This window comes from Ricinus communis, chromosome 8, assembly GCF_019578655.1.
Source record: "Ricinus communis isolate WT05 ecotype wild-type chromosome 8, ASM1957865v1, whole genome shotgun sequence".
In the NCBI taxonomy this organism is placed as follows: Eukaryota; Viridiplantae; Streptophyta; class Magnoliopsida; order Malpighiales; family Euphorbiaceae; genus Ricinus; species Ricinus communis.
The window spans coordinates 2,208,089-2,280,177 of NC_063263.1; the positions used below are offsets into that span (position 1 = coordinate 2,208,089).

Here is a 72,089-nt window from a genome sequence, read left to right on the forward strand (position 1 = left end):
AGAAAATTTAAAATCTCGCAAGAATTAATCAAAAGTTACTAGATACATGGCATATCTAAATAAAATAAAAGAATTATTCTAATTATCCTCCCCCACACTTATTTTTAATATTGCCCTCATTGTCATAGGCATATATGAACAATAAATAATAGAGAAAAAGATAGAATACTTCCTTGATAATTTGGAGTGCCACTTGTTTGCCATATTTAATCAAGTAATTATCATCCCAAATTCACTTTAAATAAACTTAAAAAACCATCATTGATAAGAACACATTAGTTAAAATAAAATAAAATTAAGACATAATCATAAAGTTATGATTACAAAAGCATAAAAGAAATTCTAAATGGCTAGAAAGTATAGAAATCCTAAGATAGCTAAAAGCAAAAATAAAAATCCTAAAGTAACTAGATATCTAAGTCCTAAAAATAGAAAAATAAAAGTCCTAATAAAAAAAAACTAAAATCAATGATAAGATGGGGATGATGGTGGTGATAGAGCATCAAAATCAACCGATTCGGAATAGCATTCTAGTTTGTATGCTTGTCGGTGTTGGCTACTCTCCACATTAGCCAAGCGAGAGTCAAATGTATCGAGTCTTTGGTTAAGGTTAGTGTTCATAGTGTGTAGTTGATTTAATATTTGGTGCCAACCTAACTTTCCATTCTTGCCATCTTCTTTCTTCATTATCTGATTCTTCCTCCCTCTCTTCTCTTGGTGGCTCTTCTCTAGCCACACTACTAATACCTCCACTTGATTCGTGCTTAAAAGTAATAGGACCACCACTAAAATTAACTAAATTAGCTCTACTCAAAGCATTAATATCCAAATTCTCTATGGAGGATAATTCTTCAAATGGAGAAGACTTCAGATGAAAACTACAAAAGATACATGACCAAACCCATAACAAGATGCCCTAATCCAATATAATTTTTATGTCTAACCGGTGTCTTTAATAAGCTTTGCATAATAAAGTATATCGAAGAGATAGATTTATGGATATCTAAACACCATAAAAATTAAGCTATTATTTAGTCACCTTATTTTCTCTTTCCTACCAAATATGCCTCTACATATAAACTTTAAAGTAAGTAAATAATAATGATCATTAAAGACATTATTTGACATGTTATTATCATGTTTGTCTTAACTTGTGAGGTTTTTTTCAAAACTTTTCAATATCAAACTTATGATGTACACAAATACCTCCCTTTTTCAACCCAAAAGCTTGCAGAATAGTATCACAAGTAATAGTATAATTATGCCCAAATAATCTAATTTTAATTTCCTTGTCATTGGAATGATTGTATTGTAGAATTGTGAAAAACTCTAGATCAATTTACTATATAAGGGTAATACTTTAAAAGCAAAATCCTTCCATCTTAACCTATCCAAGAGAGGCATCATTCTCTCAAAAATATCCAATTTAACTAGAGAAGTAGCATCCAAAAACTTACAATAGATTTGCTCTCTTGAGGCAAGACTAAGGAATCTATTACCCTCCTTATGGATATAGATGTCAAAAGGAGCTCCACAAGTTGCCATTAAACTTGGTTCTTCTTCATTAGAGCTTGAGACTACTTCCTTTTCCTTGTCTTTTCTTGTTCTTCTTTTTGGGGCCATTTTTGAGTTAGGAATAGATATAGTAGAGATTTTGAGTTAGAAACTCTTGAAAGTTGAGAGAAAAGTTGAGATTTTTTGTAGAGAAGAAATAAAAACAAGGTGAGAGAAAATTGAAGGTGATGTTAATGAATAAAAGTGATATGAGAGAGAAAAATATGTATTTATATTAGAGGATTTAGGGTTTGTTAGTAGTATGTTTAAATTGAAATAAATAACTTTTTTATTTATTTACGTAAGAATTAACAATATTTATCACTAATATATTTTATATTAATTTATCTTTTTATTTTTCCTAGAAAATAAAAAATAAATAAATATCAACTTTTCGGAAGTGGCAGCGCCTGTCGCTCCTCCGCAAGCTCGCAGCGTGTGTGATGGGGTAGCTGTTGTGCCCTATCCACGTCTCGCTGCTCCCTCTCCTGCATGTGGTCTACGACCTCGCGGCTAGCGTGGGTCGTCTTGTTGGTGCCTTGTGTCTGTTTTCCTCGCGGGAGTTACTGCGTCGAGCCATTCGGGCCTCGCGGTTGCTCGGCGACCTCGTGGAGGACACTAGCCTCCCTTGCTTGCTTTGTCTGCCATGCTCCTGGGGACTCCCACGGCTCGCGGATGCCGCTACTGTTGTTTGTTGTGACTTGGATGCTATGGGCTCATGACTCTCTTGTCGTGCCTTTGCTGCAGGACCGTGTGATTTCTCATTACTGCAATGTGGCTCGCTCCAAAAATTAATTTTTTAAAAGTAATTTTTAAACGATTTCTAATTAACTTATGTATATTCAAGGGGTCCTAAATTCATGATAATTATATAATTAAGTGTCATTAATTAAATTTTAAAAAATAAACTAATTAAATAATTGAAAATAAAGGAATTAGGCAAATTTAGCTAAACATTTAAACTTTATTAATAACTTAAAGAAAAATAAAATTTAACTAAAAATTAAAAATAAAATCTAAAGCCTAGCGAAGATGACTAACAAAATTAAAACTAATTCCTAATTAAACACAAGCAAACTAAGAAAAATCACTAAATTCTAAACTAGTTATATTTCCTTGGGCGTCCTATCCTTTTCTTTGTTGTTGGCAGCGTGTTATCCTTCCTTAAGGGTCCACCATTTTTTTTGGGCGTAATTGGCTCGGTGTGACATACTCATACATCTTTGGACGCCCACAACCCCTTTTTGGGTAGACAGTTATCTCATACTCACTTCCATACTCACTATTACTATTCTCTTCCGAATCTTCTCATTCTGAAGAGATTTCATCAATTAGATACCTCTCTTGACACTTTCTTTCAGAAGTTTCAATTTCCATAATTTTTCTTAAGAGTGAGTGGCCTCTCCATTGATAGGCATAAAAGGTAGTAATTTCTTCGGGTCTAAGGTTATACTCTGTCCTAAGTCTTCTCTTTAGGTGCCAACTTTTGGAAAATCTAAGTGGAGGAATTGGTGCGGGTGAGGTCCTTCTAGCTCTTTTCACATGCTTGAAGCTCTTCTTGAACTAGATGGAATTGATGGTGAAAGGAATGGTGTAGGTGCCCTCCTTCGTTTTTTTTTAAATTTTCTAGAGGCGGTTCTTGACTTCAGTGGCTTGGATTTTGGTGTAGAGTGATTTATTGGTGGTGGTGAAGGTGTTGGAGAACTTACCTCCTACTTGAAACTTTCTTGCCTAGAGTTCATGATGTTTAAAAGCTATGAAAAGAAAAGAAAATTTTTAAAGTAGCTCTTAATGAAGAGGGGAGGGTCTATATATAGAGTTTTTTTTAATCCTAATTGTTTAGGAATTGATTATTTCTAGTCTTTAGTAATTAAAATCCATATTTCCTTCTTAATTGCTTGTCTTAATCCTACGATGAAACATATATCCTAGTTCTAAATAAATCTATATGATTTTATGCCTATATAATTAATAATTATTAAGCATATAATAAAAATAAATAATAACCATGTAATACACAAAAAATTAATGAACATTTTAAGCACAATATGACTAGTAAATTTAGTGCTACCACATGAAGATCCCTTTGTGCACTTGATGATCCATTTAAGTGCTAGGATGCTTAAATCTCTTGTAAGTTCCTAAAAAATAAAAATAAAAATTATTTTTAATTAAAATTTAAAACATAAAATAATAAAAATACTAAAGATGTAATATACAAGTGCTAAATTAATTGTCTATAACTAGACATTGTCAAGTTGAGCTTAAGTTGGTAGTGCATCAATGCATCCCACTTTTTGTCCATAGGTCATTCCTTCGTAATATGACTTTAAACAGTGGCCATTCACTTTGAATTGTTCTTGCATAATTCCACTGCACTATGGGGGAATACCGTTATTACTTCGAAAGGGCGATTCCACATTGATCTAAGCTTTTCTGAAAAAAGTTTAAAGCGCGAGTTAAATAATAAATCTTTCATTCTAGGGACAAGAGACTTATAAAGCATATTCTTGTCATGTTGTCTTTTGGTCCTTTCTTTGTATAGTTTGGCATTTTTATATGCCTCGCTACGCATTTCTTCAAGCTCATTCAAGTGCAGTAGGCGCTCTTCACCTACCTTAATTAAGTCTATATTAAGCTCTTTAATAGCCTAATAAGCTTTATGTTCTAATTCGACCGGCAAATGGCAAGCTTTGCCATAAACTAGTCTATAAGGACTCATTCCAATTGGTTTCTTATAAGCCGTGCAATATGCCCAAAGGGTATTGTTTAAGTGTATAGCCTAATTTTTTTTAGATGGTGCGCTGATTTCTCAACTATTGACTTAATTTGCCTATTACTAATTTCAACCTGTCCTATGTATGTGGGTGATAGGGAGTTGCAACTCTATGAGTTACTTTATATTTCGTAAGTAAAACACCAAATGCCTTGTTACAAAAATGGGTTCCCCCATCATTAATGATTACCCTAGGCGTTCCAAACCTGCTAAAAATATTTTCCTTTACAAATTTGCATACAATATTAGCATCATTAGTTCGGGTAGCAATTGCTTCTACCAATTTAGACACATAATCAACAACAACAAATATATATTCATAGCCACAAATAGGTAGAAAATGTTTCATAAACTCAATGCCCCACACATTAAATAATTCAACCACAAGATTAAAATTTTGAGGCATTTTATTCCTTTTGCTAGTATTTCTACTTCTTTGGCATCTATCACATTTAGCACAAAATACATGAGCATCTTTAAATAACGTAGGCCAAAAGGAACCTGATTGAAGAACCTTGTAGGTTGTCTTCTTACCACCATAATGACCTCCACAATGCATCTCAAGGTAAAAGGTAAGAATATTTTGTAGCTTAGTCTCAAGAACACACCTTCTAATCATTTGATCAAAAAATGTTTAAACAAATAGGGTTCATCCTAATAATAATGCCTATAAATAGAATAAAAATCTTTTCTTTTCTTGTCATGTTAAACTTGGTTTCATGGTACCACAAGCCAAGTAATTTACAATATCAGTATACCAAGGTTCATAATTTACAACAAATAATTATTCATCAGAAAATGTATCATTAACTACTTTTTTAGAACCAAGATTATCAAAATTGAAAATTAACCTAGAAAGGTGGTCAACAACCATATTTTCACTATCCTTTTTATTTTTGTGTTCTATGTCAAATTCTTACCGTAAGAGTATCCACCTAATAAGCCGTGGTTTAACATTAGGCTTAGTTAAAAAATATTTCAAAACTGCATGATATGAATGTACAATGACTTTAGATCCCACCAAGTAAGATCTAAATTTGTTTAATGAAAACATAACAGTTAGAAATTCTTTTCAGTAATAAAATAGGTCATTTCAGCATCATTAAGAGTTTTGCTAGCATAATATATGACATGTAAAGTTCTATCAACTTTTTAGCCTAAAACTGCTTCTTTGACATAATTATATGCATTACACATTATTTTAAAGAGAAGAGACCAATCAGGTGCCATAATAATAAGTGCGCTGGTCAACTTTTCTTTCGAAGTATTGAAAGTAGAAAGACATGCATCATCAAAAATGAAGTTAACATCCTTAGCCAGCTCATTTTCACTTTTCCAAACCCAGAAAACAGACGGAATTCTAAGATTCTTCCTCCCTGGCTTTTTCTTCCTTCTCCCTTTGTTACTGACTTTGTTACAGATGTCGTACCTCTTCAATCTATTGCTCCTAGGCCTATGGGTTCTAGAGTAGAGAGAATTCCCAGTTAAAAGGCGAGCGATTTTAGAAAAGTCTTTAATAAACACCTATAAAATTATGCATGAACAAGAAAACTTCTAATACCCTTTATCGAAGGGGGAAATTTAGATATTAAATCAATCTTTGCCATGTCAACTTTGATACCTTTATTGAAAACTACATGCCCTAGCACAATACCATGTATAACCATAAAATGGCTCTTTTTCTAACTCAAAGTCAAATTATATTCAATACATCTTTCAAGCACACAAGTTAAATTACTAAGACATGTATCAAATGAGGAGCCAAAAATTGAAAAATCATCCATAAATACCTTGATGCAGTCTTCTAACATATCAAAGAAAATAGAAAGAATGCATCTCTGAAATGTTGCAAGTCCAAATGGCATTCTTCTAAACGCAAAAGTTCCAAAGAGACATGTAAATATTTTCCTTTCTTGATCTTCAAGTGCAATGGATACTTGATAATAACCTATCAAGAAAATAATAAAATTCATGTCTTGCTAAGCGCTCTAAAATTTGATCAATAGAAGGAAAAGAAAAATGATCATTCTCTGTTGCAGCATTTAGCTTTCTATAATCAATACACATTCTCGAATTTGTAGTCATTCTTATGGGAATTAACTCTTTCTTTTCATTCTTAATGACTGCAATACCTAACTTCTTAGGCACTACATGTACAGGGCTTACCCAATTACTATCAGCTATTGGATATATAATGCCCTTACCTAATAATTTTTTAACTTCCTTTTTCACTACCTCCTCCTTCATACTAGGATTAAGTCTTCTTTGGAAATTTCTAATAATCTTGGCATTATCCTCTAAAATAATCTTATGCATACACATAGTTGTACTACTACCCTTAATGTCAGAAGTTTCCTATCCAATGGCTTTCTTTAGTCTCCTTAACTCTTTAATAGTTGCCTCTTCTTCTAAAAGGGAAAGATCAAGTGCTACAATTATTGGGTATGTATCCCTCTCTCCTAAAAAAACATATTTAAGTATTTTAGGCAACTCTTTTAGCTCAATTTTAGGTAGTTCATTAATAATTTCTATTTCAATTTCAATGGAAGAATCTAAAGGTTTAATGGTGCTCTCAATAAGTGATATTTGAATAGCTTCATCTAATTTATCATGAGATTCTAAGAGTTTCTCATTTAGGTTCTCTTCTACTTTTTTCAATGTTAATGCAACCTCTAACTCATCATCCCTATCCTATAAGTATGTTTCATATACAAAATGATCTAAGCAATCAACATATGAACATTCATCAATTGAAGTGCTAGGAGATAGAGTTAGAGAATCAAGTACTTTAAATTATACAATCTCTCCCAAAACTGTCATAGTCAGGTTTCCATTGTGTACATCAATAACAGTTTTGGTAGTTGCCATGAAAGGTCTACCAAGAAGTATTATTTGCTTCTTATCCCTTGCTGGTATATTTTCCATGTTAAGAACCACAAAGTCAGCAAGGATTATCAGTTTACCTACCTAAATCAGCAAATCTTCTGCTATGTCTCTTGGATACTTAATTGATCTATTAGCTAGTTGTAGAGACATGGTAGTTGGTTTCAATTCTCCCAAGCCAAGTTGTGCATATATTGAATATATGGCATCAAGTTGATGCTTGCTTCCAAATCCAACATGGCTTTTGTAACTTTCTCATCCCCCATTGTAATATCAACAGTGAAGCTCCAACATCTTTCATCTTAGGGATAATTGTTGTTGAAGAACAACACTTGCTATTTCAGAGACCATAACTTTTTTACTATTCTCATATCTCCTTTTGTTGAAGTTAAGCTCCTTGAAAAACTTGGCATGAGCTGACATACTTCTAATAACATTCAACAAAGGCAAATTAATGTAAACTTTAGAAAGATATTAAAGAATTTCTTATCTTGTTTGCTTTCTTTTAATTTGTTAGGGAATAGAATAGGAGGCTTGTAAGGCTCAACTGTCTCATGGAATTCAGGTCTTGAAAATGCCTCCTTTTTCTTCTTTTGTCCAAGATTAGGCTCTACTCTTCCTTCTTTTTGTACACCTCCTTTAGTTATTTCCACGTCAACTAATCCATCTTCTTTTGATGTACTTGCATAAGAAGAATCTTTTTCAATTAGAATTTCAACATTATTTTCATATAACTCACTACCTTTTAAAATGGTGGTGATGGCTTTGGCTTACTCAGGTTGACTTGACAATTTTTCTTTCTTATTTTCTTGTACAGCTTCAGCAATTTGTCTAATTTGAGTTTCCAATCACTTCATTAAAGCTTTAATAGAATCAATTTTATTTTTATTCCTTTTTATCCTATCATTGGTAGCTGTCATAAAAGATTGGAGTGTTTCCTCCAAGCTTAATTTTTTTAAGAGCTTGTCCTTGATTTTGAAATGGAGAGTTTCGATTTCTTAGATATTGAGGCTTTTAGTTTTGATATTGGGGCTGATTTTGGCTCTTCAATAACTATGGTGGATTTTGGTCATTATTTCTCCATGAGAAATTTGAATGGTTTTTCCAACCTGGATTATAGGTGTTTGAATATGGATTATTTCTAGGTTGCCTAGGCTGATAAGATTCTATCAAGTTAACCTGTTCATAATTATTTCCTGCATAATTCTCATAAGATTAGCAAAGATTAGCACCGTGACCATAAACACCATATATACCACAAACCTTATTGCTTGGTACATTCTTAGTTGAAGCAAGTATTTTAACTTGTTTAGTTAATTCAGCTATTTGCATATCCATCTCATTATTAGGCACAACTTCATTCATTCCTACTCCTTTTGTTCTCACACTCTTAAGTTATGAATTGGCTCCTAACATCTCAAAGATATCATAAACCTCATTAGTAGTTTTTTCTAGCATAGCATCCCCAGCTGCATTATCAACCATGCATTGATACTATTGTGTTAAACCATTATAGAATGTTGGTTAGTTATAGGAATTAGGTATTTATGGTGTGGGTATTGCAATAAAAGTGACTTGAAGCAATCTCATACTTCATGAAAGAATTCAGTATCCTTTTGATAAAAGTTGAAAATTTCAATCTTTAACTCTTTGATCAAAAGATATGAGTAAAATTTACTCATAAATTTCTGATAAATTTCATCACAAGTTCTCAAAGAATTAGGAGGTAAGGTCATTAACTAAGCCTTTGCCTATTCCTTTAATGAGTAAGGAAAACATCTCATCCTTAATTAGTCCTCATTTAGCCCAGATAATGGAAATGTATGTACTATAACATAGAATTCCCTAATAAATATCAATGCATATTCACTAGGCATACTATAGAATGAATGAAGCATAATAAAATGAATGTTCTTAAGTTCATAATTCCTAGATGCATCACCTAGAACTATACATGAAGTAGTATTACCAATTATAGGCTGAGCATAATCCTTCATAGTCATTTGCCTTTCAACTGCTACTTGTCTTTGTTCATTAGCTGTTATTTCAACATCTTTTTCAAATCCTTCTTCAAGCTTCTCTACAAATTCTTCTTCTTCTTCTTTTTCTAGCTTTGGAGGTACAAACTCACTTCCAACTTCTTGGTCTTTTTCTGCCTTTTTAACAGGTGATCTCAAGTTGTAGGTATTTTGAGTTGATGAATCACTTGATCTTGTTTTTCCTGCTAGGCATACAACTTCAAAAGAAAAACTTTAGATCTAAAAATTTAAAAAATAAAAACACATAAACAAACAACACACAAAATACAAGAAATAAAACTTGACAATAAATCAATAGAATTCACACAGTTTCCTAGCAACAACGCCAAAAACTTAATGTCTCAAACTTAGTACTCGCAAGTGTACGAACCGAATTATAGTACGGGCAAGTTCACTACGAGGTCTATCTCACAAAAAACTATAAAGCATGTATTATAAAAATTAACTATCACACAAAGAATACTAAAAAATAAATCTAAAAACTATAAGCCAATTTTTAAGAAGAGTTTAATATTTATAAAAGAGAGTAAATAACCTATAAAGTAAATATATGCGAATAAAATGATTAACAAAAACTATATGACAAAACTAGTATTTAGCTTAGCTATTTACTAAGTAATTTCTTTATTTATTTTAAGCCCAAAATTAATGAATGAGATAATATGTGCCTTTTCCTTCAGCCACTCAGACTAATGATACAACTAAAGTCTCTTATACCTACATAAATTGAAGTAAAGATGGTGTCTCTGATACATTCAACCTAAAGATTTTCATAACAAATATTATTATTAAATTGATATGATGGTCAACCAACAATAATAAATGAAACTAATAAAAATATGAAGGTAAAGAAATCATTCATCAAATACATAAATATCAAGGTTCATATATAACAAAAAGACTAAACTAAATACTTATGAAACTAGCTTGACATATTTAATCCAATGATCATTGTAATTAATAGAAAAATATAAAATTAATATAAAAATTAAAAGCTCCCTTTAAGTCAAGAATTCTTTAAGTAGAAAAATGATTGATCATCACTCTTCACTTCTTGTAGAACTCCTTAAATCTTAAAAGATTAATGCAAGATCTAACTAAAGTATTTGTAGAAGATAAACTATATAAAATAGCAGAGAGATGAATAATGACATGTGTAGATTGAATTCTCTGTATCTCTTGTTTAACTAATATCCACTACTTGTAGAAATTCCTTTTGCAGAGTCTTTCTCTAAGCATATCACCTCTAATAGTTATCTTCTTAACTATTCTAAATAAAACAAATAACTGAAAAGTAGTTATCTATAATTACATAATAACTAATTAATTCCCCTTGTGGGCCTTATATTTTTTGGCTAGGCCTGACATTAAGCAGTCTACGTGTCTTTATTCTGAGTCTCAGCAACGAGTCAGATTTAAGCCTATTTATGAATATTTAACTCTTATTCTCCCTTTTTGGCTATTAACACCTAAAATTAGAGAATAAAGCTAAAGTCAGATAATAAACACATATTTCTACATATTATGTATATAAAACATTACCAATAAATCACTAAAATACCTTATATATATATATATATATATATATATATATGAACCTATTATTAACTTATCGGTTTTGAACTAAATTTTATAATCAATTATTTTGATTTTGTTTTTTGATTTCATGAATTCTACCCAATAAAATTTTATATATTTAATTTATTTAAGATTTTCTAGTTAAAGATCCGAAGTTCAAATTTTTGTACTGTTTCTACCTTATATCTATATGACCGCTACTTTGTTGAACTATCGTTTTTATTTACTTTGAATTTTTTTTAAAATCAAAGAAAAAAATAAAAAAATACAGGTTTTCTGAATTTTAAGAGTAATTAATTTAATTATTTAGTTTACTTACGATAGTGTTGTCAATTAAAAAAAAAAATTCAAAATGGTGTCACCATTGAAATTTTATTTAGTTAATATTTTCATTTTCAATTAAGTTTCTTGATTTTTATAAGAAAATTATTTATAATTATTAATTTAATTTGTTTTTTCAAAATATAACTTTATCTTAGTCTTAAATATTTTTTTCTCATAAATATAATATAAAATATTTTATTTTTTCTTTACCTTTAATTATTTTAATTGAGTACCTTTTAATATTATATTTTTTAATATTATATAATATAAATTCAAGCTAGTTATTTTTATTAAAAATCAATAATTTATAAAAGAAAATAACTTTAAGAGATTAAAAATTTAGAGTGATAATATAAAAATATTTCTTAAAATTTTAATTAAAAATAAAATATATTAAAGAAATTTGCTTAATTATCTAAAGATTTATATATTTCACCTTTTAACAAATTTAACTAATTTTTTTCAGTTTTTTTAATTAAACCTAAATTTCTATTTTAAAAAAATAGTTTTTGGCCCATAACATGTAAAAAAAAATACTAAAATCATGCTGACTCATAAGCTAAAACCAAAATGACGTGTAAAAAAACTAGAGTCATGCTGATTCATAAGCCAATATCAAAATGCGCCGTTTTATATAAAGAAAAAAAAATAACATGCCTTTATTTTTTGGCTTGTTTTTCTTATCATCCTCACCGGCGCTGACCATGTTATTACTGCTACCCACAATCACAATTTCACCAACATTATTGACGCATCCCACCGTAGTAATCTCACCATCAATATCGACTACAAAATCTTTCATGCCTTTCTAATCGATATCTTCTCTTTCTTCTAATCCTCTGCCGCCATTACTGCCACTACTTCTGCAATTTCACCACCAACATTACTACCTGTAATCCATTATAGCAATCTCACCATTAGCGCCATCATTATCCACGATAAATCTTCTATATCTTTCTAATCTGCATCTTCTAATCTTTCTTTTCATCCTCAACATTGACGCCATTACTGTTGTAACCCGCCACAGTTTCCTGATCTAACGTCATCTGCTGTTAGTTATTTGAAATCTTAATTTTGGCTTGCATAGTATAGACTTCAAATATTTAGTTACCGAGATCCGATTATGAGTTATTAAATTTAAATGGTAAAATAAATACAAATTCGCAATTTATTGGATCCCTTTGAATTCCATATTCGAAGTTGCGATCGGATCTATTCATTAAAAAGAATTAGCAGATTCATTTTCTGTGGTTTCCCTGATCAAACTAGAGGTTACCAAGGAACCATGCATAGCACTAGTTTTTGGACTTTTCATTACTTGGGTTTATAAATATGAAATCTAGGAAAATTGGTAGCCTTTTGCTGTGAATTAAAGATGTATGTCCACTTCTCATTCTTCTTGTTTCATCAAATCTCTCTTGAAAAAATTAAATTAAAAGAGTTGATAAGTAAGGGTTTTGCCATTTGAGGGCTTTTTTTATTGATTTTAGAATTCGTCAAGGATCCAGTTCAAATTTAAAATAGTGGTGGGGCGATTGTGATTGTGGAATAAAATTGGCGGTGGTGGTTGCTATGATAATAGCATTTTAAGGGAGGAATGACAGTGGTGGGTGTAGGGAGGAAGAACCAAAAGATTTGCTATTGAATGTTTTTTTCTTAATTTGTTGCAAGACGGTGAGTGCTAACTTTGGAATTTACCATTTTGGGCATATATGTGATGAATCAACATTATCTTTTGTTGACTCGTCATTTCTTTTCTTTTTTTAATATTCTGATGCCACATAATCAAAAGTCATCGGATACTTATTTAATTTTGCCACATTGCTGTATTTGAGATAAAAATAAAAGTTTAAATTTAACTAAAAGTAGACTTAAAAATTAGCTAAATTTGTTAAAGATAAAAAAGTTCAGAAATTTTAAATAATTAAGTCAAAAAAATTAATATCAAAATTAGTTATATATGATAATTAAATATCATCAAAATGTTATTTTATTTCGCTAAAATTATATTTAGGGTATTTTAGATTTTAAATCGAGTTGTGTTAATTATAAGATCATATATTATTAGGTCACAGATTGTGTTGGTCTCGGGTTCGGATCATTTTAGGTTTGGATTATTTTTAGTTTTTTTACTGTTTCGAGCTCGAGTTGTTTCAGTCTCAGGTCATTTAGATTTCGTATTACTTCGATCTCGAATTACTTCGGGTCTAAGTCATTTCAAGTTCGGAGAGTTTTCATTTTGGATCATTTTGAGTTTAAATTTTTAATTTCGTATTAAAATTCAGATTCGGATAAGTCAAGTTTTGAGCGAGTCGGATCGAGTTTCTGAATTCAAATACGATTCTGTCATCCTTAATTTTAATGTTATGAAATATATTAACTTACTGAAATAAAATTTATTTAGAAATTCTACCTACTTGTTATAATTTAGTTCAAACAATAATCAATTTTATATAAATTTAATTATATAAAAATATAAATTAATTTTTATTTTATTCGAAGCATATAAATTTTAAAATTACAAATAAATTTTCTAAATTGTATCCAAACACACACTAAATTATTGTTTTATATTTAAATATATTTTAGTCCATTTGTCAAAAGAATATAATTTAGTTTTCCTCATACTTTGAATAAGAGTCCTTCATTAACTTTTTAGTGATAAAAAAATTGTTATTTTGCAAACTTTAAGGATAAAACATGTTATACAATTGCGAGAAACTATTGGATTCGTTTTTCTTTGGGAGCAAAGCCTTCCCCTCCATCCAGTATTTTAAAAATCAGACCGGATAATGAACTAGTCAATGTATTTTCAATCGTTTAGATTGATTACACTGAGGATTAAATTGGTATAACAAAAACTAATTATATTTTATTTATTATATCTTAAAATAGTAATTATAATAAATTTTTAATTTTTAATAATATCTAATAAAGTTTAAAAACTGAAATTTACTTAATAAAATAACAAATTTAAATAGATATATATATCAATGTATTCTATAAAATTATATAAAATATATAAAATAAAAAATTTATATATATAAATTGTAAAAAAAATATTATAAACACAAAATCTGTAATGAATTATTGCTTCTCTTTTAAATATAACTTCTAATAATTTTAAACACAAGTTGATCGAATTTTTAGTGTTTCGGTGTTATATTTGTTCCTTTATTTTCGTATAAATTTTTTTTACAAGAAAATCGATTCAATTGGTTTTTTTTTTTTTCGGTTTAATCCGGTTCAATTCAATCCAATTTAGTTCAACCATAAATCTAGTCTTAACTGGACCGTTTCTGGTTGAACTAATCATCCAGTTCGATTTTTAAAGAACTGTCTCTAGTAAATTAGTTTTTCTTTGTAAGGTCATCTTCTATCTTAGGTTCATATGGTTTTGCTTCTCCAATTAAGGATCTACCGTCATGTGAGATTGTATTAACCTCTTTATTATGTTACACTAAATACTTTTGATTTAATAAGTATTTTAGTATCCATTTTTCGGATCTAGATATCAAAGGAAATATGAAAAATCCGATGATGAAAGTTACTACTTTTCTCAAATCTCGAGAAGTTGAGGACGGGTGAATCCCAATTAGGATTATAAGTAATTGAACCAAAATTATTTTTCTGAAATCAATTTCAATTGAATTGATAGAAAAATAAATTTGGGGGGTAAAATATAAAAAATTTTAGAACTTATTGGCCCCTGAGCCAATCGGCTATATGTACAACCGAATTAGCCCTACAGAGTCCCGATTGATACCCGTTTTGATTTTTGACGTTATTTTATGTGTTATCACAATTTAAAGCGCCAAAATATATCTTATAGAACCCATTATTAATAATAATTTAAATTTAAAATGATTTGATATTTATTAAACAGAACAATCGATAAATAATAAATAAATTATTTTAATCATCGATATTATTAGATTCTCTATGGTTCTTTTATTTTCTTTTGCTATAAATAGCAATTGAGACTCTAGATCTGGGGTTAGCTATTATTGGTAATTATTGTCAATCATTAGCAATTATTAGCAGACATTAGCATCGATAGAAGAGTCAGTAACTAAGAATTCTATTTTTAGAAATTTATAGAGAATAACAGTAAACCCTTTTCGGAAACAGTAAAACTAAAACAAATCTCAAAAACTCTGAATTTATATCCAATATTCAATTCTATCTCCTTCTTATCATATGAGACTTGAGGATCAGCACAATAGAGTTACAATATGAGGATTTCTAAATCCAACATCATCACCTTTCTCTCTATTCTTTTCTTTTAAATTTATGATATTAGAAACATGTTATGGTTGATTTAAGATTATTTTTAATGTTTTGTATGTTTAGATCTAGGATTTAATGTTTAAGATGTTTTGTATGTTTGAACATCTAGACCTAGGCCTTAAAAATTAGACTTTGACATGAAACTTGTAGTCCATCAGGTTAAAAAGACAGTAAATTGAGTTAAGTTAAAATCCGTATAGACTCAGTGGGCCTTTGTCATGTTTAAAATCAATTAATGGACCTCACTTAGAATAGAAAAACATGATTGGGCCTTAGCATATAAAAAAATAGTCTATTTAGGTTAAATATTTAGTAATCAAAGCATAATCTGTAACCAGGCTTGACTTAGGTGGAACTCACATGCTGTAATGGTTATTTGTAGAGATATGATAAAATTTGCCAGTTCCATAAGAATAAGTGGCATGATACTTAAGATTGTTGACATATGAAGAGGAGGAGATAGAAAAGCTCATCTAGAGAGAGGCCCCGGGGATTGGAAGATTTGTGAATAGGGAGAGAGATCAACCTGATAATAATGGAGGAGAAGGATCCGAACCTAGGAAGCTCTGGGGCTTGGGGGGTTCGGGGGTGTGGGGTGTGGTGGAGTGGAGATAATTCTTCTAAGAGGAAGCTAGTAGTAAGGGATGTATATTTAGTTGCGCACAGTAGACCAATCCCTTGATGCTATGGATCTTTCACTTTTTTTTTTAAGAAGATAATTCATAATCCTGAGTGTAGTTTAAGATTATCTAAGTCTTTAACTCATATGCTCATGGGGGACATGTGATGCTAGCTCGCCTATTCAGTTTGCCTCACACGAGCATAGCTCGCCACATTTCAACATATGATTACCGATCTATAGATTGGTCAAGCAAAGAACTAAGTTCTTAGAGTCTCACCTCAATACTTCTTAGTTTCTTGTATACTTGGAGAAGGACTCCTATCAATGTCGTAGTTATTCACTAAACTATGGACTCTGTTTCATGGTAAATCTCATCTCCGACAAAGGAGGAAATGTAGTGTAAGTAAACTACTTTATTTCTTTACCTATAAATATAAGGTATAACACCGCGGTAAATGAGAATGCTATCACAACCCTTTAAACACTTACGTTGCCTTGCTTTTATTAAATACTAACTTGACAATCGAAGTGGTTTTTCATATACCACATCTGATTATTTGTTCTTTTACAGGTATAGCACTAATCCTTAAATAGGGATCACATATCGAAATTTCTAAGGATCACGGATCGAAATTTCTAGTTTATATTATTTTTATTTCTAGTTTAGCTTTTTTAATAAGGTGGCAATGTGTATATACATATTTTATCCTCTTTCACTAATGTGAGTATATTCAATCATTTCGTTAATACAAGAAGAATAATAATAGAAGAAAAAAATGGAAAGACCAAAGCAATGAGAAATAAAGGAGTGTGTACAATATCAAAGTCATCAAAATGAATTGGTATTACAAATATTTATTTTTATATGATTTAATCCAAATTTTAGAATCATTTACGATAAGCCCAACCCTAAATAATCAAATGTAAAAGGAAGATAATTATAACTTTATTGATAGGTGACTTTGCTTCTTATCTTATTGATGAAGAGTTCCAATTTCAAAGGAAGACTGCAACAAAAACAATTTCCTTTTTCTGATCATATCTGGACGTGTATATAATAAGAATTAATAAAATTATATTAGTAAATGGCTTTAAATAATTAATCAATTTAATCTTCATTAGTAACATGATTGTTGTTAAATTCGAAGGCAAGATCCGCATCCCTTGCTTTGCCATGTTTTGCAATATAATGTGGAAAAGATTGAAACTATTAGTGAGCATGAAATTGACCCAAACAAATAGACAGCCAGCTCTATTTTCTTTGCTTGGAACGTCTAATATTCCTTTCATGGAGTGTTTGATTTCATTAGTGAAGTTTGCGATGATTTTTCTTTTTTGTAGAATTTGGTCTTTTTTTTTTTGAACATATTTTTAAATTTTAGTATATATGTAAAGTTAATGGTAAAAATTATTTTATTAATATTATGACAATAAGATTCGATTAAATTAAAGTGTCTATTTATTCAAGAGCGTCTAAATGAAATAATAAGAGTTTCTTCTAACTTGACTAAAATCTCGAGTTCGAATATTAAATATGCAATTATTTTAAAACTCTTGAGGTAGTGCTTTATTACCCGTAAGGATTCTGTCCGGTACGCTCTAAATAAACATAAATTTGTAGACCTAATTATTAATTAAATTCTGAATTTTACACTTTTTAATAATTTTATTCAATTGTTTCAAAATTTTAAAATAAATACATATGCTTTTAATTTTTTTTAAAAAAATACTTTTTGATAACAATTTTTAAAATTTTACAATGAGAAAAATAACATGCCAAATTACTTATTAATATGAAAATTAGTAAGTTGACAAATTTCTTTTTTACATTTAGATATAAATATATGTTGAACACACATATGTGACATTTTTAATGGTCATATTATTAAGTATATGATAAACTATTTGTCCTAATTCATAATTGTTATTTTTTAGTAAGTATAATTGACTTCCCATATTATCTTTTTCACTTTGAAATTTTAAAAGAATAGATATTTATTTTAAAATTTGAAACAATTAAATAAAATTACTAAAAAAATATAAAATTTATAATTTGATTTATAATTAGGCCTAAAATTTTATTTAGATAAAATTCTCCTTTTGCCCTTTTTTTATTATCATTATTCTTATTCTTATCACAATTAAGTCCTATTATTTTTAATGATTTAAAATTCATGATTCCATATCGAAAAAAGAAACATGTGACAATGAACCATGAGCCGATCTTCATGTCATTGTTTATCTCCATAGTCGAGACAATAGGAATCTTAATTAAGAGCTTTGATTTTAATTCAATGAAAGTGCAATTACTTGCATTTAAAAATTTACCCAGATTACCAAATACTCAAGCTTTGCACTTTTGAAGAGGCCTTTGTGAGAACATCTGAAATTATTTGAAAAGAGGAAGTACTCTGATTTTCCCATTTATTTTGGTGCCAGATTAAGTTTATTTCCAAGATACTGCAAGACTAAGTATATATTGAAAATTTGCAATGAAAGCAAAATGAACAAGTATATAGTAGAAATATGTGCAATGTTGCATTTATTATATATATCAAGATTTATACAAGAATATTTTCTTACAACTACAACTGAAAAAACTCTTATCTCTATGATAATTACTAATTGAAAATGTTGAGAAGGGAGACTCTAGTTTTGATCATTCTCCTGAAGAGGCTATGAGTTCCTTCTTCAAGATCTTGAATGCATACTTCCAAGTTCTTGAGATGGTTTTGCAGAGTCTCCATATTATCATATTTAGATGTTATCTTGCATCCCAGGAAAGATTCAAGTGCAGCATCCACCGTAGCGAATTCATTCACTTTAGTTTCTTCTTCGTCAAATGCTACTCTTTTGCGGATCATAAGCTTTGAAACTACTGACCAGTTGCTTGGCTTGGATTGCGCCTTGCTCCCAGAGATGAAGGACATGAAGGTTTTCAATACGGAAAGAGTAATTGCTTCAACCTCTCTTAACATGCTGACAAAGGTTGCAATTTCGTTTCCACTTCCAATACAAGAAACTGAATATTTGTTCTCTAAACCCTTCAAATCATTCATGGCCTTTTGGATTGCTTTCTTTGCCATCTTCCTAGAAGTTATATATTTTCTGACCTCAGTTGCGAGAACATTTTCGCAGCTTCCTTGTCTTCTGCGGATAGTTGATTGAAGTTCAAGAGTGTACTCCTTAGTTTGCAATAATGCATCCTTGGCAGCGTTGCAAACATCAAGAACTCTTAAGGATCCATCAAGCAACTCATCAACCCATTTCCGATTGTTCTGATGCGCTAACACTTGCTGAGTTAGAGGCAAAAGAAGCAACTTGTCTATGCTGTCATGCAAATCTTGAAGGCCGCTTAGCTTGTGGGTTATTGAAGTTGAAGATGTAGAAGTTACTCCACAAGCCCTTAATCTGCAGATATGATCGTCCAACTGAGACATAAGAGGGTGTGGTCTCGAAGGCAGACTGTCAGAGCGAGCTTGGAACAAGGTTGAAGCCATTTTTGTTCGAGCTTGTGATTTGCCTTCCTTCCTTTTGCATCTGCTGGATTTATATCAATCTCATGGCTGCATGATTTTACTACATCAATTGGGATCTAACACAATCTCTGCAGTATCTACACATTGTCCCTTGCCTACCATTTCTCCGACTCATCACTACATTATGTTATTGCCATAATAATTGCAGCGCACGGGCGGTATTAATAGAAGAGATGCTATTGTTGTTTGTAGTAAGCTGCCTATATAAATAAAATAAAAGGGTCGGCAGATTTAAGACCAATTAACTAATCTTAACCTCGATCTTCAATGTCGAGATATTATGTTTCAGGATTTTGATTTATAGCAACCTTAGCGTTGACCTCAGGGTTGTTTGTGCCAGTAATTTTCTTTTGTGGTCAAATAAAAGAAGAAATGGGGAAACCGATGGTAGCAATCGGGATCAATGCGACCATACAAGCTTTTCTTTACCGAAAAATGTTTGTAAAACTATAATTAAACGAAGTACAAACCCACTATCGCAGCATCAACCACGAGATTAGGAGAAAACCAGCCAAAGCCTAAATCTAGATATTGTCTCAAGAAATCGCGCCCTGAACCGCTTGGTGAGAAGTGTCCAATTATCGGGCTACCACTCTTGGCGGTGCAAGTAATTAATCATCGTCAAATCTTTCAGATTTTTGAAAATCAATTTGATAGCATGCAGAAACTATATCTTAGCATCTACGTACATAACATGAATGCAGCCGACATGTGCATTTCACTTGTAATAATCGTGCGTCATCTGCACATGGACATCTACAAGCTAATTGAATTCGCAAACTAATAGATTATCACACAAGCCTTGATTTGTCAATTATGGGTACCCTGATTCGGGGTTTGAGCTAAGAATATGGAAAGCAAAAAAATTAAATGAGCTAAGAGATTATGTTTAAGGTACTGTAAGCTGGAAAATTAAATGAAAGAAGAAGCTAAGAAATTGAAAACTACTACAAAGTGGAATGATTTCTAAATTTCTAAATTGACTAGAAGGGTTGATTTTGGATTATGAATTAGTTGTCATTCACAAAGTTGGTAACCTGTATTTCTTTTTTTAAATTTTTATATAGACTCCATAAGCTTGGGAATTATATAGCTTGAAAACTATTATAGCTATTCCCGAGGATTGGTGTCTTTATTTACTCTCTAGAATTAATTATTACTAGAAATCACCGATTTATATACTTTATAAGAATTTTGTTATATAACTTTTTATTTGTTATAGTTATTAAATTTTTTATCTTTAATACCACTAGTGGATTTTATAGGGATAATTACAAAAATAGTGTGTGAATTTATTAAAATTTGATAAATAAATACTTAAAATTTAATAATTATACATATTATTGGTTTAAGTAGTTAAAATTTGACAAATAAATAAATATATAAATCAAGATTATTATTTCCAATAATGAGTAGTTCTGTTTTAGATGTTTGTGGTGATTGAAAGATAAATTGTTGCTTAATATTTGATAATTATTTTTTTAGAAAAATTAAAAATTATAGTGATGACAATATGATGATAATAGTAATGAGAATGTGTACATTGTTATAAGTAATTTTTAAAAAAAATTTCTTGTCATTTTATTTTTTTAATATACTTAAACCAATAATATGTGTTTTAAAGTTTCAAATTCGTAACTACTATTTACTTGCTATATACACTTAATTGAAAATATTTACTAGTTTATAAATCAAATTATGACTTTAAAAATTTAAATAAATAATTTCAAGTTTTAATAAGTCCATATATCATTTTTATAATTACTTAGCTTTTTCTAGTAAGTAATTGATTCCATATATTTAAATATTAATAACTTCTAATTTTACATACTAAATTATAGCTTTTAGAACACTTTGATTTGTCAAATTTTAACAAATTGACACACTATTTTTCTTACAAAAAATTCAATTTCCCGTCATATTCGCAGTAATAAGAAACTAGGTATTCTCAGTCGAAAGTAGCAATTAAAAGGGACTTTTGCCTCATTTTCCAAGTCTCAAATGTGAAGAAACTTATTCAATTCATTCATTTATAATTATGAATTTTTTAGGTAAAAGACTTATATAAACTCTAATTTATAAGACTCCTATTTTAATACAAATTAGGAACCTAAAGAAAATGAACTTATATGGAAGGAGATAGATACAAGAGATATATACTATTTAGGAGACAAATTATAAATCAAATCTTCTATACTCCTCCTCAAGTTAGTGCATAGGGATTTTGCATGCCCAACTTGTCTAATGCTCGGTAAATTTTTTTTTTTTAATACTGCTTTAGTAAGGATATCAGTGAGCTGATCTTCAGATCGGACATGAGGGACTTCAGTTATCTTGGCTTCTAATTATTCCTTAAAGTGTCTGTCTATCTCCGAATGTTTCGTCCAATCATGCTAAACTGGATTATGAACTATATTGCATGCAGTTTTATTATCACAATATAGTCTCATAGGACTAATATATGGAACTCGAAGCTCATGTAGTGAATTTTTTATTCAAAGTAACTCATAAACACCTTTAGCCATTCTCTATCTGTGACTCTTCGAGATTAAGGCAAGAGCTACAAAGACACTTGCTTCTTACTTCTCCATGTAATAAGATTTCCTTTAAAAAAGGTTAAGTAACCTACTATAGATCACCTATCATCAATAGAACCAGCCCAAGCCGTATCAGTATAGCCCTCAACAGATAAAGTTGTCTCTTTGGTGAACATAATGCCTTTCCCTAGAGAGGATTTCAAATATTGCAAGATATGAAAAACAACATCCATATGATCTTTACTTGGAGAGTGCATGAATTGACTTACTACACTTAGGGATAACCAAATCTGGCCGAGTATGAGCAAGAAATATTAACCGATCTACAAGTCTCTGATATCTTTCTTTATTCATAGATACTTACTCGAGACGTATGCCAAACTTCGCATGTTCACTAGCAGGCGTATCAACTGGTTTTGCAAGCTAGTATACCGACCTCTTTAAGCAAGTCCAAAGTGTACTTCCGTTGATATAAGAATATACCTTGCTTAGATCGTAGTACCTCAATCCCTAAGAAATACTTGAGATCACCAAGGTCTTTCATTTCAAACATTTTAAAAAGATAGTTTTGTAAGCCTATATTTTACATCATCATCAACTCATGTTACAATCATATCATCAACACATATAATAAGAATAGTTGTCCTTCCCTCCTTATGTTTTATAAAAAGAGTATGATCGTAATTACTCTATTTATAGCCAAAGGCCTTCATTGAGTTTGTAAATCTTCCAAACCAATCTCTCGAAGATTGTTTCAATCCATATAGAGACTTCTTCAGCTTACAGACTTGCTTACTTCCTTCAGCTTGAAGTCTACATCCTGGAGGTAGTTCCATATAAATTTCCTCTTTGATATCGCTATGAAGAAAAAGCATTCTTTATATCGAATTGATGTAGAGACTAATTTAAATTTATAGCCAAGGATAGAAGAATTCTGACAGTATTTATCTTGGCCACATGAACAAAAGTTTCTGCATAATTGTCCCATATGTTTAACTATATCCTTTCGTAACAAGTCGAGCTTTGTATCACTCCACACTTCATCTACCATGTATTTAACGGTATATATTCACCTACACCCAACGGTTTTTTTTTTCATTTGGTAGATCAACAATCTCCTAAGTTTCATTCTTCCGAAGAGATTTCATTTCTTTGTTCATTGCTTCTTACCTTGGGTCTTTTATGGCTTCCTGCACACTGTTAGGTTCATATATAAAAGATAATTGATTTACAAATGATTCACATGTCTTTGATAGCCTATGGTGTGAAACATAATTATTTATTGGATATTTAGGTCTAGAGTTCTTCATGGGTTCATAACTTGATTTAGGCTTTTCTTGGGTTGCTCGGTTCGGGAGTATTCTAACAGAGGGTTCACGAGTTACCTGAGATTCAGCTTGGGATGAGTCATCAAGTAAAGGTGACACTAATTGTGGTGCTTCAAGCTCAGGTCTATTATCTTGACCTCAAATATCAAGCTCATAATGTTCGGTTGATCCAAGGTCAAAAGAATAATGCTCAGATTGTTCTAACAGGTCGAGAGTTTCAGTTGGAAGAAGGACAGGAATCTCTATTGGAAGATCGATTGTGTTTAAAACCTATATCCTTTCTAATGAAGATAATATCTGACAAAGATACAACGAATAGCACGAGGTTGCAGCTTGTGGCGTGTGTGATAAGAAAGGTGAACAAAAGCTATGCAACCAAGGACTTTAGGAGGAAAATTTCGGTAATGATGGTGAGGTAAAACCTTTATTTAATGTATTAAATAGGGTATGAAAGTTGGAGGATGATAAAACCTATATCCTTTCTGATGAAGATAATATCTGACAAAGATACAACGAATAGCATGAGGTTGCAGCTTGTGGCGTGTGTGATAAGAAAGGTGAACAAAAGCTATGCAACCAAGGACTTTAGGAGGAAAATTTCGGTAATGATGGTGAGGTAAAACCTTTATTTAATGTATTAAATAGGGTATGAAAGTCTAGGGTACGAGATGGAATTCGGTTTATGAGATAAGATACTGAGGATAAAGTTTCTCCCCAACATTGGAAAGGCATATTGGCTTTAAATAGTAGCTCGTACCATTTCTAAAAAATGTCAGTTTTTTTTTTATGAAACCTCATTTTGTTGAGGAGAATAAGGGTGTGTAGTTTGATGGATCACACCATATTGTTGAAGGAATTGTGTGAGTTCATGATTAATGAATTTACCTCCATTATTCATCCGTAGTACTTGAACTAAAGTTTTATATTGAATTTGCACCATCAAATAAAACTTCTTGAATAATGAGCAAAACTCTTGCTTATTTTTTATTGCGCATATCCATGTCATATGACTATAATCATCAATAAAAGAAACAAACCATCAAGCTCCATTCAAGATCGGTACATTTGCAGCTCCCCAAACATTAGAGTGCATAATCATAAATGGTGCTTGACTTTTATTTAAACTAATTGAAAAAGATACACGATGGTTTTTTACCAGTTTACAAGTTTCGCTTTTAAAATTTAAAGTAGATGTTCTTAAAAACAACTTAAAAAATAAATACTTAAATATCTAAATGATGCATGTCTAAGGCGCTTATGCCATAACTAGATCGTATCTTCTATACTTATCAATATCGAGCTAATATTTTTCGAACTTGATTCAGTTAAGGTATTTAATCTAGATGGTGCAAGGTCAAGATAATAAAGCTTTCCTTTTTTAATACCACAATCATCATTTTTATCATAATGTCCTTAAAAATACAATAATCAGACCCAAAAAATTACTACACAGTTCAACGAGGTAATCAGTTGGGATATAAGAGCCAATGATATAATAATTTATGGTGATGGTATGGTGATTGATTTAGCAGGGGTTTCAGATATGAGAGAAATTTTTTTTTTTTTTACAATGCAACCTACTCTGATACCATAAGGAAACTTGATTCAACTCATTTATTCGTAATAATGAATTTCTTACATACAAGGATTTATATATGAATTCTTATTTTTTTATTTTAATAGAAATTAGAAATCTAAAAATAAGAACGCATATGAAAAAGATAAATATAAAATATATATTCTATTTAAGAGACACATAATAAATCAAATTTTTTATAAAATAATTTTATAGACCTCTTTTTTTAGTTTGTCCTATCTTCCGTCAGTCATGAGTCGGTCCTAGTGGGTTCTCTTTTCTATGTCAACCAAAAATGATCACTCAATTCAAATCTTGAAAATCATATCATGATTGTTTTGAGATTGGAAGGCAAGATGCGTTTCCTTGGATGATTCCACTTAGATACCAGTAAAGGGGACAGCCAGCTCAATTTCCATTGTTATAAACATGCATCATTTTGAGTCGATCAAGTGCTTCTTATATATATATATATATATATATAATTCTGCATATATCATCCACAATAATAAAATCTTAAAAAAGTATTGTTATTTTCATTAATAATGTGATTACTATTTACAAAAATTGAGAGAGAAAATTTTTTAATCTCATTTCTTCGTGTATAAAATCTATTCAATTATTTATATATAGATTTCAATTTTAATTTCCCACATAACAAAATATAAAAGTTATTTAAAATAGAAAATAAATATAAGTATAAAAAAATTAGGAAAAAGATGCACTTTGGCTCTTCATGTTTAGTCCGAGGCTCAAATATGCCTCTAGACTAATTTTTGAGATAAATAACAGACAAAATATCTATTTTCTGTTATTTATACCTTCCCTTACCCAGAGTTAACTTGAATTGTAATGCCGTTTATGGTGGCATCATACTTATCAATGGACTCCACTTGATTTAATTTACATTTTTTCTTTCTTCAAATTCTTCTCGATCTATCTTTCTTTTATCTCTTAATCCGTATTTTCAAATCTTGAACTTTCTACCTTCTATCTTTATTTTTTCTCAAATTTTCATGATTTTATTTTAGATCTTTTTTATCAAAATAATAACTTTTATGAAGAAAGTTCTATAAGAAACACAAATATGAAGAAATGATATTCTCATTAATCAAGAAAGAAAGAATCTAATATAGATAAATTATTGATAAGAGTTTTTTTTTTTTTTAATCTGGCATTAAAAGAAAAAGAAAAATTACTAATGGGTTCTGCACTTCATCCGTTTATATATATATATATATATACACGTAAATAGTGAACGCCGATTATTTAAAGTTTGATTACAATGTTGGAAAAGGGTAAAAAAATGAAGCTATAAATGAGCTCTCTTTTCATTGCTTGAACGTGTGGTATTTGATCCTTAACATGCGCCCTGTAGGTTGTCAACTTGGATTTAGTTTATTAATGAGAAGATAGGAATCTTTAACAGCTCTGATCATATTGATTTAAGTAATACAATAAGATTAGTTGTTAAGTATGTCGTGCTGTACAATAGACATGCATCATTTAACACAACGGTATTAAGAAAAGTGGATATTCAAAACTTGACACTACGAAGGATAAGAAAACAATTATATGATAGCCCAATATTAATACATATACATGCAGAAAATTTTGTTAGAAACAATTTTGGTATTTTTTCCTTAATTAGTTGGTCAGGTATTTTAGATTGAATGATATTACCCCAATTCAAGCTTGTTTTACATTTTGCCAGTGTCGAAGAATAATATATGTATTATCAAAAGATTGCAATGCTAATTACTGGAATTTTACAAACAATGTAAAAGGGATGTTTAAATGTAGTAGAGAAATATTTTGCACGAAAGGGTTGTTAATTTTGTCAAAATTTATACAATAATATATACACGTTCGTGCACAGTTATGGCTCTTATCTTTATGATTTCTAATTGAAAATGTTGAGAAGGGAAACTCTAGTTTTGATCATTCGCCTAAAGAGGCTGTGTGTTCCTTCTTCAAGATCTTGAATGCACTCTTCCAGATTCTTTAGCTGGCTTTGCACATTCTCCATGTTATCGTACTTGGTGCATCCCATCAGAGATTCCAATGCAGCATCTGTCATTGAAAATTCGTTTGCAACTGCTTCTTCTTCCCCAGATGCTATTCTTTTGTGGAGCATAAGCTTTGAAACTAATGTCCAGCTGCTTGGCTTGGGATGTGACTTTGTTCCAGAGATAAAGGACATGAATGATTTCAAACAAACCAAGAGTGACTGCTTGAACCTCTCTTAACACGCTGACAAAGGTTGCAATCTCATTATCACATTCAAGAGAAGAGATGTAACTTTTATTCTCTAAACCCTTTATATTGTTAATGGCCTTCTGGATTGCTTTCTTTGCCATCTTCCTTGAGGTTATATATTTCCTAACGTCATTGGAAAGATCGCCATTGCAGCCTCCTTGTCTTCTGCGTATAGTCGACTGAAGTTCTAGAGTGTATTCTTTAGTTTGCAACAACGCGTCCTTAGCAGTGTTGCATACATCAAGAAGTCTAAGAGATTCATCAAGCAGCTCGCCAATACTTGGTAGTCCGTCTAGACCACTAATATACTCAATAGGCTAACTACCATTTCATATAGTCACAAACTACTACTCCTGAAAAATTAAAATTCTTGATCTTTAGGACGAGACAAGATATGAAAATAACTAGCACTTCTTCTATGAATACTCATTTAAAATACCAATTAAAGATTATTACTAATACATTGTTGTTATCTTACACTCTTGGTGACATCAGTAGCCACTGGATTTCGGTATTTTTTACTGACATGGTAGTCAGAAGTTCATCTAAGCATAATAATAAGTAACACATTAATAAAAGATCACCTAAATCCTAATAGGTACTATCAATTAAAATAGAAATTATAGTTGTGGTACTAAAAAGAAATAAATTGAAAAATTGATACCATTTGAATATAAGTGGTAAAATTTTGATACCAATGGAGCAATTTACTCAAAGTTAAGTATAAGGTGGATAGTGAGTGGAATACGATATGGAGCTCCACCCTCAACGTCTTCAAAAATTGAACGGGCTCTCTGGTCCAAATTATGTATAGATATTTAAGGGTATTTTAGAACTTTAACGATATATTTCTATATATAAAATGATAAAAGTATATGTTTTTACCTCACTTAAGCTTAATTATCTATTTTTAGGAATATTAGCAAAAAGACGAAAATATGGAACTAAAAGAAGCTTAATTGCATCAAGGCCCAAGATTAAGGCGTATGGATTGCTAATTACAAGGCCCAAGGGATAATTTAGTTATTTGTATAATTATTAGAATTTATATTAAGAGTTATTTATAGAATGGTATTTGATGGAGATAAAGATACTTAAAGTCTTATCTATTAGATAGACTTATATTAGTATACTTATTTCTAGAGAGATTTATTTAGAGGAGAAATCTTCTCTATATAAATCTCTGCAAAACCTAATTCTAAAGAAGGGAGGGGAGTTTTCTCCTACTTGCTCTCTACACCTGCCACCATTATTCTCAACATAATTCTCTACAGTTCTCCGTAAACATTTAGTTTTAGTTTTCATTGTTCTTTTGAGATCTAAGGAGCTTTTCAAAAAGTGGAGACTGAGGACCAATATTCTTCCTACTTGAAGAAATTCTTGATCTAGAATGAGCTTTTCACTTTATTATTTTTTATCTTTCTATTTAATACCATGATCATTGGGTTAAATATGTTAGGCTAGTTTTTTTTCATAAGTGTTTAGTTTAGTCTTTTTACTTTTGTATGAACTTTGTTATTTATTCATTTAATAAATGATTTCTTTACCTTCATATATGTATTAGTTTCATCTATTATTATTGGTTGACCATAATATCAATTTAGTAGTAATATTTGTTATGAAAATATTTAGGTTAAAAGTATTAGAAACATTATCTTTACTTTAATCTATATTGATATAAGAAACCTTGGTTGCATCATTAGCTTGAGTGATTTAGGGAAAAAGACATATTACCATCTCATTCATTAGATTTAGGCTTAACGTAAAACAAGGAGATTACTAAGTAAATGGCTAGACTAAATAATGTTTTTAGCATATAGTTTTAGATCATAAGCATTTGCATTTGCATTGCATATTTATTTATTGTTTAGTTATTTTACTCTATGAACGTTATTCTCTCAACATACTGATTTAGAGTATTTAGATTTACTTTTATTATTTTGTGTTGATAATTAGTCTTTATAATAAGTGGCCTCACAGATCCTTGAGAGATCGACCTCATGGTGAACTTACCTTTACTATAGGAATGGTTCGTACACTTGCGAGTACTAAAAAAAGACACATCACTCTCCATAAATACCATCGCCTGTTGCAAAAATTAAAATTTATTACTAAAAAAATTAAAGTATTAATACTAATTGAAAATATAGACTAAAATTTTTATACTAACAAGACTATTTACCTTATTAAAATCATCCAAAATTCAATTGTTTTTATTAAGTTCGAATTTGAGTGAATTTTTCAGTTTTAGTATAGTTTACTTCTAATATTTATTAAAATAACAAAAAAATAAATATTTCTAACTATTAACATGTATTCTATATTAATATTTTAAATTAAATTATATATTAATTTGATAATGACATTTAGATATAATTATTTTTAAAATATTTAAATTTTTAAGATTAAATTATATTAAAAATTAGAATAACTAATTAACTATGTTAAATAATAAGATTAATTTACTGTAAAAAATTCACTATTACTGTTATTAAACTTAATAATTTCATTCTGACATATGATAAAAAATTAAATTTGAATGGATTTTATATTTGATAAGTATTTTAAAATTTAATTTAATTTTTCAATTTAGTCCTTTAACTACATTGATTTTAAATATAAGGAGTTAGTAATTAGTTTTGTAAGAATATAATGGAGATTTAATGTAACAAAATTGACAAAGGAGTAACTCATATATTAAAGGAAAACTAAGAAACTAGGAGGTAAATAGTAATTATCTATTTAGAGAAATGGCAGTCTTCCTATTAAATAAAATAAAGACGTTACAAATAAATCTCTTAAATAAGATATTTTTTCTAAAAATCGAACATGACCAAATAAAGAAACTATTTAATAGAATAGCAAAGTCATAAAATCTGCTTAAGGATGCTCACACAATCGAACCTTGTGTTATTTCTGTTGTAACTACAATTTGTTATTCTGTTAATATCTTACCTGTAGTTATTCTTCAAATTCTCTTATCTTTATAGCTGTCAGGAAAAGATTGCTAACTAAGAAATGCTTAATGCGAAGAGGCATTCTGCAGGAGCGTAAATGTATTTTCCCTGGTATTGATGATGAAAGCGCTGAGCAGCTGGTCTTTGATTGCTTGCCCTTTTCTTCTCAACTTTGTAGAAATCCATACCTCAAATATCGGAAATAAAAGGAGTGTGAATGAATTAATAAAAATTAATTTTAATTTAAACCTAATTATTAATAATTAAGTTTAAATTAAAATTTATTTGTTATTGACTATTCACACTCTTTTTATTTTTAATTCTTGAATTATAAATTTCTACATTTAATGATTAGACTCAAATTAAAATTAATTTGTTATTTTTATATTCTTTTTATTTCTAATATTTGAGACATCAACTTTTACATGGTATGAGATTCTTAAAATAAGCTTCTACATGATATTAAAGTTCGAAAATGTACTTATCCTAGGACCCGTTTAACTTATAAATTATATAATTCAAAACTTCCAGTTTATATTTGCCTTTGAGCTAGCCAATCTATATAATATTGTCAAGTTCAAGTTGCACTTGAAGAAAAGTGTTGAAGGAGGCCTTATATAATGCCACCCATACCATATTATAATGTGGTCCGGTTAAATGTAACACGCGTGCTAGAACTCTAACATACACTTTTTTTTTTTTTGAATTTATGCTCATTAATTTGATACTGAATATTCATTAATTTATATTTATTAAACATATATTGAATGTTTATTGTCTAAACGTTAAATGTTTATTGTTTATTAACTTTATGTTATTAAAAAGATATTTGTACCACAATATAAATATTTATATGATAATTTTAGCTTGACATTTTTTTATTTACTAATTGTAAAGACGATTTGTATTATGTCTATGTTATATATATTTGTTTCAATAAATTAATAAATATAGTATTCATTAATAATATATATTTATTAACAAACTAATAAATATTATACCTATAAATGATGAAAACTTATATCAATTATAAAAATATTTCAATATGTATCATAAAAATAATGAATCTAACCTTTGTAAAAAATCAATATTATTTTCATTTGAAAATAAATATTTTATAGTAATTTGAAAAATAAATATAAAATTATAACTATTGAATAGATAATAACAAATTAATGCATATGTAGATCATAAATGATGAACATTCTTCCCCAAAATGATAAGCATTTAAAAATTGATGGAAAACAAAATAAACATCGTAATAATAAACAATGAATAAATGAAGAATATTAGTATCTGTTATAAAAATATAATACTTTTGGTTATGGCATTATCAATTATATATTGATAAAATTCTTAAAATTATCAAAAATGTAAAAAATTAGTTTTATTAACTAATAATATTAAACTTTGGTATAGAAAGATCTTCTAAAAATTTATTATATTAGTTTTAATAGATACTTTATTTTATTATTTATCCAAAATATATCAATTTTTAATTCTCCAGAGTATGACTAATTGAAAAAATAAAAAATGTGTTATTAATTATGTTACTTTTTAATTTTATTTACCTATAATATAAATAAATAAATACACACACACACACACACACACATATATATATATATATATATATATATATATATATATAATTTTGAAATTTAATTTTTTTTAATATATGTTAGTATATTTTGACACATTTTGACATGTGTACTTATTTTTAATACATAAAATTTAAGTTTATGTATAAAAAAATTAAGAAATTAAAAATATTTGATTTATTATTATTTATAATACTTATAAAATATTTAAAATTCTATTTTGATTTTATCTGTAAACTCAATTTATATTATTATTTAAAATCAAAATAATTATAATAATCATACAATGTGTGAGTAAAAAATTAATTGTTATAAATATTAAATATTTACTAAATATATATTCTAAAATATGTAAGATTAATTTTTTATAATTTATTTTATCATAAATCCAAACATAAAAAAAATCTAAAGAAACAGGACAACAGTCCCACACGTATCCCTTGCTTTCAGCCCACACAGTAAGGTGGACCGAAGTGCAAGACATAAACATAAATTGCATTGTTAAATGATGTGAGATATAAAAGAATATGAAAGAGTGTATAATATAAAAAGGTAAATCCATTAATTTTACTTAAGTCATGCTAATGATTTGGTTAAAATTAAAATTGATTTGTTATTGAAATTTCTACGACTACGGAGTAAAGATTTAGATGCTTGTAATGTTTCCAGAGTAAGAGAACTAAGGGGAAGAATTGGCAACGCAAAAGTTGAACAACTTTTTCTCAACGTTCTGCTAGAAATTGCACCATTTTTGCTAATTCTCCTCGTACAGTTGATACGCACAATAGATCTGTTGATCATGTTCTTAGGAAATGGCACACAAGTTAACACTTCTGCTTGTAAATCTATGGATTTTGCGAATATTTTTACATTCCAAACCAGGCCTATAGCTAATATGTCTTGAGCTCAAATGGGTATGCATTCCGTTTATTATTAAATATTAATGAAAAACAATTTGTAAACATATAATATAAGTGAAGGGTGTTAAGTTAATTGAAATATACACTCCATGTCATTTTTGTAATTTAAAGATGGAATGCTTTTATAGATTAAGAAAAAAAAAAAATTAGAGCTATTTTCATAGAGGGACAGTGATAAAGAAAAAATAAAGAAACATTCAAATAATCTTACATACAAATAAACGATGGGTGATATCGGACCAGAATAATCTTACATCAAAGGATAATTTAGGTAATAAAGATAGAGCAGATAGAACAGACAATGAACTATCCAAATCTAACCGTGGGAGGGAAACTATAGAAGAAAGACAGAAACTGTTTAAACTTAAAAAGTACAGGAGTAGTAGGTAATGATATTGCACAAATTGGGCCATTATTACCGCTAAAGCAGCAGCCGGTCGCCCTGTCCAACTCTTGTTTCTAATTTTGACACCTGTCTTGACCGGATTTTTTACTTTTTCTTTCCGCCGATCCACGTGCGGTCTCTGATCTAACATTGCTCCATCATGTCCTCTTTCTAGTAAACACCCAAACATCATCTTTCTTTCATCCAGTGGCTCCCGTTTTCTCCACTTGAGTTTGTATACTTTCACTATTGCAAGTGCACAGTTTTGTTAGCTTAACAGTTAAAAGACGGTTATCTAAACGATATAAATGCTCCATCAATTTAAAGGTTGATTGATTATTACAACGGCGGTGTTGTAGGATTACAAGGCAAGATCCATTTTCCTAGCGTTGCCAATATGACTTGCCCTGCTAAATAATGTACGACTATGAAACAATTAGTTAGCATGCGGATGATTCTAATGATCCCTAATAAAGAAACAGCCAGCTCTCTTTTCATTGCTTCAAACGTGTGTATTAGCTTGATCCGTCCTGTGCCTCTATGCTATTAAATTTGGATTTAATTTTCTTAAGTACCTCCATTATTGAGATGATAGGAATCTTTTACAGCTCTCATGATGTAGATTGAGTTAATGCAATAAGATTAGTCGTTGAGTATGTTCTGCTATGCTATACATATAATCTAAACAAAAGGGTATAAATGGAAATGAATAATCAAAACTTAATACTTCCAAAGATAGTAATTAAAGTTAAAATCATGATAACTTAATTAGCAATTATCTGGTATCTAATTACTGTTTATGAAACAGATAAAATCTTCATAGTTGGTTGATTTTTTCCTTAATTGCTTAAACTTAATAACGTTAGCCAAATTCAAGCTTCGCACTTCTGAGAACGGCTTGTTTCATACTCTGCCGATATACTACTATTAATGGAATTTTGCGAAGATTGCTAGAGGCATGAATATATGGACTAGAGAAGTGTTTTGCAAAAAGAGCTGTTTACTTTGTCAAGATTTATACATATCCATTTACAGTTATGGCTCTTATCTCTATGATTTCTAATTGAAAATGTTGAGAAGGGAAACTCTAGTTTTGATCATTCGCCTAAAGAGGCTGTGTGTTCCTTCTTCTAGATCTTGAATGCACTCTCCCAGATTCTTTAGCTGTTTTTGCACATTCTCCATGTTATCATATTTGGCGCATCCCATGAGAGACTCCAATGTAGCGTCTGCCATTGAAAATTCGTTTGCAGCTGTTTCTTCTTCCTCGGACGCTATTCTTTTGTGGAGCATAAGCTTTGAAACTAATGACCAGCTGTTTGGCCTGGGATGTGACTTTGTTCCAGCGATAAAGGACATGAAGGATTTCAACACACCAAGAGTGACTGCTTGAACCTCTCTTAATACGCTGACAAAGGTGGCAATCTCACTTTCAGGAGAAGAAGGGGAGCTTTTGTTCTCTAAACCCTTCAAATTGTTAATGGCCTTTTGGATTGCTTTCTTTGCCATCTTCCTGGAGGTTATATATTTCTTAACCTCATTTGAAAGATCGCCGTTGCAGCTTCCTTGTCTTCTGCGAATACTCGACTGAAGTTCTAGGGTGTATTCCTTAGTTTGCAGCAATGCATCCTTAGCAGCGTTGCATACATCAAGAAGTCTGAGAGATCCATCAAGCAACTCATCTATCCATTTCCGATTCTGCTGCTGGGCCAATGTTTGCTGCGTCAAAGGCAAAAGAAGCAGCTTGTCGACGCAGTCATGCAAATCCTGAAGGCCGCTTAGCTTATGGGATATTGATGTTGAGGATGTAGAAGTACCTTCACAAGCTCTTAATCTGCAGAAGTGATCATCCAGCTCTGACATAAGAGGATGTGGTCTTGAAGGCAAACTGTCAGAGCGAGCATGGAATAAGGTTGAAGCCATATTTGTTGGAAAGATGAGCAGGAGAAGCTCTAGTAATTAAAATTGTGAATTGAATCCTGAGATTTGCCTTTCTTTCATTTGCATATGCTGAATTTATATCAACGGCAAGGGGGGAGACAAGAGGAATCTCATCCTCTTCATTGATGCATGACTTCACTCCAGGGATCGATAACACAATCTCAGCATTGTCTATGCAATGTCTCTCGCCTACCGCTCATTACAACTCATCACCAAGTTAAATCTGAATGGTTTCCGATGCAAAATAATAGCAGCGCACGAGTACTCGAGTGAGATTCGTATATGCTGCTGCTCCAGTACAAGGCTCGTCAACCCATTAAATTATTTACCTATTGGCTTTCTGTGATAGTTCTAGGAACGATAGAAAAACTGAAGGCGCAAAAATAAAAAATTTATGATTTTATAACTAATTTTTCAATTATAATTTTTAATTAAATAATAATTTTAATTCTAAAAAAATGATGTTTTAATTATATTTTTAATATCATATTAAATTGGAAAATAGTTTTTTTTTTTAATTATACATGATTTCAAATCCTAATATAACAACATATTAATTATATTTTCAATATTAACTACATATATCATTAATAAATCAAAACATAAATTTTTTTAACATATTTACTTATTTTGAGAAATAAACTTTTTTTAGTATTTATATTTCCTGACATATTAGTAATGTTAACATATAATTTTTGTGTTTATTATAGATAAGTTATAATAAATATTAATAAGCAATTTCGTAATTTCACAATAATCTCTAATTATAAAATATTATATGTTTAAAAAAAGTACAACAAACAATTCTAAAACATTAGACATTCAATCAATATTTCTTATATTTTAAGACGGCTACTATATATTTTAAATTTACTACTATTTCTTATCTTAATATTTATGAATTATCTACCAATGTTCTAAAAGAGAATTTGTTATTAAAATTAAAATGAAAACTCGAAATAAATATTAAGAAATATTTGAAGTGCACAAGTTTGTCCATGAATTTTGAGAATTAATGAAAATTGGTGTTGGGACATGATAATTGGTGTTTCCAGTCCTCTATGCCGCAAAGACAAGGAATATTCCCCGTTGTTCGTGTGCTCTCTTTTTCCAGATCACTAGTGTCTGATGATCCATTGATGAGTTGCAGAGCTGGTGAGGCATTGCTTCAACCATGGCCGCAATATGTTTGCTGAGATGTTGGCCAAGTACTAATGTATTTATGGCATATCTTATTAATAAGAGGTTTCTCCTCAGACTAATATATTTCCCCATTTTACAAAAAGGAGATTTTAGGGTTTACAGTTGGAAGAGAGAAAAATTATGGGTCCTTCATACGTCACGAAGTTATTAATTTCACCGAAACCATAATTAAAGATTTAATTACAACAAAATCAAATTTGCATACATCTTTCTCTAAAATAATTTAAAATAATAATAAATAAAGATTATTTGTTTCTTATAAAACAATATTTTAATGCATGTTTAGATCAGAATTTGATTTTATGTCATAGTATACATATTGGTTCTGATTATATTTAAGATATAAAATTGCTTCTTGTAAATATTAGTAGTATTCTAAATTGTACTTGTATTCTTGAAATATTTGAGCTTTGAGTTCACTAATTTATTGTAATATTAACCAACTGAAATTAATGGCCTTCAATAAATTTTAATTATCACATTATTAATTATTATTTCTAATTATTTTTAGATATTAACACCTAACAATTCGCTGGAACAATCATGAAAGCAGACTCTTCTACATCGACACGTTATTAGTTGTTAATTATTTGTTCTTGATTTCAAAATAAGTTGTTTGGAAATACTATAAAAATAAAACAATTTGTTTTTCTTTAGGAAAATAAAATGGCTGGCACGCGTTTGGATTTCTAGCAGCAGGCAATACAATCCTAATAAATTAGGGCATATTAAAAATTAAGATCTACGCGTGTGGAAGAATCATAGGAAATAAACCATTGGTGTATGCGGGCAAGAGGGAGACACTGCACAAAAGCTGCTGATCAAAGCATGGTTAGATTTAAAATAATGCAGTTTTTGCTACCATGCACGACTCTGTTGAGAAATTATCCCTACGCCATCTCTCTCCTAACAAAAGGAAAACGATACCTTTTTATTTTTCTTCTTTTTTTTAACAACAGACCTTGTCACCATAGCCGACTAATAGCCTTTAGATCTCAATCCGCGCAAACTATTTTCATTTTGATTTAGAGTCGCTACCATGCACAAAGTGGTCCAAGTAAATAAATAATTGGCCAAATGCATATGGTCACTCAATTTTATTTTATTGTTTACCCTTACGACTAGAAATGGTAAATGGACAGATAGTAATGATGCATTCAACATTTACAAGAAGAGACAGGGCAGTTAACGACTAATACACTTTCAGAAGCAACAATGATAAGGAGGAGGAGGAGGAGTAGAAGCAGGAACCTGTCCTTCAAAGATTGCATATCTAATACTAATTTTCACGTCCACCATATCATATATTCTGATCATAACTAATTGCATTTCAAAGTCTCACCTCTAACAGATCTTTCATTGCATATTATGTTGCCTGTTACTAAATGTCTATTATTTTGTAGCTCTAAAGTCATCTACACAAACTATAGCTTTGCCAAATTCTGAAGGCATTGTTTCTAAGTATTAACTCTGCTTCTATGAATGGTTTTTTTTTTTTATTGCTTGGCCAACTGATTTTAGTTATCAAAGATACTTTCATGTATACTAGCGTAGTAGCAACAACACCAGCCTGGAGTAATGAAGTAAACTTTCTACGCAACAATTGTTTTAGTGTATAATACAAAATCATGGAAATGGCTGCACTTAACCAGTTAAGATAGCAATTCCTAAAATTACAATAGGTGGAAGGATGACAAAAGCTCATCAAGATTATGCTCTTGGATTTAGTGGAGCACCTTAAGATTACATTTTTTGACATCTCAATATTTATTTCTTTTAATTTTCTTACATCAATTTTTATGATACAAAAGTTGTATGTAAATTATATTTATATTATATATATAGAAATTATACAACAAGATAATAAAAAATTTGAAAACTGTACATTTTATGTACATACAAAGATAATTGCAAATACTAGTTATATCTAAATATATACTAAATAGACATCAAAAAATAAAATAAATACTAAAAGATAATTTAATATCTCAGTTTCAAATAATAGTACTATACCACATATATATTAAATATATACTAAGTAAATATTAAATTATGTGAAATTGATACTAAAAATCTGAAATAGATGCTAAAAGATAATTTCAAAAAAATTTATATACAAAAATAATATATCTAAATTATAATATATAAATATATTAAATTAGATATTAAAAAAATAATTTTAGATATTAGTTTCAAATGCTAAATTGATACCATATATATACTAAATTGATACCAAATATTCAAAATAGATGCTAAAAGATAATTTTAAATACTAGTTATATATTGAATATAGACAAAAAATATACTAAAATATATGAAATGGATACTAAAAAATAGTTTTAGAAACTAGTTATATATATATCTGGCTCTCCAATGAATTGACCTGCAATTAAATTAATATTATCGAATGGATACTAAACATATATCAGATATATACTAAATATATACTAAAAATTAAATACTATAAAAATTATGAAAATGTATATCAAATTGCTAATAATATATACACCAAATTTTTGAAATAATTTTCAAATTTATAGTATTTTTCTGAAAGGAAAAAATCAACAGTAAAAATGATACTCTAAATAAAATCATGAATATACTTAAGGTACTTCTAATTAATTTTCTTAGAAGATTTAATTTAAATAAAATATATATTTTATAAAATTTATTATACTTATTACTCAAGATGTAGTAAAATCATGAAAATATTTAATTAAGTGAAATGTCAATATCAATTTGTACTTAAATTTTAATTGATTTGCTTATAATTATTTAATCAAATAAATCTTATAGTATAAGTACTTAAAAGCATGATTATTGATAACTGATTAATAAAATCAACTATCAATAATGATTTTCTTGATCGACCTGAGCTTTGAAATATTTGCAAAAAAAAGTTAGAAAAGTATAAGATAGGGCTGTCCAGCCACTCACTTCGATGGCTAGATTATGAATGTTGAAAATATCTAGATGTATAGAAGGTTATATACTTGATGTGTTGTATCTCATTCCCTTATATAAGGCTACTCCTAATCCTATCAAGTTTAGTCATCCTTATTATATGTAAAATATTTTTGTTCAGCTCGCATATTTAAGTAGAGTCGGATCATGATTGGTCTTTCTTAGGATTTGGATTTGGTTAATCCTATCTTATTTAACTATAAATGCTTGGTATATAATGTCGGGTTATCAATTATCTATTTAACGTTAACTTCTAGTAGGATATAATTTACACATTCAATAGCTTTATTAAGTAAGAACTAATAAAAATAATAAATATTTTTAATTTTACTATTGAAATTTTTCTAATCTAAAAGGTAAAAGTATTTTATTTTAAATTCCAAGAATAAATATAAAAATACCTATAAAATTAAATCTATTATTAATTTGAAAAATAACAAATTTACTTATTTAGTTTACTTACGAAAGCATTTTCATCGTTAAATTAAAAAATTTTAAATTTAAAATAATATCACTGTAGAAAATATTTTGTTTAACTACTTATCAATATTTTTATTTCTTGATATTATGTATAAATATATATGAGTTGAAACTAATTAATTTATAAATGGTTAACAATTTATAAGTAATTACACCAGAAACTTGTTAGTCCCTCTCTACTTGTGGTATCAGAGCCTATAGGGTTCCTGGGAAGAGAGGATTATTTACATTTGAGATATTTTAAAATCATTTTAATATGCATCATATCTCTGATAAACAAACTTGTTCATTTATGCACAGTAGTAAGTCCCGTCTGATTTAAGGGTAGTAAATCTAGTGGGTTGGTCCATGTTTGTTTAAAAAGTTATTTTGATTTATTTTAAAATGAATTTAGAACCTTTTCTCTGTAGATCTTCTTCTTTTTCAAACTCTTCTACCTCTGAGTCTTCAAGGTCTAAAGGATTAGTAAATAGTGAGGAAAGCAATATTGAAAATTTTTCAAAGCATATTGATGATTGGGAAATACCTAAGATTCAAAAGAAGCAAATTTATGAGTTTTTAAAGTTTCCTATCTTTAAAACTGATTTTACTATTAAAACTAAAGAAAGAGATGTTCAAATTTCAAAGCCTTTTGAAAAAATCTATCTTCTGAATCCAAAAACCCTCCAGAAACATAAAGAAAAAGACTATAAATACATTCATATAGGCCTTGTCCAGGTAGGAATAAAACCTCTTATCAGAGAAGGTTTAGATACTTCCATCTTAGCAGTCCTTAGGGATGCTAGATTTACAAATTTCTATAATTCTTTATTAGGTACTGTTGAGTCAAGCCTTAATAAAGGACCAATTTCTTTCAATTGTTTTCCAAATATTACAATTTCTTTAAATGACAAAAATATTTTAAAGAGCATTGTTCGCCAAATAAAAATACATAATTACAAAATGCTTGAAGGATATATTTCGTTAGCATTGATTTTCAAAATACATTACAAAGCCATGATTTCTTCTTTTGGTTCAAAACACAAACTCCACTCACCAAAAGGAGAAACCTTATTCCTCCAAACAGATCTTTCTAAATCCAATGCAATTATTCCAAAACCTATTCAATGGAAGGATATCACTCTTCCAGAAGAATGGATCCTTGAAGGTGCAACCTAACCTGAATCACCAAAGCAGACAAAACCAAATACTAATCTCAGAAACATAACCCAATTTTCAGATGGAAAAGTCAAGCTTATATTCAATAGAAAATCAACTTCTTCTAGATTTTCTTATGATGATTCTTCAATCTCGGCCATAGATATTGGAAGGGTATCAAAAATACCTTCTGTTATTTATGCCCCTTACAAAGAACCAACTCCATCGCAAACACAACCAAGATTTTCAACATCTGATATACCAAGCTCAAACACCATATTACAAAACGTTGATTACCAAAGCCATGTCCCTAGACCTATTTACAATGAACCAAAAAAGAATGATGATATAGAGACCGTCTCTACCCTCTCTTCACCATCACCATCTGCAATAACCCAAAATCTAGAAGAATAAATCAAAATGATTTCAAAAGATTTTCATATCAATAAAAAGCTTTTAGAAGAACCATTCCAAAAAATTTTAGTTTTTTAAACATTTTCTACAAGAAAATGACAGTATCCAAGAAGGATACTACCAATTTTGCATACAAAACAGAATCCAAATCAAATTTTTTGATTGGTTTCAGATTTATTGCAAAGAAAATAGTATTCTTTATCCTTTCAAAGAAAAACTCATTAGTCCTATTACTGTAAGGAACAAGGCTCCAGAATGGAAGGTCGGAGAAAACCAAACCATCCAGTCTGAACATCCTCCCCTTAGAAGAATAACCATTTCTTATGGAGACAACGAAATCAAAGCCGCACCTTAGAAATTAGTAGGAGAAGAGCTTGAGAAAAATGTCGAGAATATTGTTCAGCAGAACAATTTCTCAAGCACCTATCTTAACACAATAGGAAAACAACTTGTTAGGATAGAAAGCCAAATTCAAAAACCTCATACAGTCTTCACCTTTCCAATTCCCAACACTGGTCATCCAAGAGAGATAAGCAAACAGAAAAGCTCAAAAACCCAGTCTTCAAACCCTAACAGATCTCAAAGCCTAGTCAAGACCATTTTCATAAGCAAACTGAGTTTGCTAGAGCAATCAGGGAACAACTTAGCAAATTAGCCACTTTTGAGTCCTCCAAAAACCTAGTACCTGATACTCCTCAAAGTAGTAGAAATATCAGTACTATAGATCAAGCCCAAAGCAATGAATCCGATGATTCAGAGCTTGAAAGTGTCACTGAAAAACCCTCAAACATTAACAGATTGGGATGGCAAGCCCCTAGATTGACTTGGCATACTTCTAGGAATACTGCCCCAGATTTAGGTATAGAAAATAGAAATAATATCCTCACCCAATATAGGTTCAATGCTTCTTCCGTCTATGAATGGAATATAGATGGAATGTCGGAATACAACATTCTTGGTCTCTTACAATAGATGACCATGGCAGCCAATGCCTACAAAACCCAAAGCGGTACCTCCGATAGACTATAGCTGAGCTCCTTATAGCTGGATTTTCTGGCCAGCTTAAAGGATGGTGGGATTACCATCTTACCCAAACACAGCAGCTCCAAATCCTAGATGCCATCCAAACCACCATAGAAGGGACCCCCATCTTAGATGAGCTAGGAAATCCTATTGAGGATGCTGTGTCAACCTTAATTTTGACGATTTCCCTCCATTTCATAGGAGACCCATCTCTTCTAAAAGATAAGAATGCTGAGCTCCTCAGCAATCTAACCTGCAAAAACCTTAGTAATTTCCAAGCTTACAAAGACACTTTCCTGACTAGAGTCATGCTTAGGGAAGATTCAAACCAACCTTTCTGGAAAGAAAAATTCTTAGTTGGTTTACCTAAGATACTAGATGAAAAAGTTAGGAATACCATCATAGAAGCTCATAATGGCTAGATCCCTTATGATTTTTACACTTATGGTGAATTAGTTAGCCTTACTCAGAAAGAAGGATTAAAAATTTGCCATGACCTTAAAGTCCAAAGACAACTCAAATGGAAAATGAAGAAGACTAGACAGGAGTTAAGTAGTTTTTGTAACCAGTTTGAGTATAATCCCATAGAACTTTCCCCTACCTGCAAAGAAAAATGCAAAGAAGTTTTTCTAAACCTTTTAAGAAAAAACGTTTTTTCAAAAATAGGAAAGTACCCAAAAACACAGAGAATTTCTACAAAAGACCATCCTCTTCTAAATTTCCAAAACAAAATTCCAAAAAAAATTTAGCAAAATTACTTGCTACAAATGTGGAAAAAAGGGACACACTTCAAAGTATTGCAAGTTTTCTAAAAAACTTCTATGAGCTCCAAATAGAAGAAGAAATTTTGAGCAAAATTTCAGCTCTTCTTGTTGATTCCTCTAAATCAGAATCTTCAAATAATGAGGAAGAGTTTCAAATTGATGAAATTAAAATCTCATCCGATTATTCTGAATCGGAATCAGATGATATTCCAAAAAATATTAATATGCTCACTAGGCAACAATAAGCTCTTCTTAAAGCCGTCAAGTATATTAATGACCCTCAAATTCAAAAACAAGTTTTGAAAGAAATTCTAAAAACTAAAACCCTCATCCCTTCTTCTAGTAAGAACACCAATGATCTTACTATGATCTTGAAAAAAGGGAAAAAGCTAAAGAACCCTCTCCCTACTATCCAAGAACTACAAAAGGAAATTAAAACTATTAAAACAGAACTCAAAGAATTGAAAGAAAAACAACAAAGTGATTATGTTTTGCTCCAAAGCTTGATTCTTAAACAAAATAGTGATTCTAATTCTGAAGAAGAAAATGATTTTCAAAACCTTGAGGTTTCTGAAAATGTCCCAGAAAACTTTTTTAATGTTTTAAAAGAAATAACCTCAAGAAAATATTTGATTCAAATAAAACTCATTTTCCCTCATGATTTCCAAATAGAAACTATAGCTTTGTTTGATACAGGAGCAGACCTCAACTATATTAATTATGAGCTAGTTCCTAAAAGATATCATCAAGAAACAAAAGAAAGACTCACCTTTGCTAATAATTCAAAGATCAGAATTGCAGAAAAAACTGAAGCTGCAATTCTAAACAATAATATTGCTCTAAAAAATATTTTTATTCTTACAAAGGATTTACAACAAACTGTTATTTTGAGAACCCCTTTTATCAATTTAATTACTCCTTTCAAAGTAACTTCTGCTGGTATCATTTTTAAAGCTAAAGATTCAAAGATTGTTTTTCCTTTTTTAGTAAAACCCAAGAAAAGAAATCTCAATCTTATAAAAGCTCACTCAATTTATAATTTTGAGATAAATGCTTTAATTAAAGGAAAGCAAACCCAGCTTTTTCATCTAAAACAATATATGAGTTTAAAAAGAATCCAAAGCCAATTGCAAAATGAATTTGTCCAAAGAAAAATTTATGATTTGCAAAAGAAAATCGAGAAAAAAGTTTGTTATGATCTTCCTAATACTTTTTGAAAAAGAAAACAACATATGGTGGATTTACCATATGAAAAAAATTTTAGTGAAAAATAAATTCTTACCAAAGCCAGGCCTATCCAAATGAATGAAACTCTTGAAAGACATTGTAGAGTAGAAATAAAAGATTTAGAACAAAAGGGTTTAATTACCAAACCCAGATCCCCCTGATCATGTGCAGCCTTATATGTCAACAAAAATAGTGAAAAGTGATTAACTACAAACCCTTGAATAAAACTCTAAAGTGGATTAGATACCCTATTCCAAACAAAAAATATCTTCTTCAAAAGCTTCATTCTGCTTTTATTTTTTCAAAGTTTGATATGAAATCAGGATTTTGGCAAATCCAGATTCATCCTAAAGATCGGTACAAAACTGCATTTACAGTTCCATTTGGCCAATACGAATGGAATGTGATGCCTTTTGGATTAAAAAATGCTCCTTCTGAATTTCAAAAAATTATGAATGACATTTTTAATCCTTATTCAAAGTTTTGCATCGTTTACATCGATGATGTATTAATCTTTTCAAATTCTCTAGAGCAACATTTCAAACATTTGGAGACATTTTTCTATGTTATGAAGAAAAATGGTCTAGTTGTTTCAAAGTCCAAGGTATCTTTATTCCAAACGAAATTAGATTTCTTGGACACTACATCTCCCGGGGAACTATCACCCCAATTGAAAGGTCTCTAGCTGTTACTTCAAAATTTCCAGATAAAATTTTGGAAAAAACTCAATTGTAAAGATTCCTTGGCAGTTTAAATTATGCCATGGATTTTTATCCAAATTTAAACTGTTTAGCAAAACCCCTCCATGATAGATTAAAGATAAATCCCCCTGCATGGACTGATGAGCATACAAAGATTGTCCAAAGCATTAAAAAAGTAAGTTTCTGAAATTTCATGTTTACATCTAGCTCATCCATCTGCATTCAAAATTGTTGAAACTAATGCATCAAATTTAGGTTATGGTGGAATTCTCAAACAAGTTCAAGACAAAAAAGAATGCATTGTCTAGTTTACATAAGAGGAAAAGCCAACAGCAAATATAAAAGCTGTTCAAAGCCTAAAAAATTAGATTTTACCCTCCTCTTCAAAGCCTATCAGAACCTGGACTGAGATCATCCAGGAAGAAATAGACAAAAGTAAAGAAGACCCGGCCCAAAAGAAATTCCAAATTTAGGAGTGGCTTACACAGCAAACTCCCGAGTTTTTAAAGATGGTTGAAGAATATTCAAAGCAAGTACCTAGAGCTGAAGCCCAGCCAGAAATTTCTCCAAAGTCATCCTCCTCTTCAAACAAAGGTAAAGGTATACTCTCTATCCCTTTTTCAAAACCTGAGATAGTAATTTTTTCTCAAAACCTATCTCAAAACTCTCAAAGTATTCAAAGCCTAACTCACAAGAAATAGTTTTGTCTCAAACAAAACTTTTCAAAACCAATGAATATGTAGAAAAGCAAAACTTTCAAAGCATTTAACTATTGAGGAAGAATTCTGTACAAAAAGCCCCTTAAAACTAGTTTCAAAAATTATTCCTCCAGGATGGTACTTTAAACTCAGGAATAAAACAAAGCCCCAATCTTATTACCAGTCTATCCTAGAGGTAACTGGTTCTGCAAAATTCAAATACTTCAAAAAGCATAAAGGCCACAAAGACCCAACATATTCCACATGCACCATCTAAAGAATCCTTCACCCTTCAGATTGGGGAATGGATTTATACTCGCCAAGATCTTTTCCAACCTCTCTCCAAAACACCTACCCTTCAAGCCTAAATACAACTTTCAACTATTGGGATTACCAACAAGCTTGGTTTAATACCTTTCTTTTACAAAATGAAGGACAGAGCCATTCTTGGCTTTTCTACTTAGACATAAGCACAATCCAAACTTTCAAAATCTTATATTGGTTTAAACAATGGTGGAATTATTATGGCAACATTCCAGAAACCATAATCCCTTAAGTTCTCCCTTTGTTTAATCTATTCAAAGCTCACTACAAACCCAACAAAATAGAAAGACGTTTTTCTCCCTTACTTCTATTTTGTTCAAACTTCTTCCTCCCATGGATATGTGTATGGTATTTCCATTTCAACCAAGCAGATGGAGAAATCATCCTTGCCCGAAAATTCAAAGTTAAATGGTGGGATAAATTCAACCACCAAGAGAAATTATTTACAAAGATGGTACAAAGTTTTCTTTTAAAAAATAGCTTCTTGCCACATCCAAAAGAACAAACTACTTTCCTGGCACATAAGTTTTTCATAATTCCAAAGCTAGCGACGACTCAAACAAAAGAAGATTTCTTACAATTGATCAAACAATTGTCAGAGACCGCTTCTTCAAAAGGAAAACCTAAAGCTTCATCTTCCTCTTCCAGCACCAGCTCAACAACAATTGATCTAGATGGTGACTCGAATGAAGATTACTGTTTTAGGATATTTAGGCCCATCAAATGATATCCTTGTAAAGCCTTTGGGTTGAAAACCATAAATGGCAGCCCAAGAGAATTCTGCAATGGGCTAAATACCTAATAAAAAAAGTCTTTTCAAAAATAGAAAAACACAAAAGATCTTGCACCGTTACCTTTTTAAAGAAAATGATGAAGATTCCTCAATAATGAAGCATGGCAGACAATTCCTGCTTCTTTTTAGAAAAAACGTGAAGCCCTCACTCCATTATCGAAAGCATCCAAAAGACGTGGAGCCCCTCACTCCATTATCAAGAGTATCTAAAGCAAGAATTATTGGAACTCAAGGCTGAAGACCTCTATAAATAGAGGAGCTACCAAAGAAGAAGGCAGACTGAAAAATCACAAGAACCTCTTGTATTCTTCAATTCCTTAGAAATATAGTGAAGAGAGAGAGAGAGAGAAAAGAGAGAACCCACCTTCCTCCTTACTCTTATATTCCTTTACTCTTGTAAGTTATATTTCTTTGTTAAAAGCTTTCATTTTAAAGCTTTCATTTCAAAGTTTGTATATTTGTTCATCAATAAGAATTTGTGTATGCTCTGTGCTTGCCTCGTTTGAGATATATATATGATAATTAAATGTTATAAAAATATTATGTTTATTTATTTTAATAGAAAATTATATTTCGTGCCATTTCAAATTATGCATTGAGTTGCATCACCTTATAAATTTAGGTAGTGCATTTGAATCATGTTGGTCTCGGATTTGAGTTATTTTTTATTTTTTATTATTTCAAGTTCGGTTGATTATGTCCCAGATCACTCAGGTCTTGAATCACTTTGGTTTAAGATCTCTTCAAATCTGAATCATTTTAGGTTCAAACAATTTTGGTCTCAGATTATATGAATTTATGTCTTTATCTTTTTATTAAATTTCAGGTTTAGGCATATATGGTTTTGACTGTGTCAGATCAAATTTTCAAATACAGGTCACACTCTGTCATCTCTACTTACAACCACCTTATTGGAGCACATAAATTCTTAATTGTTGACATGTCAAGCAGTATGATTACATGGAAATGAGAGCAAGTAAAAGCTGATATTTAGACTTGAGATGTTGATATGGCATGTATTTATTTGTGAAATGTTAATGCCTTATCACAGTTATTCAATGAAGTTGATGTCAAAAGAATTCAAAATGTAGCGATTAGATATGATAGCCAAATCGACACTATTGTTTGGAATGATAACTATAATAGCATTTATCTTATTAAGAAAGGGTATTAAGCTCTGTTGGAAAAGCAAAGTCAGATAACCCTTTCTAGCTTAAAAGATGTTCTTAATCCTAGATAATATTAGAGGTCAATTTGGAGAGGAAAAGTACAAAACTAAGAAGTTTCTTGTGGAAAAGCTCCAAAAATGTTGTGTCAGTGCTTAATAACTTGTTTAGAATAACGTGCAGTCAAAATAATGTGTGTCCAATTTGCAACTCTCCAACTAAAAACATTATGCATAACTATTTGATTGAAGCCATAAAGGGCTTTAGTTCTATTCTAATTTCGGTTTCAGATTCATTAATATTTCTTATCTCAACTTCAGTAAACAATACTAGACTGATATTGTGAAGAATACGTTTTAACATGCCTCGACTTTAGCTTATATTTGTTTGGTTATTTTGAAGACCTGTGATGAATAAATATTCAGAAGAAAAATATAGATTCATCCTAAAAGGACAGTAGACTACATTTAACGCCTAGGTTAAGTGGCAAGAGCATTTGCTTTTGGAAGTAAGAGATTTTGGGTTCGAGTCTTCTCTTTTACACTAGGTGATTTTTTTCGCCTTTATGGTGAATACAAATAGATGACTATCCTTATTATGTAGTCTACTCTCGTTTGAGCCTCCTATAAATATAACAGAAAAGAATAGCAGATCGGGCAAAGAGATGTATTGATTTATTTATAGAAGCTAAGAAAAGCTGATTTTCAGTATGCAATTTGCCAAGGTTCAAGACATAACAAAATGCAAAATAACCGAGTCCGATTTCTTTTTCTTTTTAGTACCATAACCTCTATGTCTGTTTCAAATAGGCTTCAATTTCTTTTTTTCCTTTCGTATCATAACCTCTATATCTGTTTGAGATGCAAGCTAAGAAAAGCTGACTTTCAATACGCAATTTGCCAAGGTTCAAGACATAATAAAATACAAAGTAACTGGATTCAACTTTTTTGGTACCATAACCTCTATTTTTATTTCAGACCAAAACAACCATTAAGATTTTGACTAACTTTGATTTTTTCTATTTAGTACTATAACCTTTATTTCTTTTTTAGACCAAGATACCTATTAAGTTTTTGACTAGTTTTAGTGACGTAGCAAGCAGAGCTTCAACTATTCATCCACTCAACTACCACATTATTTCTTAGTCACCTAAGAATATCTACTCAATAGTGGGTCCCATATACTAGTGAAAGTTCTAAATTCCTAAACTTTTTCCCTTTCCGTATAACTCTTTTAATCCTAAAACCTTTTTTTATAGATCCCTCATTATTGAATACCCTCGCACATATAAAAATCTTGAATTCAATTCAAAATCATAGGATTCATGAGTTGATTTCACTTAGGTATGGTGCAAAACACATATTGCTAGGTGGATTTGTAGGATAAATTGTCCTATTAGTACCAATATCTTGCCACTTGTTTCCAATTGGTACCAAACTTCTTTTATACCATTTGATTTTATGTTTCTTTATTTTCAATTATTAGATTATCGGTAATTAGCTAGGCAAATAGAGCAAGATCAATAGTGGAGGCTGTATAGGTAATAGAACCAATGCATCTTTTTATAATGTTTAGGATTTTTTATAAAGGCATTACTTTCTAGCATGACTTTTATGCTTTTATGATTCTTAGAGACTTTTGGGTATAGATTAAGGAATAAATTTTTATTTTTAAAGATTAGATTATATTTAAAGTCTTCTTCTATCATTCCAAAAAATTCTCCGGCACAATAAATAGGTGCGACAGTGGATGAGGTGTGATCGATTTTAACGGTATATTAGAACTTGGCTTAGGGTTATTTACAAAGTGTAGGACTCACCTTGCTGACTGAGATTATAAAACACACTCAACATGCCATGCGATTATGAAATGGAAGGCCTATATGGACAACCAGTTGCCACATAAGCTAAATTTTACGGGCTTCCTAATTATTATTATTGTCTAAAACAAAAATAATAGTTATGGTACCAAAAAAATAAATTGAACAATTGTTATCATTTGGACATAAGTGATAAAGGTTTGGTACTAACAAGACAATTTATCCTAGACTTGACATAAAGTTATTATTTTGTTTTAGAAAAGAAGAAATATATTAGAAACTAAGGGACCAAATTACAAATGTTTGAATTAACTAAAGCAACAATATTAGGAGGAACATTCTTAATAATAAAATAGCTAGAGATGAAATCAAAACCAAGGGAAGCTAAAGCATGAACTACCTTGTTACAATTTATAGGGATCCAAGATAAGGCACTACTCCAAAAAAACTGTAGAAGAGCTTTAACATCAAATGCAAGAAGATCAAAATAAGAGTTAAAAGAGCCACCACGCTTATATAGATTAATAGTAATCAAACAATCAGATTCAACCATAAGATTGTCAATGCAGAGGTCTCGATCAAATATAAGTCCAAAAATCAAAGCTTGTAACTCGACATTTTCAGCATCACACAAGTAAGGGACAAGAGTACAGGCAGAGCCCATGATCTGATCTTGAAAGTCTTAAATAATAGCAATAAGATCAGCCCCAATCTCACTTCGGATAGCAGCATCAACATTCAACTTATACCCTCCCACAAGGGGCAGAATCCTTCTGGAGAATTAGGTTTTGGGTTAATGGTTGAGGTGGCAGCATCAATATGTGTATCTTTTAGTGAAGTACCCTTGTTGAGAAGAATACTATTTCCCCCTCCCCCTCAATGAAGCTAAAACAACAAATATATATGACAGTACACCGTATATCTATCAAACAGTATACCTATACTATACCTATATACAATCTGATCATGATCTCGTAACCTCTTTGCTCTGGCCAACTTAGCCAACAAAAATTCAAACTGACTTTCCCAAGGCTTTCGTGAATATGTCCGCTAACTGAACCTTCGTAGAAATATATGATGGATCAATCAAGCCCTCTAAAATTGCATCTCTAACAAAGTGGCAATCAGCTTCTATGTGTTTAGTGCGCTCATGAAAAACTGGATTGTGAGCAATATACAAAGCCGACTGACTGTCACAATAGAGTCTCATTCCCTTCTTATGCTGCACTCCTAAATCTTCTAGCAGTTGCTTTAACCATTTTAATTCACACGTAATAGACGCCATTGAACGATACTCTGCCTCTACCGATGATCGAGACACAGTATGCTGCTTTTTGGTTTTCTAGGAGATTGGTGAATAACCGAGCAACACAAACCATCCACTCAGCGATATGCGGGACACCGGGCAACTAGCCCAATCAGAGTCACACCATCCTTCCAAACTCGGCTCCTTTAACACACCTTGCCGGGTTCTTCTTCAAATAACGGACAACTCTCAAAGCAGCTTCCCAATGTTCTTCCTGTGGACCCTGCAGGAACTGAGACAGAATGTGTACAGAGTACGCTAAATCCGGCCTAGTCACGCCAAGATAAATAAGTCGACCCACCAACCACCAGACGCTCGATTTCGAGCGGTTTCCCAAGCAAAGACAATCTATGATTAAATTCTATAGGAAATTCTTTGCGCTCGGATATAATATCCAATGTATACTTCCGTTGACACATGAAAATACCTTCCTTATTCCTTGCTATCTCCAACCCTATAAAGTATCTCAAAGGTCCCAAATCCTTCATTTTAAAGCACTTTCCAAGATAATCCTTGAATACTGCTAATGCCACTTTATTATTTCCTGCAATTATCATATCATCCACATACACAAGAACATTGATCTGGATTTTACCCTTAGTCATCGTAAACAAAGAATAATCTGAATAAGACTGTTTAAAGCCATAACTCTTTAGAGCCAATGCTAGTTTAGCAAACCAACATCTAGGCGCTTGTTTTAATCCATACAACGACTTCTTCATTCTACACACTACATTCTTGTTGTCACTTTTTTCAAATCCCGGAGGTATCCTCATGTAAACTTCCTCTTTCAGATCACCGTGTAGAAAGGCGTTGTGAACATCCATCTGATGTACTTCCCAATTCTTGATTGCTGCGACTGCCAGAAATGTCCGTACATTCACCATTTTGGCCACAGGGGCAAATGTCTCGGTATAGTCAATACCCTCTACCTGATGGTTTCCGAAAACCACAAGCCTTGCCTTTAATCTTACTAAATTTCCGTCTGCATCTCGTTTCTCCGTATATATCCATTGACTACGTAGAGCTTTCTTCCCAAGAGGTAACTCTTGCAGCACCCATGTTTCTTGATCTTCTAATGCTCTGATCTCCTCTGCCATAGCTTGTCTCCAACCTTCATGTTTCACTGCTTCTCTAATTATTTTAGGTGGTGTGCCTGCACTCACAGCTGCTATAAATTTTTTGTTATTATTTGAAAACCGTTCACAAGATACATAATGAGAAATAGGATAAGGAGTACCTGAGGTAGTCGACGAAGGGAGCGATCGTTCAGACGGACTTTTCTTTTTCACAATTATATGTGTAACGAAACCTTGGTAGTGAGAATTTGGAATCTTAACTCGCTTCCCTTTTCCCATATCCGTCTTTATACTAACTTCATCTGTACATATCGCCACCGCTTCAAGACCAGTACTGTCACTGCCAGAATTTGGTAGAACACTAACCTCATATGCTTTGCCACCCGTTACACCACCTCCTGCTGTGCCCATCTCCGCACTGCTGCCAGCAGGGTTATCATGAACTGCCCCATCAATACTCACGTTATCCTCACAGTCCACTGCTTCATCAAGCTCATCACATTGCAGGCTCGCATCACTCCCTACAGTATGAGAATCCTAGGCTACATTGCTCCCAGCCAAAGGAAAGACATGTTCATAGAAATCAACATCACGTGAAATAAGTAACTTTTTTTTCTAAATCATACAACAACCATCCCTTTTTAGCAAATGGGTAACCTAGAAAGATGCATCTACGACTCTTACTCTCAAATTTGTCCCCTTTCAATTTTTGGTTATGAGCATAACACAAGCATCCCATCACTCGCAATGCACTTAAATCGGGTTTCTTTCCAAACAAACATTCATAAGGAGTTTTAAAATCCAATACACTGGAAGGCGTACGATTAATTAAATGACATGTTGCCATCACACATTCCCCCCAAAATTTCATCGGCAAGTGTCCCTGGAAATGTAAAGCATGTGCTACACTCAAGATATGTTTATGTTTACGTTCTACCCGACCATTTTGTTGCGGGGTACCCACACATGACGTCTCAAAAATCATGCCATTCTTCACAAAGTAAATTTTCAGACAGTTAAACTCGGTTCCATTATCACTACGAACTCGTTTGATTTTTCGATCAAACTATCATTCTACCAAGGCCACAAAATTCATAAATGATAATTCAACTTCTAATTTATTAAACAACAAATAAACCCAAACCGCTCAACAATAGTAAAAAAATAATATGCCCCACAAGTGGGCGGAGTTCTATATGGTCCCCATAAATCATAATGTACGAGTTCAAAAAGCCTACCAGCTCTACTGTTACTATTGAAAAACTCTTTCTAGGCTGTTTTGCACGATAACAGACATCATAACCATCTTTATTCAACCTACTAGATAGACTCACATTAGGAACCTTCTTAAGCACAATTTCCGATGGATGTCCCAACCGCTGGTGCCACAACTCCATTGAGCTTCCATAACGAAGAGCTAGAATCCGAGCTTGAGGCACACCCAAGAAAAAGAAAAGTCCATCTTCGCGTTCACCCACTCCAATCAACCGCCTCGAGGTTCGGTCTTGTATAACGCACAATGTGTTAGTTATTTGAACAGTACAATTCTTTTAATCCAGCAACTGTGTAACCGAAATTAGATTACAATCAAATTTGGGAACAAACAACACATTGTCAATTTTGAGAGTCCCTGGCAACACAACACTCCCTTCATGAGTAGCTTGTGAACTACTACCATTTGGCAAGCTTACAGGGCAGCAACTAATTTTTTGCACATCAATCATCCAATCTAATCTCCCTGTTATATGGTGTGTTGCCCCCGTATCAAAAATCCAAGAATACTCACCAGAGAGTCGATCCTTGGGTGTCGGTAGATTGAGAAGATCAAGAATGTTTTGCCATTATTCCGGAGTTATGTTCGACAATCCAGCCTGCTCTGTGGTGTTAGACGGGTGTCCCTAGGTCTGTTGCGGTTGTGTTGAGGTGCTAGTAGTGGTGGCTCTGATACCACGTCCTCCTCTGCCACCACGACCAAGCCCACGGCCACCACGAGGGCGATCCCCCCACCAATCCAGAAATCCATGAATTTGAAAACACATGCTTTCATCATGTCCATCACGATTGTAATTAGCACAAAATTTTTCAGAATGAGCAGTAAGTTTTGGTTTACCTCTGGGGTCAGATTGAATCCTAAAAGCCATGACCGTCTCACGATCGTCCTTGTGACCACCACGCAGACGCTCTTCTTGAGCCACAATTTGGTACGCACGGTCCACAGAAGGCAGAGGATCATGATTCAAGATTTGAGACCGTACCGAAGCATATGCACCATCTAAACCAACAAGGAACCACTGAAGCTGATCCTCCCGCAAGAGGTATTAAGTGGCGACAATACCATATACAACAACAACTCATCAAAGATCTTACTTAGCCACCCAAAATACGAAGCCACCGATTCCGTTTTGCCTTGCTTGCACTCAGCCAGAGACGTCTTCAGTTGACAAATACGGGTGCCATTAACTGCACATAATCGCCTCTCTAAAGCAACCCACAACTCATGAGCATCTTCATAGAATGAAAGCGTCGTCCGAATCGAAGGCTCGATCGTGTTCATAAGCCAAGCCACCAGCATCGAGTGCACAGTATACCAGTCATACAGTTTGATATCGTGGTCTGCTGGCTTTTCGATGCTACCATCCAAGAACCCGAACTTACGCTTCGCTCGCAAAGCTGTGCGTACAGCCCTTGCCCATTCGTCATAGTTGTCTCCATTCAACTGAATCAGAGTAATGAGATTACCCGGATTATCCGAGGACCCTAAGAAGAAGACATCGATCTTCCTATCACTGCCAATGGCACGACTGGAGGAAGATTTGTCGCCGCCGTCGGCCATGTCCCCAAAAACGTAGAGGAAAGAAAAAAAAACTTAGGGTTTGGAGAGAGCTACGCGTCCCACTCCAAATACGCGTCTCGACAAAAAAAAAAAAATTTTCTTGGACCCCGAAATACACTGTATTTCCTTTGGATCGATCCCTTGACCTGTGGATTAAGCGTCCACCACGCTTCCACTGCGCCGCTCACCTCGCTCTGATACCATGTTGAGAAGAATACTATTTCCCCCTCCTCCTCAATGAAGCCAAAAAAACAAATATATATGACAGTACACCGTATATCTATCAAACAGTATACCTATACTATACCTATATACAATACAAATACTGTATCTCGTAACAACCCTTGCTTTCAGTAGTAGTAGACATAATATGAAAAGAGGGACGAATCACATGGCTTTCAAAGCTCGTGAAAGTTTCAACAATAGGAGTAAAAGTACTTACATTAACAATTGTTCCAGTTGATTGGTTATGGATATAATTAGTTTTTGGAGAAGCGGGTCCAATGATGCTTCTGGTGTCAGGCTGAGTAGAGGTTTGATTGGGTAGGGTAGAAGATGTATTTGTTATTGGAACAATTTTGATATGATTAAAGGATTGAATTGTATTGGATAGGTCATGTGAAGTTGTTGGTTCTATAATAATTTGATCTTGGACAATCGTTTTTAGCTCATTTTAGGCTAAAGTGGAGCGACTGAGATGAAATATAAGGTGAGTTATTATACGGGAAGGAGGAGAAAAGCTTACCAAATTCCCTTTTAGAGGTGAACGAATTATCCCATTATAATTGCATGTTGCTTTTGCCTCATCTAGATCATCAATAGCATCACAATTCTCAAAATATGTCCAAAGTAACCACAACATAAGCAATATAGAGGTAAACTCTCATAGTTAAAGGGAATCCATAACACGTTAGATGATGGAAGCTGATTGTTTACACCCTTGAAGATAGGTTTCAGAGATCAATCATGCACTTGAATCTGAGAAGTCTTTCTCTATTAACCTCAGATCCATCCACAGGCACAATGCTTCCCAACCGTTTAATAAGAGTTTCAGCCATTCCATAATTTAAATAATTAATGGGCAAGTCATATGCTCTAACCCATATTGCTGTATGAAAAAGTTTTACGCTAGAGGGTTGCTCATCACCATTAACTTCCTTGATCAATAGAAAATGTTGATAAAAATGCCAAGGACTATTTTTTATAACCCAATCCCTATCCTTCCAGTGGTTAAATTGAAACAAAAACAACTCCTTACCGCATTCTTTTCCCACAACACCATGTTTGGGCTTCCATACCTTCATCATCGTATCCATCAAAGCCTTGCCATTAAATTATTTTTCTATGCAAAGCTTTGCTGCCAAACATAAATTCAAAGCGTGATTGTCATCATTAAATTGGATGAAATCAATAATAATCGGTTCATCATTGGGATTTGTCATATCCTCATTATCAATCAGCTCTTGTCTTGTACTCATTCTACCCCAGATATCAATAATACTATGGTAGCCAACAAAATTGTATAGACTATTTGTTGATATGAACGTAAATTGGAGTCATCACATACTAAGAAAAAATTATGAATCCTAAAACACACAAAAAGAGAACAAAACAATTTAGGGATAGAAATGATAAATAAAAAGAAAAGACAAAACACAGGAAGTGGCATAGAGAGACGTAATGAAAAAAGAAAGACAAATAGAAGGACTAATAGAACACAAATAAAAGGACCAAATTCCGATAGATCGGAAAACTTTGCTCACTAGTGGCGTGAGAACCCTAGACCCTCCTAAAGAGAAAACACCTAGACTTCAGAGGCATCCCAACATAAAGTTATTATTGAAACAACATGTAAACATCAGTTTTCTCTTTATGTTTAGATCAAGTAAAACCTAAATCAAACAAAATGCTTAGTTGAATCAAATTTAAATAAAAATCCATTCGTTTATTCCAAACACCCACAATTTTTATGCTTTTTAAACTAAGGAATTTGTTGATAGATCTTACTCGATTAAAATGGATTAAAGAAATCAAAAGAACGAAAATCCAACTTCAATATTATAATTATATAAATGAACAAAGAAGTCAAGAAATGAAGATTTCAAGAGAGCTTCCATTGTTTTTTCTAAGAGATATAATTATAAAGACAAAAGGAGAACAAAAAATCTATAATATATATATTAATTTCTGAGATTTAAAATTTTTGATATGTATACTTAATTTTTGATACATAAAATTTATTTTTGACATAGGATTAAAGTTTATGTGTAATTTTATAGTTTTTTCTATTAATCTATAGATTCATAAGTTACATTCCTAGTTAAATACTGATTTTAATCCAAAAAAATAGTATATTAGTTATATTGTAATAGGGAAAATAAATAGTTTTCTAATCAAATAAGATTACTAATTCTATCCTTAATTTTTTCTATTAATTTATAGATTCATAAGTTAAATTCTTAATTAAACATGGGCTCTAATTCTAAGAAGTAATATATTAAATATATTTTAATATTACATTAACTAATAAATAGTTACCTAATCAAATAATGATACTAATTCTGTCACGACCCCACCCGTGGGCCCGTGACCGGCACTAGGGAATGGGTAGGCTTAAGGCCACCGAAACCCGTAGTAAGCCTGACACTCACTGATTTAAACAAATCTCATCTCAAATTAATATTAATAAAGCCACAAATTATCTTAAATGCTACATTTTACATAAATACTTGATACGCGAGACCAAGCTCGGAAAAATTTACAACTGATACATTTACTATTACTACTGCGGAGAATCTAAGATTTACCATTTTACATACCAAATCAAATACTTCACCCGATGATGAAGGAGTCGGGTTACTTGAATAAGAGTCGCGAGAGAACTAGCGATCACGAATCCGAAAAACAATAAATGGAGTCTAGAGTGAGTTAAAATCATATATCTAAAACAGTTTCAAATATCTCAATGTCACATTCATTTAATTTTAAAATAATTAATAAATCGCGCGAACCATACGTGTCATGCCATGCTTAAACAAAATTTATTCCACATGCAACAGATTCGGAGTACTTCAAGAGAACTCTAATCCCAACTCTAAAATCTCGATTATTTCAACACTTATGTCTCAACTAACCTCAACTCTATCATCTCAAACCTCTCATTCCAACAGACGAGAGCAAAGCTCGACCAGGGACCTTACCTCCGATCCCAGGTCCACTTAACTCTTAGCCTTTTGGCTCTCTTATCCAATAAGATGTCGACCGGGGACCTTACTTAAATATCCAAATAAGAAATCTAGTAGCCATTCGGCTCTCTTAATCCAATAAGAGCAAAGCTCCTACCTCCGGCCCGTCACTTAAATATCCAAATAAGCCGGCCACTCGAGAGCAATGCTCGACTGGGACCTTTACTCGGCCCGAGAGCGATGCGTCCTAATCTTTCTTTCTTAAAATTTTTACCTCTTTACCCTTTTTCTATCTCTCTCATATTATATTGGACACTCATCCAACTCCTATGTTCTACTGCCGTCCCATCCTGAGTCATCATGCAATATTAAAATTGGTAATAAAGGAAAAACATATTTAAATAGTAATTAAAAGCATCATGCAAATGATAATAATAATAATTGAATGAAAAATTGAAATTGCAAATAAATATTCACACTAGCAAATCAAATTTTATGCATGACACGTGCGTAAACGATATATGACTTTAACTCACAGGTTTAGCGACCTCCTAGCTCAGCTTAGGTGCCTCGGTAGGAGCGAGCCGAACAGACAGATCATCTAATCACGGAAAACAATTTATCAAAACGATGAAACAATTACAATAGACCCTAGGTCTAGACTCCTAGAACTGACTGTCTAAGAATCTCGACTCGAACTACCGAAAATCAGTGAACCTCCCTACAACACGAACATTACCCCCCGTAAAAACGGGTCCAGGACCTGCCAGAAAAACACTCCAAATACTTACAATTAAAACAACGGGAGTCGGGTCCCCAAACTTCACTATTCCCCGACTCCGCCACACAGCACAAAATACGAGACAGGCAAACTGACAGACAATTATTTTTGACTCACAAAATCATCAAATACTCAAAATAATCTAATAGACACAATTAAACCAAGAATTTCTAAAAATAACGGGCTAAAGAAAATTACCGAGACGCTCGATCGCTCGGTCGACTCGCCTCCAGCCGCCGGAGTCCGATCGACGATCCGAACACACCATCGGACTCACAACGACGCGCTGATGACGATCCCCGCTTCCGATTTTTCGATCTGACACTCGATCGTCCGGAGAGATTTGCGGACGATCTCGACCGTCGATTCGCAAACGAAGTCCGATCGCCACGAAACTAGTGCCATCGCGAAGCTTGAGCTGAGGAGAGTCGGGATATGTCCTCCGATCATCCATCCTCCGCCGGAGCTCGCCGGAAAAGCCCAAAAACGCGGCTGCCTCCACTTCTCCGGAACTCTCTCCTCCGGCCACCAAAACCGACGCCGCTACCGCCAAAAGGAAGCTCTCTCCAAGGGGAGCTTATCGCCAGCGATATCGGCCGGAAAGGCCACCGGAAACGGCCGGAACGACGCTCGGAAGCCGCTGCCACTCGTCGCGCGATTCCGCCGCCTGCCGACGCTGCCAGCTGCCTCCACCGCCACCATCGGGCTCGCCGTTGATGTGCGCTCCTTCCGACGTCAACGCCGCCCTCGGCCTGGCCTCCAGCGTCCGTCCACCATGGACGCCGACGCCTCTCTCTCTCCTCCCTTTCTTCCTCTCCTCTTCCCCGAATTTCTTTCCTTTCAATATCGACATTAGGCCCCCGAACTTTTCTTTATTACAATTTGGTCCCTCAACTTCCTTAATTACTTACAATTTCATCCTGCAGAATTTAAATTTGACCCCCAAACTTCTTTTTAGCCTTACAATTAAGCCCTTAACTATTTAATTTGGGCCAAAACTGAATTATTGAAAATACACAATTACAAAAATACCCCTGACCGACATATTTATTTACGAAAATACCAAACTCACAAATTTCCATTAAAACCCCATAAAAATAACATTATACTTTCAATCCTTATTCCAAAATAAATTTCCAATTAAATCCTACACACAATTAAATTAAATAATCAATTTCCAACTCAAAATTTAATACTACTAATCAATTATAATACCAATTTTTTCAAAATTCTTTTATAAAAACATCCCTTACAATTTCTATCATAATTTTCCAATATATAATTTTATTTATATAAATATGCATTTGGGAAAATTTGAATAACCAAAATATAATCATTTCAAATTAAACCCAATAATAATGAAGCTAAAATTAACTTAAATAAAAACTCATTTATTAAATATATAAAAATTCCGGGTGTTACATTCTCCCCCCCCTTAAAAAAAAATTCGACCTCGAATTTTAAAAGAAAAGGGGCTTCACTTATGACTGAAACTAATTAGAAACCTCTGAGAACATTACTAATACTTGGCGGCAAGTCCAACTTACATGCCACCTCACCAACCTGCCGACAAAACCAAGGGTCTCCATAACCTTATTTTCTTACCGAGTCACATCACTTATGACATAAAAGTCACCTTATGAAAACATACTCTCTAACACCAATCTCCACGTGCCCCCACTCGGGTTCGCACAACCCTTCTAAAAGTCAGTTTCATGAGAAAAAGAACCTCCTTTTATAGACCTGGACCAACTCTAGTCTTGCCTACAATCTACTCGCCAACTTCCTTCCAAATGACATGCCCTTATACACGCAGAAAATTCTTAACATCCACATCTCATCATCAACGATATAACATCCATCTGATCGCATCAACCGATATAAACCATGCCATCCTGACACAAGATTCCTCCTTGACTGAAATCCAAAAGCCTCCCTTATAATCTAACATGGGGCCTACAGCTCCACAGACTTACTCTCTCAGCAACTCAACTCGTCATCCAGAGAATTCTCAAGCTAACACTATTTACTTTGAAAAATTTACTTATTTATTTACTTTATAATCATCATTGATAAAAGCTTTATTATCTTGGAAAAATACTTTTACAAAATCGTAAAATCTCTAGCCATTTTTCTTTATATAAAATTCTACAATATCGCGCGCCAGGGTGATGATGCCCCCTATTTAATAATAAATTAATTTTTTGCTCACTAGTGGCGTGAGAACCCTAGACCCTCCTAAAGAGAAAACACCTAGACTTCAGAGGCATCCCAACATAAAGTTATTATTGAAACAACATGTAAACATCAGTTTTCTCTTTATGTTTAGATCAAGTAAAACCTAAATCAAACAAAATGCTTAGTTGAATCAAATTTAAATAAAAATCCATTCGTTTATTCCAAACACCCACAATTTTTATGCTTTTTAAACTAAGGAATTTGTTGATAGATCTTACTCGATTAAAATGGATTAAAGAAATCAAAAGAACGAAAATCCAACTTCAATATTATAATTATATAAATGAACAAAGAAGTCAAGAAATGAAGATTTCAAGAGAGCTTCCATTGTTTTTTCTAAGAGATATAATTATAAAGACAAAAGGAGAACAAAAAATCTATAATATATATATTAATTTCTGAGATTTAAAATTTTTTGATATGTATACTTAATTTTTGATACATAAAATTTATTTTTGACATAGGATTAAAGTTTATGTGTAATTTTATAGTTTTTTCTATTAATCTATAGATTCATAAGTTACATTCCTAGTTAAATACTGATTTTAATCCAAAAAAATAGTATATTAGTTATATTGTAATAGGAAAAATAAATAGTTTTCTAATCAAATAAGATTACTAATTCTATCCTTAATTTTTTCTATTAATTTATAGATTCATAAGTTAAATTCTTAATTAAACATGGGCTCTAATTCTAAGAAGTAATATATTAAATATATTTTAATATTACATTAACTAATAAATAGTTACCTAATCAAATAATGATACTAATTCTATCATAAGAAATAGTATATATTAATTATATTTTAATATTATATTAACTAATAAATTAGTTTACAATTAGATAATATTTCTAATTCTAGAAAATAGCATCTTATATTATATTTTTAATATTAAATTTAATAATAAATTAATTTTTTAATTATATAATAAATTTTTAATCTTAAAAAATAGTAATATCACTTATATGAATGTATAATAAAATTTTAGAATTTAAAAAAAGTAAGGATATCTAAAAATAGTTAGTTTGCTATTATTTTTTAAAATTTTATAAATTAATATTAAATACTAAATTTTTTATTAAATTATATCTATCAACTTAATTTTATATTAAAATAATGATAATGGGAGTGTAACACACGGATAAATGATTGGTTTCTATAAATTTATGAAAATCTCTATTTCTTATATTGACTTTAGAAGCAAATACAGTAAATAGAGAGAATTTACAAGAAATTGAAACCCAATTATTAAAAATTGAAAATGAAAAAGAAGAGTCAAAGACGTCTAGACTTTGTATAAATAAAGTGAGAAAGAAATAGAGTAAAACAACTGCAAAAGTTTTTTTCAATATCTTTTATTTTTAAAAAATATATATATAGAGTTGATCTATAGCATACCGGATACGACTCTTATAGATAGTAAAATACTTTTTCAAAAGTTTTAGTATATATATAATTTCTTTTAGTTTTATGTATCAATCTTATTCTCTCCTTCTCTTTTCCTTTTAATAGCTTAATGCTCATAGAAAAAAATATTAAAATATGATACTTTTTTTAAGATATATTAAAATACGATGCTTAAAAATTATGATACTTTTTTTTTGAAAAAATATTGAAGTATCATGCCTAAAACAATTATTAAAAAAAAGGGTTTTAGAGCTAAAAATTTTGGTATAATTAATTTGAAAACTTTACCATTAAATAAGGCCTATTTTTGAGTGGATAGATTTAAATGACTAAACAATGATGTAGCAGATGAGTAAATGAGTGATGTGAGCTCCCCTGTCACATTACTCAAAATTTGCTGGAATCACAACGGAAACTTTATTTAAAATAAAAAAAATTTACCAAAATTTAATGTATATTTTTATTTATATATCATAGATTGACACATTTATTAATATTAAATAACAGAGTATATGTCAATTATCAAATACTAAAGAGTAATCACTCATACATACATTTTACTCTTTTATTAGCTGTGGTATATGCACCAAAGTTAGATAAGAATATCTCTTGAAGAAAAAATAGAGATTATTATATAAACAAAAAAAAAATTGGTACCAAGTAAAAATAGGCTCCAAAGAATCAGTACCAGCGGAATCTATTACCGGGGAACTAACACTACATGGCAGGCCCAGGCTACTTCAAACTCAATTCAGATGTAGCATATGTCCGATCTATTGGAAGGCGAAGTTGGCTTTTCTGTCTCTTGAACCTCCACTGGCTCCCTTTTCAGTGGAGAACTCAGGACTTGTTTCTGCAAATGACCTCTCAGTGACAAAAGCCTGTACCCTTAGAGATGCAGTCAGATTTGCAAGCTCCTTTAAGATGGATAAATTTGCTCGCGAATCTAACTCTTTAGTGGTCATCCAAAGCATTAAGAGCCACGAAGAGATCCTTAGGAGATTAAAGCTGTTGTTGAGGAGATTGAACTCCCTATTAGAACAGTTTTCTCATTGCTCTTTTAACTATGTCGAAAGATCTTGTAATGCAGCAGCAGAATTTTGTATAATTATACTTGGCCATCTGTAGTTGCAAGTGCACTAGAAAGAATACTTTTGAAGGATGCATCTCCTCCTCCTATTACATTTAAGTGGAAAGAAAAAAAGAAAAAGAAAAACATCAGACCTTGAATAAAAGATGTGAAATCAGATAGTTTTTCCTTAAACTTTCCCCGAGAACTAAATTTTTTAAAATTTGTTGTAAATGCTTTAGTCATGAAATATAAATTGGTAGTTCCTAATGTTTTTTGTTGTAATACTTTGAAGAAACATATAAACCAAGTAGCGGAAACTCTTATACTTTTATAATAATTAGCAAGTGGAAATGTTCTGAAGTAGAAGAATTAAATATAAGTTTGCATGTATCCCTTGACAAAGAAAAGAGTCAGCTCCAGTAGATGTTAAAACATATATATGTTCAGATTCATAACATCTAACAAGGAAGTTTGGTTAAAACTCAGAACGAGTGATTGAACGACAGACAAAATTGAGATTCAGATCCAAATCTGAAACATTTTTATATTTGAAGACTGAGGAAGAGATCGTTTTCTTCTTCCAACTCTTGCCAGGCATGGCACGTGATGCCGTTTAATTCTGTACGTAATATTGAAGTTATCAAGCTAATTTATTGGTGAGTTGTAGGCGAGAGACACTGCGTAAACACTGCTGAGATTGTGTTGGATCTGAAAATGTATTGATCCAAATGATGCACGCATTAAGAGGATGAGATTCCTCCTGTCCCTCTCCCGGCCCCTTGTCAATTGCCATTGATGCAAATTCAGCAAATCACAAGACTCAATTTAGAGATTTAATTACTAGAGCGCTTATATGGTATATCCTCCTCGGTCTCCCCCGGAAGAATGGCTCCCACTCGTGGGCTCCTATTATTTTGCATAGAAATTATTTAATTCAGTGATGAGTTGTAGTGAGTGGTAGGCGAGAGACATTGCATAGACAATGCTGAGAACGTGTTAGATGTAGATCAATTGCTAGAGCTAAGTCCTGCATCAATGAAGAGGATGAGATTCCTCTTGTCTCCCCCCCTGCCATTGATATAAATTCAGCATATGCAAAGGAAAGGAAGGCAAATCTCAGGATTTAATTCAAGTTCAAATCCCCAACAAAAATGGCTTCATCTTTATTCCATGCTCGCTCCGACAGTTTGCCTTCAAGACCACATCCTCTTATGTCAGAGCTGGATGATCACTTGTGCAGACTAAGAGCTTGTGAAGCTACTTCTACATCCTCGACCTCTATATCCCATAAGCTAAGCGGCCTTCAAGACTTGCATGACTGTGTCGACAAGCTGCTCCTTTTGCCTTTAACGCAGCAAGCATTAGCCCAGCAGCAGAATCGGAAATGGATCGATGAGCTGCTTGATGGATCTCTTAGACTTCTTGATGTATGCAACGCTGCTAAGGATGCGTTGTTGCAAACTAAAGAATACACTCTAGAACTGCAGTCGACTATCCGCAGAAGACAAGGAGGCTGCAATGGCGATCTTTCGAATGAGGTTAGAAAATATATAACCTCAAGGAAGATGGCAAAGAAAGCAATCCAAAAGGCCATTAACAATATAAAGGGTTTAGAGAATAAAAGTTCCATCTCTTCTCTTGAATTTGATAATGAGATTGCAACGTTTGTCAGCGTGTTAAGAGAGGTTCAAGCGGTCACTCTTGGTGTGTTGAAATCTTTCATGTCCTTTATCTCTGGAACAAAGTCACATCCCAAGCCAAGCAGCTGGACATTAGTTTCAAAGCTTATGCTCCACAAAAGAATAGCATCTGGGGAAGAAGAAGCAGTTGCAAACGAATTTTCAATGACAGATGCTGCATTGGAATCTCTGATGGGATGCACCAAGTACGATAACATGGAGAATGTGCAAAGCCAGCTAAAGAATCTGGAAGAGTGCATTCAAGATCTTGAAGAAGGAACACACAGCCTCTTTAGGCGAATGATCAAAACTAGAGTTTCCCTTCTCAACATTTTCAATTAGAAATCATAGAGATAAGAGCCATAACTGTACACGAACGTGTATATATTTTTGTATAAATTTTGACAAAGTAAATAGCTGTTTTTGCAAAAGACTTCTCTAGTTTACATATTCATGCCTTTTCTGCCATCTTTAAAAAGTTCCATTAATTTAGTATTTCAATCTCTTGAAAGTTAATACATATATTATCATTATTCAACATTGGCAACATATGGACAAGCCTTTATCAAGGTGAAAAGCTTGATTTTGGGTAATGTCGCTCATGATCTGATAATTAAGTAAAAAATCAAGGAGCTACAAAACTTTTATACACGCTTTCTTAATTGGATCATCATGAAATTGTTTTATCTAATTTTTATTATTATCTTTCAAACTCTCAAGTTTTTAACATCCACTTGTATTGCACAACACAACCTACTTAACAACTGATTTTAATCGTAATAATTGAATCATTAAGTGAGCTGTTAAAGATTCCTACTATCAATAATGTAGGTACTTAAATCAAAACCAAGTTTAGTAACAGACAGGGCACATGGATCAAATAGCACACGTTCAAGCACTAATAGGAGAGCTGGTTGTCCCTTTGTTAGGGGATCAATAGAATCATCCACATGCTAACATTATAACCCAATTTTCAAGGAAATGGATCTTGCCTTCTAATCCCACTGCATTAAGATGATTGAGTAGTTAGATCATTCATATATCCTATCTTTTATCTTTTCTTAATAATGGTTTTGCCTTGTTAAGGCAAAATAAGCTTAAAAGTTTTTATTATATTGAATCGTTAAGTTTATTTATTGTTTGAGTTTTATATTTTATTTTTTTATTTTGATTTAAAGTATTATATAGCCTTTAATCAAAGTAAAATTAAAAAAATAAAGAATTCAATAAAATAAATAAAAATCTCATGAATTTTATGTAAATAGTCTTTGACCAAAATAGAAATTAAAATACAGCGGCTCAATAAATAAAATAAAAATTTAGATACTTATTAATATAAAACTAAAAAATCTAAGAAATTATTAATGGATTTTACCATCTTAATATTATTATTTGGGATCACATATACTATAAAAATAACACCAGTATTTTTTTATGTTTCTTTTTGTTGGTTTCTTTTAAGAAGTGCCAATCTTTTATTTGCGAAAATGATTAAATTAAAACACAAATAAAGTTAAATTATTAAAATAAAATAAATTAAAACTTTGAAAACAAAATCTAGTTCGCATAGTTCAATCTAACCTTACTAATGCACCTCATTGGCACCAATCTTTTGACACATTTTTTTAATTGGTACTAAATTTTTATTTTTTTTAATACCATAATTACAGATGATAAAAGGATAGATCGAGTTGGGTTCAAATAAGATAGTTTCGGATTTCGGATCATTTTAAATTTGGCCAATTCGAATTCAAGTCTTCTTGGACTCAGGTAATATCGAGTTCTACTAGTTTCAAGTTTAGATCTTTCTGGCCTTGTTTCTTTTTAAGATTTACATTAGTATTTGAATCTCTACTTGATTTATAAGTATTGGAGTAATATTCATCATCTGCAATTATAAATGGTATATGCTCAGTACATGCAATATATGGCTAATACATATACTGAAGCAGTAGTATACAATAACATTATTCTGAACTAAGAATGATTGGAGAAAGTCCTCCAAATGTTGAAATAGTCCCTTGAGTTTGGATTTTAACTATTTCTTTCTATTGTAAATGCTAAGTTAAATATATTATACTACCAGCTAGCAATAGCAAACTTGTAAATACTAGAAAATCAAAATAAATCAAATGAATTAAAAAAGCACAAAAATATAGTTTTTCAGGCCTAAACTGCCACTGGTCAAGAAAGCTACCAAGAGCGGTCAAAGGACAATCGAACACAAAAGTTTGCTCCCTCTCTTAAGCCTTTAAGCTGGCATAGGATGATGAATGACACGGGACTAGTTGGAGAAAACCGGCCTGAAACAAGGACTCCCCTTTAAGGTAGCTTGAAAACAGAACCAATCACATGGCTGGTTTAGGATAGACACGCTCTATCCTCATATCCACTTGAATGGAACTCGACCTCGAGTTATGATCAAGATATGACAGCATAATTTTAGAAATCTTGAAAATAGCTATGTAGTTAGGTAAGTCCATATAGACATTGTCATTGATGTTCTTGGTAATCTTATAAGGGCCATAATTTATAGGCTTGAGCTTCCCATATTGCCTGTCAAGTATGCACTCCTTCCGCACGAACACCATAACTTCGTCATTAACTTCAAACACTTTATACTTGTGATGTTTATCGACTACAATTTTATACTTCTTATTAACTTTCTAAAGCTTTTATTTGACACCTTGCACTTGTTGAATTTAATTTTTCAACTGCTTTATTGTTAGCACTAAGAACCAGTACATTAGGTAGCTTCACCATACACAAAGCAAGATTAGGTACTTTCTTATAAATAATGGAAAACTGAAGAAATTGTGTTTATATTTCTATGATCTGTGATGAACAAAATGTGAATTCTAAGATTATTGAGTACAAGTATGTTCTGTTATATACAAGTATGTTTGCAACGGTCCTATTGCTCCTTGTTGTTGCTTGTTGCATTCCAACGTTTAAATCTAGCTTAGGGATAGGTTGAAGTAGCCTTTTTCCCCTTAGGGGAGAGGTGTTGCTCCATTTCCCTAATAGGCCTGTGATGATCTAGAGTTCTGAGGCCATATCCAGCCAAAGACTTGGTCCCCACCGAGCTGAACATTATTCTGCTGGTTCTAGTGTATTTTCAACAGATATTGAGGCTTCTTCAACACTCCCCCTCAAGGTGGGTTCGAATAAGTTGATAGAACCCATCTTGCTGAGCAGCCTTCGATGACTTGCTTTGTCTAGGGTTTGGTGAAGATATCTGCCAGTTGTTCATGGCTTCGGATGAACGGAGTTGTGATTTCTCCTAATTGGACTTTCTCTCTTATAAAGTGACAGTCAATTTCAATATGTTTAGTCCTTTCATGAAAGACTGGGTTTGATGCGATGTGTCTGGCTGCTTGGTTATCACAGTACATCTCCATCGGGCCTTTATGTTTTACTCCCATATCAACCAGTACTTGCTTTATCCAAATGAGTTCACTGGTCGTCGATGCCATGGCACGATACTAGGCTTCGGCACTGGACCTTGCGGTTACTGATTGTTTTTTGCTCTTCCATGTCACTAGGTTTCCTCCTACAAATGTGCAGAATCCTGAAGTCGATTTTCTGTCACAACTACCTGCCCAATCTGCATTAGAGAAACCAGTAATAGTGATAGTATTATTATTATTTCTCATCCAGATACCATGTCCTGAAGTACCTTTGAGGTATCTTAGGATCCTATCAACTGCATCTAAATGAGGAGTACGTGGACCATGCATAAACTGGCTAATCATACTCACAGTACAACTAATGTCAGGTCTGGTGACCGTTAAGTAAATCAATTTCCCCACCAGGCGCTGGTAGTGACCTATGTCATCTAGAGGTTCACCATCCTCTAAGTTAAGTCTAGTCTTGCTCTCCATAGGGGTATCTATAGGCTTAGCTCCTATTTTTCCTATTTCTTTTAAGAGATCTAGAACATACTTTCTCTGAGACAGAAATATACCTTTATGAGATTTTGCCATTTCTATTCCGAGAAAGTAGGTTAATTGACCAAGATCCTTAATGTCAAATTCCCTTTTTAATTTTTACTTTACTTTCTCAATTTCCTCATTATTGTTCCCTGTTACAATAATGTCATCCACATAAATCAAGATAACGAGCATAACGACGTTAAACAATTGCGCTAGTGGTGGAGACTTGATTCATTAGCAAGCTTATTGTAATAACATGCTTTGTTTTGATTCCGAGAGTAAATGCACCCTAAACACTTTGAGAGTATTGAGTGAAACCATGTAAGGGTGTTAAGTCTCGTTGCTTTGATTTTGATGAATTATTGAGATACTTGTTCTTTTTACAAAATTTATCCTATGAATGCTAATCTCTTGATTGTCATTATTATTCAGCTCATTAATGTATGTTTAATTTATTTGGTATTTGAGGAGATTGAAAGAGATGTAAGGAAGGTTAAAAGGAGAATTGGTATGTTGAATTGAGGTATGCTTGAGGACAAGCATAAATTAAGTGTGGGGGAATTTGATAAGTCACAAATAGTTATATTTATCGTGTTGAATTTCCTTGCAATTTGGTTGAATAATGTACTTAATTATGGAAATTATGTTTATTCTGACTTAGGTGATGCAATATCAAGGATGGAGCAAAATCCAACCTAAAGACATGTTTTAAGTCATCATTTATCAGAAACCAAGTCTTTTGGAGGAAGTGCAGAAATCTGCACAGAAGATCACTGTCGACAAGGCGTGACCACGCCTTCATAAGCTCATAAAGAAGACTCATGACCACGCCTTGCACCCCATGAGCTGCTAAAAGATGTTAAGGAGAGCTTCAAAATTTTCAGAGTTTTCATTGTGGTGGACCTATCCCTAGTTAATCTCCTCTATTTTTGGAAGTGTTGGATTAATAGAACTTTCTTCCATGTATTTAGGGTTTTAATTTATTTAGATCACTTTTAATCTTATCCTTTCTTGTAGGGATAAGATTAAATAGGAAGTTTATTTCTTTTTTATAAGGATTCTATTAGGGTTTAGGGTTTTACTTCCTATATAAGGACAGCTAGATACTTTGAGCAGAGGCATTCAGATTCACATTCAAATTCATATTCATATTCTTATTCTTCTTCTACTCTCTATAATTCTTGTGAATTCTTACTCCACCATGAGTGGCTAAGTTATTAGTTTCTAATTCAAGAGTGAATAAATTCCAATTGTGATTTTGTGAGGCTTTGAGCTTAACATAATTCTTCTTTAATTCAAGTATTCTTTATTTCTTGTTCTTATTATTTATGAATTATTGATATTGATTGAACTGACAACTCAACTTTGATATTGATTTTTCTATTGCTAAACTTTGAGTTTGTGATCCGTAATTGTCATGAACGATTGACACAAGTAGCAAGGAGCTGGCTCATGTGTGTGTGATTACGGCTTATTCGAATTACATAGCTTGCATGATAGGCTCTCGGAAAATAAAGGAACAAGGTTATTTCAATTGCAGTTATCTCAATTAAATTAATGTTGGTTTAGTCATTCTCATTATTCTTAATGCTATCATTAAGTTGATATGGAACGCTATCGTGCCCAGTTGACTAATGGTAAGTTTTGATTTGGATGTTGGGTTCGAGTCAATTATATTAGGAGAATTACACTTGTTGCGGCTTTTTCGAATAAGTAGACTAAGTACTTGAATAGAAGAATTAATATTTTAGCCTATGATCATGATTACAATTGGATGGAATTAGCACTCTTGAATTGGAAATTTTTTAAGATTGATTTTTATTTACTATTCAGCCTTCATTATTTTCTGCTTATTTATAATTTTGATTCAAACATTCAAAAACCCCCCTTTTATTTTACTTTGAGAAGCTATCCACATTGGTTCCCTTGGGATTCGACCTGGTTTCACTATTTCTACAAGTTAGTTTAGGAAAATCAGTAATTTATTTTGAAGGGCTTCGACAACCTGTTCAAGAAAGTAGGTTAATTGACCAAGATCCTTAATGTCAAATTCCCTTTTTAATTTTTACTTTACTTTCTCAATTTCCTCATTATTGTTCCCTGTTACAATAATGTCATCCACATAAATCAAGATAATGATCGTGTATGTGAGAGTGTATTTAATGAACATGGATGAATCAGAGGTACATTTGCTGAAATCAATTTTTAATAGAAAATGACTTGGCTTGGCATACCATGCTCTAGGGGATTGCTTCAACCCGTAGATTGCCTTTTGTAACTTACATACCAGGGAGGAGTCAAAGGAAAAATTATGACCTAGAGGTAGAGACATGTACACCTCTTCTTCTAGGGATCCTTGCAGAAATGCGTTCTTAACGTCCATCTGAAATAATCCCCAGCCTGAGTTAGTAGCAATAGATAGTAAAATACGAACAGTGCTCATTTTTGCTACCAGAGCAAAGGTTTCCTGGTAATCCACACCATAGGTCTGAGTGAAGCCTTTCGCTACTAGCCTAGCTTTATACCTCTCAATTAAACCATCATGCTTGTATTTGATTTTATACACCTATTTACAACCCACCGGTTTTTTTGTTTGGTGGTAGGGGGACAAGCTTCCAAGTTTCATTTTTCTCCAGAGCCTGGAGTTCTTCTTTCATGGCTTTACACCAATTAGGGTCGATGTTAGCCTTATAGAAAGAACTTGGCTCAGTGTGAGAAAAAGAGCGTTGAGATATGCCTTATAAGAGTTC

The 72,089-nt window shown here is 31.8% G+C and overlaps 3 protein-coding genes, 1 non-coding gene and 1 pseudogene across 4 annotated transcripts; 2 read left to right on the plus strand and 3 right to left on the minus strand.

Annotated features, from left to right (window-relative positions):
* Window positions 1-8,756: 8,756 nt before the first annotated feature.
* On the plus strand, window positions 8,757-8,861 carry LOC112535815. The gene has a single exon (XR_003079904.1). It is a non-coding gene; the product is annotated as a small nucleolar RNA R71 (small nucleolar RNA).
* Window positions 8,862-18,630: 9,769 nt separating this feature from the next.
* On the minus strand, window positions 18,631-19,838 carry LOC8282414. Its single transcript, XM_025158556.2, has one exon. The coding sequence runs from the start codon at window positions 19,564-19,566 to the stop codon at window positions 18,688-18,690; it is 879 nt and encodes a 292-aa protein (XP_025014324.2). The 5' UTR covers window positions 19,567-19,838; the 3' UTR covers window positions 18,631-18,687.
* A 7,023-nt stretch (window positions 19,839-26,861) lies between these two features.
* Window positions 26,862-33,783, minus strand: LOC8282413 (annotated as a pseudogene).
* A 389-nt stretch (window positions 33,784-34,172) lies between these two features.
* On the minus strand, window positions 34,173-35,247 carry LOC8282412. Its single transcript, XM_002525699.3, has one exon. It carries the CDS (start codon window positions 35,089-35,091, stop codon window positions 34,228-34,230), a length of 864 nt encoding a protein of 287 aa, XP_002525745.1. The 5' UTR covers window positions 35,092-35,247; the 3' UTR covers window positions 34,173-34,227.
* A 29,403-nt stretch (window positions 35,248-64,650) lies between these two features.
* On the plus strand, window positions 64,651-65,852 carry LOC8265859. The gene has a single exon (XM_002515120.4). It carries the CDS (start codon window positions 64,877-64,879, stop codon window positions 65,744-65,746), a length of 870 nt encoding a protein of 289 aa, XP_002515166.1. The 5' UTR covers window positions 64,651-64,876; the 3' UTR covers window positions 65,747-65,852.
* The last annotated feature ends 6,237 nt before the right edge of the window (window positions 65,853-72,089 follow it).

Coding starts and splice junctions, on each gene's coding strand:
- LOC8265859 (XM_002515120.4), top strand. CDS start 64,877: ATGGCTTCATCTTTATTCCATGCTCGCTCCGACAGTTTGCCTTCAAGA.
- LOC8282412 (XM_002525699.3), bottom strand. CDS start 35,091: ATGGCTTCAACCTTATTCCATGCTCGCTCTGACAGTTTGCCTTCAAGA.
- LOC8282414 (XM_025158556.2), bottom strand. CDS start 19,566: ATGGCTTCAACCTTGTTCCAAGCTCGCTCTGACAGTCTGCCTTCGAGA.